The sequence below is a fragment of the Lontra canadensis genome, unplaced genomic scaffold, assembly GCF_010015895.1.
Source record: "Lontra canadensis isolate GAN:19392208 unplaced genomic scaffold, GSC_riverotter_1.0 scaffold137, whole genome shotgun sequence".
Lineage (NCBI taxonomy): Eukaryota > Metazoa > Chordata > Mammalia > Carnivora > Mustelidae > Lontra > Lontra canadensis.
In genome coordinates, this window is record NW_022631131.1 from 1910658 (window position 1) to 1981935 (window position 71278).

Below are 71278 nucleotides of genomic sequence, written 5' to 3' on the forward strand. Positions count from 1 at the left end.
TGGCTGGTGGAGGTCACTGACCTGGTCAGCGACTTCATGCGGGTGGGGGACCCCCGAGTGGCACGCATGGTGGACAGCAGCACACTGGCGGGCCTGGAGCCGGGCACCACCCCCTTCAAGGTAGGCACAGGGGCACTGTGTGGGCAGAGAACACAGACGTCCCAGGAGGGACAGGGATTCTGTCCCTGGGATCAACCCCGGCAGGCCCCCAAAACACACTCGCTGCCCTGTGCCCTGCTCCCCCCACCTCCTGAAACCCCACTGTCAGAGGTTAAGATCCTCTCACTTCTCCTTGGAGGACAATCTCCCTTGCAAGACCCGGCGACCTTTACCAACCCTGTATGGCTTGGTGTGGTCCCTGAGAGCAGGTTTGGGTGAGGAGAGGGGGCTCAGAAAAGGGAATTTGGGGACCTAGGAACTCAAGTCTGACCCTCCTCCTCTACAGCTGGGTGCCTGGGTAGAAATCTGCCCTCTAAGAGGTAGTGAATAGTGTGACCCACGGGCTACAAACCGCCTCCAGTTGCATTTATCTGTAAAGCAGCTGATTTCATCACTGAAACATTGGGAGCTCTCTCGTTTTTAAAGATCTAGACTTCCGGTTTTACAGACAATGATTCTGGCAACCCTGGGCCTGCATTCCCACCTGGCACTAACTGGATGGAGTCAATACTGCATGAGCACAAGTTCTGTTTGCCACAGTCCCCACCACTCCCTTTTGTCTCCCCAAGATCAATCGCTATTTATCGGTGTGGGGGTCTATTTTTTACCCTAGAATCTGCCCACCTCTCTCATCTGTGTTCCTGCCTGGCTCCTGCAAGCCCCTGAACCTCACTTGGCCTCTGGACCCTGGTTCCCAGCTATAGCCCTAAAGCAGGACCCAAGAGTCCAGCCTCCCCCTGCCCACCCCCACCCCCACCCCACGCTCTGGCCCTCTCTTCCAGCAACACTGGGATTCCTTTATGGCTGGGAATCTTGAGGATGCTGCTTTCCTGGCCTTGGCCCACCCCTGCTCCACTCTGTCTCAGGTGGTGTCCCCACTGACGGAGTCTGTGCTTGGGGAGACGCTGCTAACAGTGACGGAGGAGAAGGTCAGCATCACACAGCTGCAGGCCCAGGTGGTGGCCAGCCTCGCCCTCTCCCTGCGGCCCAGCCCAGGGAGCAGTCACACCATCCTGGCCACCACGGCTGCCCAGCAGACCCTCAGCTTCCTCAAGCAGGTAACCGGGTGCCCAGCCTGCTAGCCGGGGGGCTTGCAGTGTGAAAGGATGAAGGCAATTCCAGTTTGTCCTTGTGCCATGAGCCCCCCAAATTCAGGCTTTAATGGAAGATCTGTCCACTATTGGTGCCCAGCACACCTGGCCCACCCCGTTCCCTGCCATCTGCACAGGGAGTCCAGCCAAGATCTCACTTCTGGTACCTGCCACCCCGAGATGTTCCTGCTGAGGGCTCCCCCTCCCGGATTCTCAGACAGCCCATCACCTCTGCCTCCACCCCTAGGAATTACCCTCACCCATATCTGGAGCCCCAGCTGCAGCCCCCAACAGATGCACCAGGGCGCAGGACAGAGGCAGAAAGGTGACAGGCAGGAGCACAGGGAGCAAGAAGGCAGGTGTCGAGCACTGAGCCTGGAGTCCCCCTGCCCCTAACTTGCTCCGTGACCCCAGGCCAATCCCTTCTCTCAGGGCCCTGCTTCCTCATCCACAGGGAAGGCAATTTTCAGAATGTTTTAACAGAGGAGAAGGCTGAGATGGCATATGTGTTCTCAGTCTCCACATGTCTAATGGGGATGATCCCAAGGTCAGGCATGGAGATATGGGGTTACTCCTGCAACAAAGGGGGCTCAAGGTCGACCCAAGGCAGAACATACATTCAGCTTATCAAGGGGAGAAAGACGATTGGACAAGGAAATTCTTAGGGCAGTAACATGCCCCTTACCTGCCCACAACCTCCAGAGGAGGACTTCTTGCTCCCACAGTTCTTCCTAAGCCCTGCCACCTGCCAGGAACAGTTCCAGGGCTGGGAATACAGCTGGGACCCACAGTACCACAGTCCCTGTCCTCAGAGACCTCAGCATCTGTCCAGCACCTAGCAGGGAAGCCAGCCAGGACTAGCTCTCTGACTCCCGTCCCCTTCTTTCTCCTCCAGGAAGCCCTTCTAAGCCTCTGGCTTTCCTACAGTGATGGCACCACAGCCCCCCTCTCCCTCTACAGCCCCCGGGACTACGGGCTGCTGGTGAGCAGCCTGGATGAGCGGGTGGCTACGGTGACCCAGGACCGGGCCTTCCCGCTGGTGGTGGCGGAGGCCGAGGGCGCCGGGGATCTGCTGCGTGCAGAGCTCACCATTGCCGAGAGCTGCCAGAAAACCAAACGCAAGAGTGTGCTGGCCACGACCCCTGTGGGCCTGCGGGTGCACTTTGGGCGGGACGAGGAGGACCCCACTTACGACTACCCAGGGCCCAGCCAGCCAGGCCCCGGCAGGGGCGAGGACGAGGCCCGGGGAGCCGGCCCCCCGGGCACAGCGATGCCAGCAGCTGAGGCCCCGGGCCCGGGCACTGCCAGCGCCGTGCCGCCCACGGAAGACTTCCTGCCGCTGCCCACCGGCTTCCTGCAGATGCCGCGCGGGCTGACGGACCTGGAGATCGGCATGTACGCGCTGCTGGGCGTCTTCTGCCTCGCCATCCTCGTCTTCCTCATCAACTGCATCGTCTTCGTGCTGCGCTACCGGCACAAGCGCATCCCGCCCGAGGGCCAGACCAGCATGGACCACTCTCACCACTGGGTGTTCCTGGGCAACGGGCAGCCACTGCGGGTGCAGGGAGAGCTGTCTCCGCCCGCGGGCAACCCGCTGGAGACCGTGCCTGCCTGCTGCCACGGCGACCACCACAGCAGCGGCAGCTCGCAGACCAGCGTGCAGAGCCAGGTGCACGGGCGGGGCGACGGCTCCTCGGGAAGCTCGGCCCGCGACCAGGCTGAGGACCCTGCCAGCTCGCCCACCTCCAAGCGCAAGCGGGTCAAGTTTACCACCTTCACCACGCTGCCCACGGAGGAGCTGGCCTATGACTCGGTGCCCGCCGGCGAGGAGGACGAGGAGGACGAAGAGGACCTGGGTTGGGGCTGCCCGGATGTGGCGGGCACCACGCGGCCCACGGCACCCCCAGACCTGCACAATTACATGCGCAGAATCAAAGAGATCGCGTAGAGGCGCCGTCCCCTGGGGGTGGGGGTGGGCTCTGTGAGGGACATGGCTGGGACCCCCCTCACACTGACGCAGGCTGGCCGACGTGGATTTTGTACTCCCTGCCCCTGCAGCTTTGCTCCGTGCTGGGTGGCCGCCTACCCTACGGGGTCCTTCCCGCCACCTCACCCCATACCCGATTCTGCCACCCAAGGTGGAGGGCTCCTTCCTCAGGAGCTTTGAGGAGAAAAGCAATCCCGGGCCTTGTTCCACTCTTCCCAGACCTCCTCCCATCTTAGACAACCCCCTGCCCCAAAAGTGAGGCATGGAGGCCAAGCTTGGGGTGAGGTGGGCCACACTGTGCCCCTGCCCCCCGTGTCCCCTGTCTTCCCCCTGTGTTGGGGGGGCTTTGGGGGGTCTTGTGTCACAAGCTGCACAAAGACTTTTCTCAAACCACTATTCAGGGATTTCTGTCCTGCAGGGTGGGGAGGTGGCCGTGGCCTGCCCTGCCAAGGATCTTGCTGTGGACAAACTATCGGTGGTGGGGGGCGGGGGGGACACTTGTAGCATCTGCTGGCTTCTGGGTGCCCCTGGTCCCTTCCCAGGACCTGGGAGCTGACCCTACAGAGGGGCCTTGGGCCAAGCCAGGCACCTTCCTGAGATCTCAGGACTCCCTCCTCTGTCCCAACTGGCTGTGGGCAGGGGCCTCAGTGGGGAGGAGCCCTGGGTCTGCCCCTCGCAAACCATACCCCAGCACTGTGGTCTGGGCAGCCCAGGGAAGCCGGGTCCCCCTGCTGAGCCCACAGCGAGGTCAACACTGCGCCTTAGCCCCACCCCTCCTGCTCTGCTGACCATGCCTTCCTCTCCGCAGGGGCAGCAAGCCACCCTCCCCCCAGGAAGAAGAATCTGGTGGGAGGGGGAGAGGGTACCAGGGGACATGCTGTGGAGGACCTTGGGACAGGCCAAGGCAGCCGGGAGCCAGGCGTCTCCCCACCCCTCCCAGCCCACAGCCCCTTCTCTCTTGGGTTCTACCCACCACTGTGTCTGATTTTCTTAAATAAATGGGGGTGACCAGACTGGACCGGAGCAGCAGCTCCTGGAGAAGAGGAAGTGCATAGTGCCTGGCTCTGTGTCTCGCCCCGGTGCGTGCGTGCACACGCACACGCACACGCACACTGTGGACACACTAAATGGCCTGAGATCAAAACACGGCTGAGCCGGGCCACAGGCCTGCTGCCGCTCCGACATTCACATCCGTTTGGACCCTGGGGCTGAGGACGTACTGACCCAGAAAGTTCCCCTACAAAGAGGTACCTCCTCTAGGTGTTGCCCTCAATGATTTGGGAAGGTGGGGCAAGCCTCAGGGCCTCCAGAGAAAAGGCTGGGGTGGGGTGGGGAGTTGAAAAAAGATTGGTGTCTGATTCCTTTCCACCTTCAGTCCCCCCAACCCCAGCAGGTCCCTGCCTGTCACTGTCACACTCAGGGAGGCTTCCCCTCTCCATGGAGGAAAGCCTGGGGGGGGAGGCGGTCTCTATGGCAGAGAGCCAGGCAGGAGAGAGAACACACGGCTGGGTGCGCCTCTCCCTCTCAGGAGGACTAGCAAGGGCTAGTCCACAGCCCCTGGGCCCATCTGGCCTGTGTGTTTGCCCAGGGCCTCCACAGCCCCGGGTTGCCACTCCCCAGAATGGGCAGCAGCCTTGGGGTGGGTGGAGATGAGGGTGGAGACAGGAGGCCTGGCCAGAGGCAAGAGCCGAGCAGGCTGCCAGGCCAGCCTCCAGGGGCCCAGCCAGGTGGCTACAGCCACCGAAATCTGTGCCTCAAGGTACCAGGGACAGGACTAGGGCTGCACTGGTACCTGCCCCAACATGCTGCTGCCCAGCATGGAAGGAAGCCTGCCTTCCACAGTCATCTGCTCAACAGATCACGGCAGCCCTCGGGTTGCTGGGCAGACTGAAGCTCCCAGCACAGACCCTCCTCCTCCTAGAGGTTCTCAGCAAAGGGAGTTTCTGGGGCCTTCATGTTCAAGATCCATTGGTCTACTCAACACATTAGGCTCCTACTGTGCACCAGGCCCTGTCAGGGAGCATGGAGGCAAAACCAGGGGCCTGTCCCCTAGGAGCCCCAGCCCTGCTGGGAAGATGGACAAGTCAGCTGCCCACGGTTATCTGGAATGATTGACGCCATGTGTGATGTTTTAACCTTGGTTGGTGGGACACAAAGGAGGTGGGAGGAGACATTCTCAAACTGAGTTTGCTAAGGACGGAGCCAAGGGCATTCTGGGAGGGGAAGCTGGTGGGCATAAAGGGCTGAAGGCCGCACACCCCATGCCCCATGCTTTTATTTATTTTTTTTTTTGCCATATCTCTGCACATGTTTCCTTTATTTTTCTATGCACATATTTCTGGAATAGGAGTCCCCAGTGGTAAAAGAAGCACGAAATACACATGCGAAGTTGCAGAAGCCAGAGGCAGTGTGCTGAGTTCAGCATGGACGGGGCAGGGGTGGGGGTGTCAGGCTCAGACTTGAGGTTTGGGCTATTTCCCTCTGACCTGGTGACCGGAGGAAAATTCGGGGTGGGGGGCATGAGAACCAGTTCAGAGGATGCTGCAGCAGAAGGGACAAGAACCAAGGCAGCAGGAGCAGAGCTGGGTGGACACCGTGGCATTTGGATGTGGAATTGCCAACTCCTTGGTCCCGCATTGGGATGAGGGGGAGGGGACATGAGCCACTGCTCGACAGAGACCTCCTGCCCAAATGAACTACAGAGACCAGGTCACTCCAGGAAACCAAGGGGACACGGCCATAATGGTGTCTGTCAGCCTCCACACTTTCACACATGGGGGACCCCAAAGAAGGGGACTGTTGGCCCGAGTCACCCGGAGAACTTCATAACGGAGTCAGAGCCTGGCCTGCCACCCTGTCCGGTAATCCGTGCCCCTTCCTCTCCATTCCTCACCCCCAACCCCTCGTCCAAATGCGAGAACTCAGAAACAATTGCTGGAAATGGCAAGTCCTGACCCTCGTGTAGTTCAAGAGGGAACAGGCTTGGAGGGAACGAGGCAGGACATTAAGTTAACAGCCCCTCTGGAATGGCCCTGGCACTGAACTCCTCTTTAAAAAATTGTCTTCAACCCCGAAAACGAATCGAGGGACCTTGTAAAGAATAGTTATTGACAGAGAGCTGCTCAGGGAGCACTAGGACCCCAGGCCCATGAATCAGCTTGCTAGCAAAATGAGATTTCTCAGACAGCCAGGCCTGGCAAAGGCAGAGCTGGAGGGATGGAAAAAGCACCTCGAGCCTTTGCCCACCCTGGTGCTCAGCTCCCTGCCCACCACCCTCTCCCCTGCCAGGAACCCGTCCACACCTGCCCTGCATGTGCCTCTATGCCTGTCTTCAGCAAGTCTTCACAGGTGCCTACTAAGTGCCAGGCACGCTGCTCCCCTGAAGAGAAGGCTTCTTGAAGCCAAACTGAGATGGCTGAAAATGCAACAAATGGGCCAGAGAAAGGAAACCCTCACCTGAAGGGAGGATACTTCCTAGGACAGGTCAGCAAGGACTCCCAGAGTCTGACAGTACATTTGCTGTGTGACCTTCAGCCGGTCTACCACCAGCTCTGGGCCCTCATTTCCCCATTTGGACAAACATGTAAATCACCCCTGCTAGGCAGTGTCCACTGACCTCCCTCACAAGGCCCCACTGTTTCAACACCTGTATCACTAACAAGAGTCTAGAGAGGTAGGAATTATTACTGCCACGTTAAAGACGTAGAAACACAGAGAGGGCGAGTAACTTGCCAATGGTCTCCAGCTCGGAAGTGACCCAGCGGGCAGCTACAAAGATACCCTCTTCCTGCTGCATCCTTAAGCACCATCGGCGGTTGGAAGGGGATGAGGTTAAACAGACTTGGAGGTTGAGAGGGGCATACAGAGGGGTCTCTCGAGATTTCATGTGCTCAGGGATGGGGGCAGCCTGTGGGGCCACCACTGAAGGCACAGATCATGGATAGTGTGTGGGGACAGACAGAACAGAAGAGCACTATGGCCTCTTTGCCAGTTAGTGGGACCATGCCCCCTCCTACTGAGAGGATTCCACCACTTTTCTCATGACACAGAACAAATAAATAGCAGACAGCATCAGGATTCAAACCCAGAGCACAGGGCTTCAAGTTCCAGATCTTTCCACTGCCACACAGCACCCCCTACTCGGGGACCTGGAGTTCGGAGGATCTTTTTTTTTTTTTTTTTAATTTATTTGACAGACAGAGTAGGCACAAGTAGGCACACAAGTAGACAAGTAGGCAGAGAGACAGGCAGAGAGAGAGAGGGAAGAAGGCTCCCTGCTGAGAAGAGAGCCTGATGCGGGGCTCGATCCCGGGACCCTAAGATCATGACCTGAGCCGAAGGCAGAAGCTTTAACCCACTGAGCCGCCCAGGCGCCCCTCAGAGGATCATTCTGATGCAGAGGTAAGAACACGGGGCTGGGAATCCAGGGGCTGGGTGTGGGTTCTTGCTCGGCCTCTGCCTGAGCCCCACATGTGAACAAGCCAGGATCCTCAGCTAGAATCCAGGGGCTTCTCCACGGTCACCTGAGGGACTTGAGTGCCTGCACGCTTGATGGTTTGTGTGTCTTTAGATGTGAAGCCCTGGGCACCAGCCCGCCCTGCCAGGTCACACCTCCCCCTAAACCCTGCCACCCTGCCCTTACGGAGATAGAGCTGCTGTGGGGCAGCAGGGAGGGTAACAGACCTCAGTGGTCCTTGGCTGTTCTCAAAGCTTTGCCAGGTCTGCCACCCTCTCCCGGATACCGTGGGTTTGGATTAGCCACGTTGGGGTGGGAAGTGCCCAGAGGAGCAAAGAGGGGTGGGAATGGTAACTATCCCTGTGCATGCTGGAGGGGCGGTGAGTCTCGGGGCTAAGACAGAGCTTGAAAGGTCCCCTGCCGAGAGGGAGCTCCAGGTAGGAGAGGAGAGACCAGATTCTGTTCCCTGGGAGCTCCCAGTCTTAGAGAAGAGAAACAGGCCCTGTCCTATAGCAGCTCCCAGTCTGAGGGGGAAAACAAGCCGAGCTACCCTTGACAAACACCTTATCTGATGAGAGAGATGGATCATACCCTGAAGAAAGGACACCATACATCAGAGGGACATACAAACAGGGGCAAGTAAGCCCCAAGTACTTGGTTCAATCACCTAGCCCACAGAGCAGAGAGAACGAAGCAAATGTGGAAGGCAGGCAGGAATCCAGAAAGGCAGCCTAGGGCCAGGTTGTCCACGGTGCTGAGGGGAGTTGTGAAGAAGGGTCTACCAGATGGCTGGGAAGTCAGACTCCAGCCTTTAGGAGCTCAAGAGGCAGGATGGATTTCTTTTGGCTGGACGGAGAGAGCTCTGCAGGCACCGGACCAAGAGGAGCAGGTGTGAGGAGGGGAGGAAGTGACAGTCCCTTGGGTGACGCTGGAGAAGCCCTGGGCTTCTGGGGAGAGTGCCGCAGTCCAGGTGTGGGAGAGCCTGGGGAGAGGCCCTAACCCTTTCTGCCCCTTGAGGGGGAGAAGGAGCCTGGTGCACAGCGGGGAGGCCTGCATCAGGGCCAAGAGTCTTGGCTTCCAGTCCCCTGGGCCACCCCCTCACAGTGTGACCTGGCATGGGTCTCTGCCCCTCCTCTGTGAGACAAGGGGTGTGGACTAGATGTCATCAGAGGACCCTCCCAGGGCTGTGCCTTTGTGCCGTCCCATCAGAAGCCCAAAGGTGACCCATACGCAGACTCATATACATATATTCAAACACAGGCCTCACAGTGCCTGGCATCCCTGCACTGGGCACTAAGAAAGGACCTCAGGCAGGAGCACTGGGGCTGCTCCCTCCAGGAGGGGTCCTGCCAGCTAGGAGAACTGACAGCAAGCCCAGGGAGCGAGGGAACGTGAGCAGGGCCCTGGCGTGGATCTCTGGGTCCCGTGTTTATCACCTAGCTCTGCAGCCCAGCGCTTGCCCTGAAAGTGGACTCCCCTTTCAACCCTGCACCCTGGACCTCTCAGGGAGGAGAGTGGGAGAGAGTTACAGAGAGTGAAGTGTCCCCCTAGCCTCCCCTTCTTTGCCCCCCACCACCTCCACACATAGCCTGCCCTCCCCTAGAGCTAGGACACTGGTCCCAGGCCTCCTCCCTCACACACATTTGCCCACCCCACAGGGTCTTCCTGCCTCTGCCCTCCTCCTTGCTGCTCTGGTCCAGATTCCAGTCCCCTGGTGAGATGGCTTTCCCGGGATCCAGGGAAGCGGTGGGCCCAGGCCACGGGGGAGCTAGACGGGGGTTAACCCTCTGGGCAGGGAAGACTTCTCCCAGGGAAGGGAGAGGGGAGGCGGAGGAGCCCAGAGCACTGTCAGCAGCTGGGCTCCTCTGGGAAAACTCCAGATATGCCAGAGCCACGAGGTGACCCTCCACCCCAGCAAATTCTGCTCCATGAACAGACACCACGAAGCCCCAGAAGCATCCGGTGACTCAGCTGCTGCTTCTGTCAAAAGTTGAGGAACCGGGCTCCGTTGAGTGGCTGGGCAAGGAGAGTGCACAAACACACGTGTGGGCACACGCGCCCGACGTGCGCACAGAGCACAGAAGTGCATGCCCTCTGAGCACCACTGCTCACCCACATTCCCGCCAAGCTTGCTGCCCCGAGCCTCATGCATGCACACACAATACACACACACACACACACATGCATACAAGAACACGCAGGCTGGCACACACGTGTGCCCTCTACAGCCCCAGCACGGCGATGGGCAGAGGCGGCTTATGCTTGAGCGCATAATGGGACAGAGCTGCCCCAGCCCCACCACGCCACCAGGCAGGGCGGCCCAGAGTTACGGAAGGAAGGACGGTGGGCCTCTCCAGGAGAGCCCTGCTGGAATGAAGACAGGCCGCACTCTGGGCTCTCCTGTACCCAGGGGGTCTCTGCAAAGAGGCGCTACTGCCCATCAGCAGAAATAACCCTGGGAGGGGTAGTTGGCTACATGGGACCTTGTTGGAGCCAGGGCGGGTCAGGAGCATATTTACCCCATACTTAAAACAATAAATAAATAACTAGTCTCCCGGCACTCAGAAGCGGTCCCATTTACATGCAAGCCATCACTGAGTTAATTACAAAGATTCTTATCTGTTCATTAAAGTAGACTGGAGGGCCCTCTATTTGGAAACAGTGCAATTTAAGGGACTATATTATTAACTCTAATGAAATGATTTATTTTGGACAGGTGCCTGGTGAGGTAGAACCTAGGACCAGAAGCCCTCGTGGGGGGTGGCATACACCCTGGCTCTCTAGGCTAACATTCTTTGCACAGAAGTCATGAAGACCCCTGTGGGAAAAGGCGACAGAGATCTGGAGAGGTTAACACCTTTCCTGTGGATGGAGGGAGCCCCGCTGAGACTACCTGCACAGGAAGGGTACCCCAAGTGACTTGGGGGTCACCCTGGCCAACCTGACTTTGCCATGGAAATCTGCAGAAATTGATTTCTCCCTGAGCTCAGTTCCCTAACTATGAAATGGGGATAAGATAGCGCTCACCTTGCAGTGTTCTTGAGAAGATGAAATGAGTTCTTCACATGTAATTGTGAAGAACAGAAAATGTCCAACCCACAGCTCACACCTCAGTAAATGCTAGCTATTATTTTATCATTTTCCAGGGAACATGAATTTTCTAAAGTGATATGACACATGATCTGATTCTCCATGATACTCCCCCCCTTTTTTTTTCCAGCTTGGTGTTTAGATGTGGGACTTCCCTCTTGGACGGAGCCTCCTCTCTGGGGTACTTCAACAATTTGGAGGAGAGGCTTGGTGTCCCTAAAAGAAAGATACTGATGTTTTGCTAATCTGGGGGCAGGAGGGGTTCAATCAACTTGTCTGACAACCCAAAAGAGATCTGAACCCAGGCTGGTGTCATAATTCCTACATTTAAAATCGTCTTCGGGACAGACTCTTTACTGATATTCGTTGGAGCTATTCTAAAACTAGGAGGTCTGAACTGAATCTTTTGTGTGGGCTGGGAGGAGAAAGCAGGAGAGCCTTGATCTTGGTCCAGGTGACATTGTAAGGGATAGGAATGCTTGGAGAGAGCGGGCCCCTAGAGTCGAGGCCAGGGACACTGGGCTCAGAGAAGCAGGGCCTTGGTTAAGGCGGGCCAGGGAGCAGCCTGCCGGACCACACCGACCCCACTCCCACTACTCAGCCTGGCATTGGGCGCAGAGGACCACCGTGGGCCGTAAGCAGGCGGGCAGGCAGAGATAGGTATCTGCAGGTTGGAGATAAGGCCTAGCCTGACAGCAGGGAACTTATCTCACGCTGGCTTTCTCTGGGCTGTGCTCCCAGGCTGGCTGGCCTGCCGCCAGGGCTCCCCTCGCCGTTCCCCATCCCTCTCCCCTTCCGAGGCCTGAAGCTCTGTCCCCCCATGAGACTGTACAGGGATAGGGTGTGTGATTCTATTTGGGCTACTCTGCCCTCCAGGTCCCTCTGCTGGAAGGGAACAAATGTGCAGCAAGCTTGCTTCTCGCCCATGGGACAGGCAGGTGGGGAGACAGCCCCAGCTGGCCCCAGGGACACAGTGGGCGGTGCCTACCTCCCCCCACCCTGGGTCCCTAAGCAGGCCTGGCAGGAGCTGAGCTGCGCTCAAAGACAGCCTAGCCTGGAGGAACCCCTACCCTCGTGTGCTCAGGCTCACCCCCGCCCGTGCCACCTCGCTCTCCTGTAAATACAGGCTCTACATTTTTGCCTAGAGGGTTTCCCAAGGGGTAGGGAGGGAGGTCAAACAAGTCCAATGGCCACATAGAAAAGGCCTTAGGAAGGTCAAAACTTTCTTCTAGAAACCTCGTAAGGAGAACTCCCTCTGGAAGGAAACCCAGACTCCAGAGAGACAGAGAAATAAGAGCAGGGCCTGGGGACTGGGAGACACACAAGGCTTCTCTCCCAGAGCTCAGCAAGCAAACTGGGGGACAGGCAGGGCCAAACTAGGAGTGTGGGCAATCTCCTGGGGCCAGTGTGCACCAGTGGGGACTGACAGAGTGGCCCCGGAAGGTCAGGTCTTGGAGAGATGGCAGCAGGGGTCTGGGGCTCACTGAGAGATAGAGCTACTTGAGGCATTACCTGAGTCCCAGAATGGGAATGCTTTCCCCAAAGGCTCTCTCAAGACTCTCAAATCTCTCCTTTCAGTTATTTATTTCTCCATGAGATTCCCCATGTGCCAGGCTCCCAAGAGTCCCTGCAGCCTGGAATGGGTACATCATCTAGTGAGAAGAAAAGACTATGGAAATGACAGGGTTGGGCTGGAGTCTTGGGTCTGCCTTTTCCTTCTCGAACGTCACTTCGATTCAGCATCTCAGTTATCCCACGTGTAAAACGGGGCTGAAGTTGTCCTCGACACATGGTTCATGTGAAGATCAGCCCTCTTTTCCATACAGTCTAAAGCACACAGTAAGTGATCAATAAATGGGGGGGGCGGGGAATCCGTACCATATCTTTCAATCCCCAGTTCGTCATCACTCACAAACACTGGGAGGAACCCATTCCAGTTCTGGAAGAAAACAAGACCCAAAACAGTAGAATGATTTGCCCCAAGTCCTAGAATGTCATGGGAGGAGCCAGGATTCAGGTCTGGGTCTCTGGACCACCGTCCCATCTTCCCAGCAGCCTCATCCCCAAGAAGTCTTGCCCTTTGGGGTTTCGGTAAAATGACGGCCTTGTATCACAAGGTTTAAGACTGTGTAAGGCCTTCGGGCCTGAATGCACAACCGTCCATCTCCCCCCACCCCCACCCCGCCCCCGACCACAGCCTCCTCTTCTCTCTGTCTTGGAGCTGCGTCTGCTTCCGAGCGCCGTCCAGGCCAGACGCCCAGCGTGGGGAGAGAAGGAGCCACAGGGAGGAATGTTTGTCTGGTCTTACCCTCTCCGCTGGGCCCCAGAGCAGGGCTGAGGGATAGGCCGGCGCTCTGCCAGCCGCCCCGTCCGAGATGGATGGGGAACCTGGTAGGACGGTGTCGGCAATACTTGGCGAGATTCATTCTCCCCGCTGCTCGGGGAGAAAAATGGGGCCTCCGCGTCATCCATCTGCTCTGCAGCGAAGTGGTAAACAGGCAAGCTTCTCGGAGAACAGCCTGGAGCGGAGCCCAGCTCGGCGTGCCCCCCGCAGGGGCTGGGAGGCCCAGAGAAAGCACTGGGATGCGTTTCCCAGTGGTGGGAGCCCTCGGGGTGGAGCCCTCAGAGGAGTCACACACACCCTCAAGAAGCCAAAGTTAGGAAGTAGGCAGGACCACGAGCCCATGTCGTGACCTTTCTCGCCTCTGAGATGGATCCAGGAGAAAAAAACGGCTGGGCTTCCCTTGTTCCTGAAGCCTCGACCTTGCCTGTGTGGACCCCCGCACTGGGCTGTTCCTCTCCCTGGGTCCCTCTTGGGATCCTATCCTACCCAGAGCCAGCACATGAGTCACCTCCTCCAGGGAGCCTGCCCAGATCCTCCCAGCTTTCTTTCTTTATTTCCTGCTGCTCTGAGTGTGGATCTTATGAGCAATTTGGCTTTAAGCGGTTGAATAATTCTTATCCCGCTTCTGCTTCCCATAGCCATATTATTTCCGGACTCTGTCCTTCCCGTCTACTCCTGTAGTGAGTTATCTGTATTCCACGGCAGTCGAGGTCTGGGCTAGAACATGTGGAAAATCATGGTTCACCATTTCCCTCCCAGGTCGAAGGCCATCTCCTGTCAGGCTCTGTCAGATGCTCTTGTCAAGTAACTGTGCTTTGGGGAAGGCAAGTATACACCTTGAATGGAGTCTGATGCTTCCTTCTCTGGCTCTCCCTGCCCTTTCCTCCCCTCCCCACCCCTATCACTTCTTCCTACGCAACCTTTCTGGAAGGCTTGTCAACAATCCCACATCCATTCTACGTAGGCGTCCAAGTGTTTCATGCCTGCCCTCCTGCCTTCTGGCCTTGTTTGCTAAGAAGCGTTGCTACTGTGATTATTTCCGATTTAACAGACGAGAAAACGGAGACCAACCCATAGACCAGTCTTGCCTAGAGTGACACGAAGCCAAAGCAGGGACTAGGGCTAGATATAGTCTGAACCCTCAGAAGCAATCCCCTTTCCACGTTTTCGAACTTCCTCGCACCAACAGGAAGTCCACCCCTCCCCTGTTTGTCACCACGAGGGACAGAGACCACTTCTTTGCTCTTTCTCTCAGTCCTCCCACCTCCTACTTCTAACCAGGACCACTACGACATCCTCCTGCCTGGCCTTCACTACAGCCTGTGGTTGCCTCACACCTCCATGAGGCTGCCCTTTGTCCCCTCCCCCTTCCACACACGTGTCTTTTGGGAGAGTACAGAGATGGGCTGCCCGAGGTGAGGGGTCTTTACAGGTGCTTTCAGTCTGCCTCCTGGAGCACCAAAGCCCCCTCGACACCCCTAGTAACCTCTGGGGAAACAGGCAGGGAGGCTTGTGCGCACACCACACATAACAGGATTTGCCGGAATCTCCCGGTCTCACCCCTGTCTCTCACAGCCGCCAGCCCTTCCGCCACGTGGTGTGCAAGGAGAAAGGCCATGCAGGGAGGACCAGGAGACTGGGGTGCTCTCATTCAGTACCTCCCTTTAGCAGAGATCATGGGGAGATGAAGATGAACACAAGCAGCCCAGCCCCCAGCATCCACACACCTGCCATGGGACATAGGACAGGCCCCTCTCTTTCCCCATCTGCTAAGCAAGAGGGCAGAATCTTAACTTGGGGTGAGAAGTACCAATCCTTTAGAGAAGCCAAGGAAAACCATGAACGTACCCCCACCACTTTTCTCAAACAAATTCCCATGCATACAAAATTTCACCAGCTACTCAGTGGGGGTGGTGGACCCCTAAGGACCCTCCCATGGACTCCTCCTTAAAACCCCTTCAGAGGCCCCTTCAGAAGCCCTTGGAAGATGGTTCCTAAGGACCTTCCCAGCTTCAGCTCTCTGAGATGATTGGCTTCTGCATGCCCAGGTCAGGGCCAGGTGGACAGCAGACCCCTTCTGTCCCCTGGTGGCAAGCCCCCAGGAAACGTGAGGGGAGGGGGCCTCTCTCCCCTCATCCCTCACCGGGGGTGTTAGTGGAGCTGGTATGGCCATTACTCACAGAGCCAATCTCTCACTCTGACACTGCCAGACCCCACCCCCTCCTCCAAAGAACAGAATTAAAAGAGATTTGTCCTCGAGCCACTGCGACAGCTCATCTCTCTCTACGCCAGCAGCAACAACTTCCCTGGGCTGGTGGCTCTATGGGGATTGCCCCGTGAGTCGGGGCAGGAGGCCCAAGAACCCATCCCCTTGACCTTGGCCCTCCTGCTCCCGGCAGCCCCTCCCAGTTCAGCCCCTCCCTCCAGGCCTCTCCTCCTGTCCCACTTTCAGCTCGGGAACATTTTAAATGGATTCAATTTTTTAAAACTTCAGAGGCAATCCCTCCCCACATTTTTAAAGTTCACAGACCCAGCATTAGGCCCTTTTCTCTCATTTGTTCCCGCATCCATTCAACAAGTGGTCTAATCTGTCACTCTTTGCCCAAGCCTTCCCAAACCCACAAGCTGAATTATGGTGCCCTACTTGGAGCTCTCAGAGGGAGTGCTTCCTTAAGGCTTCTACCCTCAAAGTGAGGACCCAAGCTGCTAGTCTCTCTGTGTCCCCCACTGGACAGTGAGCCTCTTGAGGGCACAGACCGTTTGGAGTCATCTTTGTAATCCATACCTGTGCCTGGCATTGAGCACCTGCCAAGATGGCTGACCACACGTGCGGACTGGGGAGCCGCCATGTGCTGGGTACTATGTAGGCCCAACGGGGCTGACCAAGAATGATGCATCTACTGGGAAGATGGGTGTGAAATCGAACAAAATACCCAACAGGGGTGCCCAGTACTGCAATAGGGGTGAGCAGCCCCTACCCCAACACTTGGCCTTTCACCCCTCATCTCTGACCACATTGGCCCCCCTCTGGGTCTGAATCAGGCTTCCCCAGGCAGGCAAGGCGCCCAGCTCACCAATATCCCTTGTCCAGGACACTGGGGCCAGAAGACAGAGCTTAGTATCAGCTCTGCTCCTTCAGAGGAGAGTGGAGAATTGTGGGAAATTCCATCGTGGCTCTTCTTGTAAGGGCTGGGGAGTGACTGACGGAAAGAGGAAAGGAAAAAACCATTCTCTTGGTCAGCCCCAACCCTGTGCTTGCTTTGGCCTTGCTAAGGAGAGAATATGATCCCAGGTGCCATGCATAGAGCAAATTCACTGCAGAAAACACCTCAGACCCAAAGACTTTAATTTGGAAGGTGTGCTTTGGGGGGACCTCCCTGGTCCCCTAGATCTCTTCCTTTAAGGGGCTTGCAACCATAGCAGAAGTCTGTCCAGAATCTGGACGGCATGGGAGGTCTCAGCTCAAGGATCCCCAAGGAGAAGAACCACTCAGACTGAGACAAGAACCTGCCCTGGGTCGACAAATTATCTTAAAGCCCCAGGTAGCAACTATTTCAGGCCTGCAGCCACGCAGTGTGGTCGCTCCCATGCAACTCAAAAGCGGCCCCAGACAGTCCCCAAACAAACCGGGGTGACTGCGCTACCGCTTTATTATAACACCAGGCAGCAGCTGCTGGAACTCACTACATGAGTTCACCCCATAAAGAACACAAGGGCACCGCTTGCCGCTCAGGAAAAATACGCTCAGGGCAGGCATCATACGACCCATGATCCTAAGCGCCCGCCCTCGTGATTGCCCGGTGAGGGACCCAGGGACATGCATCTCCTGATCCACGTCGTTTGCTGCAGGTTTCCAAAAGAAACGACACCAGTCAGAAACCTGCGAAGCTTTCTGGGACCTGCTGCCCCGCTGCCATCATGCTCCACTTGATGGAACGGGGAGCGTGGAGAAAGCACGGAGCCGCGGAAACCCTTAGGTAACCAAGAAGAAGAATTAATTAGCTCTTCGAACATCCTCACTTTTAGATAGCATGAATGCAACAGATCCTTGAAAAACAAATATCGCTTCCAAGTAATGCCTAGTGTCCTTTTCTAGCTATCTGACTGCTCCAATTAATGCTCCTGGAAGCACTCACAATTACCAAGTTATTACCTGTAGTATTTGCTACAGTTGACACAGCAACTAAGGAACATTCTGTTACGTGGAGCAAGTCAAATTAATCATATGGTCTATAGGCAGGTTGAGATGTAAAAAGCACGATACTGATTCATTACATTAACAAAAAATGGAACAGTTAATGCCATTTTCTTATGAAAATTTTTTATAAAAATATTGAATGGGGGTGCCTGGGTGGCTCAATGGGTTAAAACCTCTGCCTTCGGCCCAGGTCATAGTCTCAGGGTCCTGGGATCGAGCCCTGCATTGGGCTCTCTGCTCAGCAGGGAGCCTGCTTACCCCTCTCTCTGCCTGCTGTTCTGCTTGCTTATGATCTCTGTCTGTCAAATAAATAAATAAAATCTTCCAAAAAAAATTGAATGATAAATATCTTTTCCAAAAAATTAAAATAAAATTTCCTCATTATGTAAACAATTTTGATTTAAATTTTTGATATTAGTTAATTATAATATATAATCACAATAGGTAATTATATCTTTTGATTTAAATCAATCATTTTTTGTGCTTTTTAAAAAAACATGAACAAAATTTAATTTTTGAATTTTTTTCTATCAGTTGGACTTAAGTATTTAAATGAAAGTATATTCAAATTTTGTACACTTGGAATAAGATTGCATGTGATTTTTTTTCATCCTTTAGCGGAGCTGTCCTAGACAGTAGCCACTCTCTATACAATAATTGAACACTTGAAATGTGACCATTTTTTTTTTAAGATATTATTTATTTGAGAGAGAGAGAATGAGTGGTGGAGAGAAGCACTAGGGGAGAGAGAACCAGACTCCCTCCTGAGCAGGAAGCCTGATGCATGGCTCATTCCAGGACTGGGAGATCACAATCTAAGCCGAAGGCAGACCGCTAACCTGCTGAGCCCCTCAGGTGCCCATAAAATGTAACCAGTTCGAACTCAGATATACTCTAAGTATAAAATACACACAAAATTCCAGAGAGAGATCTAGTAAGAAAAAAGAGCACAAAATAATGTCAGTAATTTTTTTTTTAAGATTTTATTTATTTATTTGATACGTAGGCGGGGAGGCAGGCAGACAGAGAGGAGGAAGCAGACTCCCTGCAGAGCAGAGAGCCTGATTTGGGGCTCGTGCCCAGGGTTCTGGGATCATGACCTGAGGGGAAGGCAGAGGCTTTAACCCGCTGAGCCACCCAGGTGCCCCTGTCAGTAATTTTTTATATCAACTACTTGTTGTAATAAACATTCTGGATACCTTGGATTAAATAACATATATTATTAAAATGAATTTCATCAGTTTATTTTCACGTTTTAAAATGTGGCTGCTAGAAAATTACAAATGTGACTCCCATCTTCGGCTCATGTTATTTCTACCGGGCAAGGTTGCCTTAGATCATTCCTGTAAATAGAACACGAATTATACAAAAATCCTAATTATAACAACAAAATTGGTGATTCTGATGACATGATGGCAAGAGAAATACATTTTGTGGAGTAAATATGTGACAGTTTAAGCATTGCGCACAGCTATTTTTGTGTGATTTTTAATCCTGAGTTCTAAATTTCTCATGATTCCGATGTTACGGGGTTTTCTGTTACTGTGTTTGAGGTGTAATTGACGTATGGTGTGACGGCCTCATTTGAAGTACCCAGTTGGATGAGTCTGGCTCGTAGTATACCTCCATTCTCCCAACACCCCCCTCTAGATAGAAGACAACCCCAGACAGTTCCGCCGTATTCCTTCTCCCTGAAACCCACCTCCCAGAAGCCACAGATGTTCTGATTTCTGTAACCACAGACGCAGCCTGCCTGTTCTTGAGCCTCACGTGAACAGAATCCTGTGTCTCCTACTCGTTGGCGTCCGGCTTCCTCACGTGTTTTTATTTTATTACTCATCCAGACAGCAGCCTACCAACAGGACTCCGGGACGTGCACAGGCATCATCAAATTGGTCGGTAGTTTACCGCCGTAGCCTCATACATTCTCTGCAATTTTGTCATTACGCAGGTATGTTTGCCTGTCAGGTGGCTGTCTCAGTGACATTTAGGGATTTAGACGCGTGGTGTGTGGGCTTCCCTTTGCACCGTTGCCCAGGGCCCCCACAGATGGTAGGCACGGGTGGGCCCAGGAGGGACAGAAGAGAGGCCAAAGCAGCAGGAGAGCCTCCTCCCACCCCAGCCCCACCCCCACCCTCCCCCACCCCCACCCCACCGGAGCCCAGGAGCCTGGCTGGGTGGTGTGACTCAGCCCAGAGGGAAGGATCCTCTGGCCCTCTGGCCATCTCAGAGCCAGCAGAAAAAGCCCATACGAAGGACCTAGGGGTGGAAATCTCAGGGTGGGTGGGAGAGCGGTGAAGGGAGGGGCAGAGCAAGGGGTTCTGGGCGCAAGACTCAGACAGGCCCTTCTCATTCGACGGACAAAGATGTACTGAGCATCTATGGTGTGCCAAGTCTGGCAAAGAGAAATAAATAAAGACAAGCCCTTGACCCTCACCGAGCTTACAAATTGGGAAGAGAGACAGACCTCAAATAGTCACATCCCCAACGGATAAAGCCTACAGGATGCAGCCCAAACTTTCTAGACGGACATTCCAGCCTTACTGCTGCACCCCCAGAGCCTTCTGGCTCTTTCTTCTGCCCAAAGACGTCCTTACAAACGTCCTTACAGACGTCCGGCTCCAAAGGCCTCTCCCATGAGAGATGAGCCCACCACCTCCGAGCTATGACTTTGTGCAGGTGCATTGGCGTCTGGCTGCGTCTGTTTCCCTGTCTGTACAATGGGAACAAGGACAGTTACTTCATAGGGTCTTCGGGAGGATTAATGATGTCTACAGGCACACACAGACGTTAGTACATGTTTGTGTTTGCCTGCCTCCCCATCGTCCCACCTTTGTTTGGGAGGCCCAGGATCCCCCTGGAAGGGGAGTTGACCCCCCTCACTTGCCCTTTGAGCCTCTGCATAGCCTGGCAGAGCGGACAGGCAGCTAGAACAGGGAGTGATGGGGGCAGAGGCAGGCTGGAGGCTCAGGGCCCCTGAGTTCCCTGCCCCCCAACCATGGGATGGGGGAAATGGGTGCCCCTCTAGGATGTAGTGAAGGGTAGGGAAGAGGCGGCTTTTCTAGACAGCATCCAGGCTTGGAATCAGCTGGCAGGACGGACCCTATGTGGCGGGAGGACAGGGCCCGGAGCAGCTGGGATCCAAGTGGACACTGCCAGGAGCAGCGGCAGGATGCTGGAGCACCGCCCAACGCCGCTTCCCAAACCCCATCTTCTCCCTATTCCCAGGGTGGGGCCGCCACACCGCCAACAGACCCGGCAGCCCCTGGCCCCTCCGCTTCCAGGGCAGCCGGGGCGCCTGGGACTCTGCCAAGCCGGTTGCCAGTGGGGTGAGGTGCCCCTGCCTGAGCCCTGAAAGGACGGCCTCTCACCGTCCCATCACCGAGCTCTGGGGTCCAAAACTTGATTATAAGTGGAACTAAGCCCCGCCAAGGCCCAGGGACAGCCTCCTGTTCCAGACAGGAAACCGGGGTCCCGAGCTTGAGCTCACTGCTCCGCTGCTGACTCATTCTTGGTCCCAGGCTTGTGCCTGCCTCTTCCAAGAGCTCATTTTCTCATCTGTCCAATGGAAAGAACCTGCCCTGTCCTCCCTACCTCCCACAATTCTGTGGTTGTAAAATGCGATCATGAAGTGGAATGGATCGACTTGCTGCGTGACCTTAAGCAGGTAACTGCCTGTCGCTGGGCTTCAGGTCCTATGAGGCAGCATGAGGAATGCAGCCAGTAAGTGCTTCACTCCTTCCTGCCCTGGTCCCCATCTCAGGGAGAATGGTGAGATCATCTCCTAGCTGGAGTCCTCCAGGATGGCCACCAAGTTTTCTTTTCTTTCCCTGCAAGAAAGCCAAGGATAGGTTCTTACCCACACCCTCATCTCCATCCATCCTTGCACACGTCCAGGGGTCTGTTCCAGTGTCCTGGAGAAAATCCAGAGGGCTCCTGCCCTGGGAGATAAGTCCGCAGCCAGATGCCAGCTCTCCTACCGGCAGCCAGCCTTAGCTGGGCCCGTACCCCTCCCTCCCAAGCTAATTATCGCTGTCCCTGGCAGCTCCTCTTGGCAGCTCAGACCTCCACACCTTGCCCAGCTGGGCCTCTCCTCCTCTCAGTCCTTCCCTGTCGCTCCACTTCTGCCCTTTATTTCCAAAATCACTGTACCCAACTGGGATTCACTGCGAGCCTGCTAAGGTCCAGGCACTGGACCCGGCATGGGGGCACACAAGTAGATGAGACACAGCCCAGCGTGGTGGGGCACATGGTCATGACCAACCGCAGTGACCTGAGGGCCGTGCTCCGTCTTACAGGTGTATCTTAGCCCCTCGTGGGCTCTAGCCAGGGACAGGACTGGGGGATTTCCAAGCATGATCTCCCAAAACATCACCACACTGAGAGGTGGGTGCCATTACTGGAATGAAATGGTCCCATTTTCAGACACAGGAACACTGAAGCTCAGAGAGGCTAGCCTTGTTTGAGGTAGCACAATCTAAGTGGCAGAGCCAGAGTTGAGCCCCAGTGTGTCTGATCTCAAGTCCCTTGTTCTTTACCTACACCCTAATAACGCGGCATGGCCGAGGGACGAGGAGTTGATGACACCTGGGAGAGTCTGGAACGCTAAAGAAAGGTGACTTTCTCACAAGGACGGGCCCTGCCAGGGAATAGGACTCAGGCAGGTGGACAAGAGAGAGCAGCCTTCCAAGCAAAGGAAACAGCATGGACAAAGGCACAGAGGCGTGGAAGGGGGCAGCAGGTCTGGGTAACAGCACGCTCCTAAGTATCACCAGACCCACAGAGAAGTCAGAATTACCGTGGCCCTGCTGATCTTACCATCTTACGTCACCCCTTCAACCAGAGAAAGGCTCCACCCACCAACACCAGGGCCATGGGTGGGACCTCAGCCCCAGGTTTCCAGGCTGACACTTCTGTTTCCTCATCAAACCACCTCTCAGCTTTTCTCCCTCTCTCCCTGCAAACTTTCCCTCCCCAACCTTCTGTCCCCACCAGAGCTCCTCCTCCTCTCTCCACCTCCTCCAGCAGCCGGCCCTCCCTCAGCTGGCCCCGTAGCCTCAAATGTGCTCTGTCCATAATGCAGAGGGCACCTCCAGGGGCGGGGTCACCGGCACTGTTCGGCTCTTCCTGGTGGAGTGCTCCGGCCCCAAACTACTCACCAGCAGGTGAAATGCAGGTCTCAGAGGAGCTGCTCAGCATCGCCTGCTTCCAGGTTGTGCCCAGGTGCGTCCCCCACAGCCACTGCAGATGATGCCCGCCCACGGGGAGTGGGCCGGCCAAGTGCAGGGAGGCTGCCCATTGCAAACTCGGAAACCAGGAGGCCCTTCTGATCTTCTTCCCTGGCCCCCTGCCCTGCTGTCATTCACATCCCAAGTGATCATCAGGTAAATAATTCTTGCCCATAGAAATGCAAATTGCTTTCCGAGGCATGCAACTGATTGTTGTTCTGTGGATACTGACTAGACTTGCCAGTTTTTGCAGCTATGTGTAAATTCATTCCAGCATACCTTATTTGACTATATATGAGAGGTACTTCGAATTCTCCTTTGAACAGGTTGTAACATCTCACAGGGACCCTCACTAATTAATGAATTAAATACAATCTTGACACGTGTTCACTTTATTTCTGTATGAGAGTCATGATGGTACTTTTTCAAAATAAATTATCCTTGAATACTCCCAAGACGGCTGGCAGTTTCTCATCTGGAAACTGGGAAGGGGGGGGGCTCAGGGGCATGGTGCGCCCCCACTTGTCTGACCGGTCCCGGTGCTGCTCATGGGGCATGGCCAAGGCGGTGGGGGACTTCCAGTGATCTCTCCCAACAGCTGTTGCACGACGTTGTTGCTAACAGAAACATGGAAAGACATCAGGTTCCATCCTGAGGAGAGGCCCCAGCCCCACATTCTGAGCAGAAAGGGACCTCCCTCTTCTCAGTCATGCCCAGAACGTGGGCTTCAAAGAAGAGGGTTCTGGAAAACAGGGCGTGAGCTCAGGATCTTTATGCTGGGCCCCTCTATGTGCTAAGTGCTCTGAGGGCAGAGCCAAACAGGAGCACTCCCCTTTTGGGTCTCTCTCAACTTCCCTAGACCTCGGCCCTGCTGTCACTCATGTTCCAGTGGCCCCGGCATCAGGTAGGGACTTAAGGAACCAGAGAGACCTTAGGTTCCTACCACACCCCGCCCAAGCAAGCCTGGCCAAAGATCCTCCTGTGGGAGGCAAAGGTCTCCAGACTCCAGGGCAGCTGGCCTGCCTCGACACCACAGCGTCCCCTGGGAAGATGTCCTTACAGTTTGGTCTCCTTCCCCAGATTAGAAATTGGCACCCTTCCCCACCAAAGTTCCTGGGTCTTTAGAGTCCCCCATGTGGTTCAGTGGTAGGTGTACCAGAAGCACATCAGACAAAGCAAGGCTGGAGCCCCAGCTCCTCCACAGGGTGCTTGCTGTGTGACCTTGGGCCAAGGGCTTCACCTGTCTGCTTTGCCATATGGAGGACGGGGTCCATAATAGCCCCTGCCCCATAAGGTCGCGAGCAGTAAATAGGACCATGCCGGAAAGCCCTAGCACAGTGCCCAGCACACACTGAACTCAGAATAAACGCTGGCAGGCATCAGTGTGGTTATTAATTATTAATCTACCCCCCCATAAAAGGCTAAGTGGGGTCAGAGTTGTTAATTCCATCCTATAAACCGGCTAATTGAGGTCCAGATGATAAGGAGATACAAAGTGTCTCTAAATGTAAGTTCAAGTACAAAGTCAGAAAACCAGAATTGCGAGCCCCCGTAACCCGGATTTGAATTCCCCTCCTCAGTTTCACAGGGAGGAAGACAGGCAGGACCATCTAATGAGCAGATCAGGCAGAACAATAAGGATGACCACAGAGGCCCAGCCACCAAAATCCCAGGAGCCCTGAGCCCAGTTTGCTGTGTCCACCACGGTGTAGCGAAGGGCCATGCAGGTAGCACACTGCTCCCAACGCTGGCTTCGGAACGCCAGGTACCCCTGCTGGGGAGCAAGGGGGGCAAGAGGTCCTGCACCAAGGGGCTTCCGCTCAGGATGCTCTACCCTATTCCCACCCCACCTCCTCGGGGCTGCACCAGCCCCCTGGGAGCAGCACATGGGCCTCCTGGGAAGCAGGTGATCTGAAAGCCCCCAGAGGGGCTCATTAAAGAGCTTTTTGGAGGCTCCAGCAGCAAGTTCACAGATGGATGGATGGATGGATGAATAGGAATGTGGACAGAGATCGTCCCAGGAGACCACAGCCCCCCCTGCTTCCCCTCTTTCCAGTCATAGAAGACAGGACAGGGATAAAGGGGGAAATCCCAGAGGAAGGGTGTCGGAAGACGGAGAAAGCCGGGACCGTGGGGGGAGGGGCAGGGATGGGACCACCTCCTCCTGCGGGCCAGGCATTGTGCTAGTTACAACAGGAGAGCCTCCGGTTGATGCCTACTCCATCCCTGGCAGTGGTCCAGTGGCTTTCCATCTGCTATTTCATTTATCCCCCTCACCACCATGGAAGGTGAGTGCTGTTATTATCCCTAATGCACACATTAGGAAGCTGAGGCCCAAAGAGGTTAAATAACTTGTTCAAGCCAAGACTGTGCATACAAGATCTTATTGAACTGTGCTCATGATGACTCTATGGTGAAAGAGACTATTTTTATCACCATTTTATAGAGAAAGAAACTGTGGCTCAGAGAGGTTAAGTAACTTGTCTAATATCACACAGCTAAGAGGAAGGGGAAAATATGACTTAGGACCTGGGTTTTTCGGTGATTTCCCACCACAAGTTGGGGCTTTAATCACCAAGTCATATTGCCATCAACCCTGAGATGTAGTATCCCCAGATCATCTTCTAGAGGAAGAAACCAGGCTTTCAAGGGCCAAGTGACCAGTCCAGGGCACACAGCTAGTGACACATTAATCAGCTCTGGAGCCCAGCCTCTCCCCATTCTCCAAAGACCACTGTTTTCTGGGATACCACAAGGCTGCCGCATGCATGGAGGCTACATCTCCCCTCTCGGACCAGGCCCTCCTAAAGCGGGAGGCTTGACCCCTCTCTATCTCCAGACGCAAGGTCCCCAGCTGGGAGTGGTTCAGGGAAGAGATGATGCTTTCTCAGGCACAGCTGCCTGAAGGCAGACTAGCAGACTCACAGTAGGGTTTCCCAACCCTGAGGCACCCCATCAGACTACAGGGAAGGACTGGGTTGCACTTGGTAGGCTTAGCAGGTAGACAGGAGCCTATCTGGGGTAGGCCTCGGTGGACCAGATCTCAGAGAAATTTCACAAAGTTCTGCCCAGGTCCCAAGAGCTCCCCTGGAATCCTTGACCTCTGAGAGCCTCCCATGCCCCCTTAGACTTTACCTGTCCCCCTCCCCCCACCATCCCAGTGAGTCTGAGCCTAAGGACAAGTGAGGGCTTGGGGAGTGATCTGGCTCTCAGTCTTGCCTCTCTCTAGTCCCCTCCTCATCTGCTGGGTGACCCTGGAGGGGCAAGCTTTTCTACTGTGGGCCTTATTTCTGCAGGGGGGAGAAGAGGGCCCCCACTCAAGGCCTCAGACACATGCAGCCAGGATGTACTCACCCCAGCAAAGGCAGGCAGGCCCAACTCATTCCAGAGCCACCTCCCCCCGCCCCCAGCCACTCACAGGGTTTCACAACGGCCTAGGAGACCCTCTTAGAGAGGGACTCACCCCCACTGCCTGCAGTCCCGTGTGGTGGGCCAGACAAAGCGCCCGGGGTACAGTGGGAGAGAGAGGGATAGAGGGAAAAGGAAAGAGGGGCCGAGACCAAGACATGGGGGAGAGAGAAAGGACAGAGAGACAGCACCAAATGAACAGAGAGATCGAGAGGGAACAGAGAGATAGAGGAGCAATAGAAACAGAGATGGAGGAGAGATGGAGGAGAGACAAAAAGATGGAGGAAAGAGAGAGAGAGACAAAGATGGAGGCAGAGAGAGAGACAGAGAGATAGAGACAGAGCTGCAGGCTTAGAAAGATAGAAGCAGAGAAAGGTTAGCCAGAGATGCAGGGAAGCCGAGAACACAGAGAGGGGCAGAGACACCTGGACAAAAAGCAAACAGAGAGCTGAGGGAGCCAGCCAAGGGAAGCAGGGGCTAGTGGATTGGGGAGGAGTGGGAAAGGTGGGCCAGGAGAGCAGAGGCGTGGAAAGCTACAGGGAACTCCGAAAGGAAACAGACAAGATGCGGAGGACACAGAAAGGACCGGGGCCAGGGGACAGTCCAGCAGTGCAGGGGAGGTGCGGGGCCAGCGTGGCCAACGGGGCGCCGAGCAGAGGCGCCCCGGCCCCGCCTGCCTGGGCATATGGCTTCTGATTTCCTAAAGGCACAGGAACGATAACCATTCATCTCTATAAATAATTTTATCTGCTGAGCCTCCTAAATGGGTTCTCTGTGTCTACGAAAGCTTTTAAAAACCATTTGCTTGGTAAACATGCAGGCGGCAAACAAAGGCCTCTTCCTCGCAGAGGGAGGGGAGGCTGGGAGACCAATTAGGCCGAGGGGGTAATTAAAAGGGAGAGTGCGCTCCGCTAGGCCCCTGCCCGCCTCCTTCCCTCCCAGGGCCTCGGAGCCAGCTGAGGCTGCCAGTCTGTCTCCGACAGAGCACTCCCCGGGCTCCTCACCCCACTCCCCACTATGTTCCTCTCTTCCTGGCTCAGGCGCTCACGCCATGCCCTGGGGGGGCCAAGAGGGACACCCAGAGGGCACCAGAGCCATTGCCCTGCCCTGAGCCAGCCTATCCACCCACAGAGGACATCTTCGTCCCCACAGATGCCTGAGCCTGGTATTCCTAACAATTCACAATGTGCTTTGTCTCTGGCCCTGTCCCTCCTGCTTTCCCATGCCCTACAGCCTTTAGTCTGAGGCATTCTTGGTCACTGCTGTCTAAAACCAGACAGGGGCCAGCGCCTCCCAGGAAGTTTTTCATCCCTAACTCTAAACCCCGATGTGTAGTGCCAGGTTCAGACCCCCCCAGAGCTACCCCTGGATGTGGACATCCTGCTTTGTCAATATCCTTCCTGAATCTTCCACTAGGAACTTGGCCCCAGAAGAACCCTCTTGCCCCTTATCTTGGCTCTTGCATCAGCAGAGCCTAGGAGAACATCTCCTGCCTGGATAGCTATACCTTCCCCCAAAAGACTCATTGCTGCCTGCTGTCCGCTGTCTATCTGTTAAAGCCCCCAGGTCACCATCCCTCCTGCTGCTGGGCCCTGCCTTGGCTCTTGGTACACCCACAGCGGGATGTCCCCTTTGTCCCTGCTAAGCCTCATCTTGTTCAGTTCTGGTGTTTGCTCCAATCAACCGAGATCCTCGTGGACTCTGATTGGAGCATCCAGTTTATTCCCTAGTCCTTTCTGCCTCTACTCCACCTCTGGCTGCTGGGCTCCTGAGCTCTGCTGGGGACACTCTGAGTGTTGTTGGGTACAAGACAACCCCATCTTTCCCGACTCTTCAGGGGTGATCCACGCGTGGGCTGCTCGGGCTCCTTGAACTGCCCACTGCCAGCAGGACTTCCATTCCTACCGCACGTTGTTGCCATCATGCCAGAGGGCCTCACTGGGGACCCTGGCTTCAAAACACATGCCCCCGCATGACCCCAGGTGGTCCAGTGGTGCCAAGGCACCTCCAGCCAGCCCTTTCTGACCCCCAAGCACGCCACAGTTCCCCAACTCTGTGAACTTAGAAGTCACACAGACTTCAGATAGCAAAGAGGGCTTGAACGCCAACCCCAACCCACTCCCAGCTACAGCTGTGATGAAGCAAGAGCCTGCCACTGCCAATGGCTGGGGCAGGGCGGGGAGGAGGGTCATGGTTAACCGAGCATTTAAGAGTTCTCTGCACACAGGTCATCCAGGAATATGGAAGTTAGGGGTTCCCAACCTCTATCTGGTCAGAAAGGAGGAACCGAGAACTCCAGCCAGCCTTTCTCTGAGTCCCAGGTCCAGCAGGACCAAAGTGGGGGGTGCACAGGACAGAAGTCATGGGATAGAATTTACCCTGGAATGACTCTCAGAAGAACGAGTCCCCTGATGGTGGACATTCTAATTCAGTGACTTATAGAGTAACTAAGCCCAGGAATTTTGTGTTTGAGTGCCGCTCTGCTTCTTAGCAGCTAGATGCCCCTGAGAAAGTTACTTAACCTGTCTGAGCCTCTGTTTTCTGACCTGTAGAATGAGAACACTACCACCTCCTTACAGAGGTCATCTGAGCATCTGTCGAGTGCCCACAGCGTCCCAGGAGCCCGAAGAAGACTGCTTCCTTTCAACCCCATAGCATGGAAGCAATGGGTCCAAATGGTTTTCAAAAACCCTGGGAACCAGATGTTTTAAAAGTAATTCAGTGCATAAAATGTTTATTTGATAAAGCCTCTGGGGGTGCATCCCATCATCAGATACATTAACGTGTCTGCAGTGAGACTCGTGATGCTTCACATCAAGCAAAATAAGTAAACTCGGTGTTCATAGTCTCATGTCAATTCAAATCAAGTCTGTCACCAAATGGGTTTCGAGAAACAGCTCAGTTTTCAGGGACTGTAGGCTCCCTAAATTCCAGGTAAGGAATTTGGACCTCTGTCACTATCCCCTCACTCAGGCCGGGGCAGAGGTCCACTGCATTTTGTACCCACCAGGATATGTGTGGGCTTAATTGTGAGCCAAAGGCAAGCATGGAGAGGGAGGGATCAGGACAATGTGCCTGCAGTGACCGAGGGACTGGGGGCCCGGGGCATGGCTTCACAGTGCTCTGGAAAAATCTCTCCACCCCAGCCCCCACCGCAGCCACCAAGCCAAGGGCACAGGCTTGAGACCTCCTCCTGCCTGCCTCCCCCCAGCTCTCCCCTCCAGCCCAGCCCACAGGCCAGCCCCTTCCCCCAGATGCCACCCTGCGTGCTGAGCGGTCCCCAGGCCCAGCCACCCCCTCTGCTCAAGCTCCCGCCCTGAGACCAGGCAGCTTCCAGACATGATGTGTATTAGTTTCCTGTGACTGCCGTAACGAATGACCACATACTTGGTGACTTAACCAATACAGATTTAATATTCTACAGTGCCGGAGGTCAGAGGTCTGAAACGGGTCTCACTGGGTTGAAACCAACATGTCACAGGTCTGGGGTCCTTCTTGGAGGCAGTAGAGGCCCCCCGGAGATCCCTGGCTTACGCGTGGAGGGCCAGCGGAACCCTCCCATTGTGTCATTTCACTCCTGCCTTTGCCATCACATCCCCCCCCCGCCTCTTCTGCCCTCCCCTTCCATGTCGAAAGGCCTTTGTGATTACTCTGGGCCCACGTGCATAACGGGGCACCGTGCTGACTTGTCGTAAGCTTAGCCAGTAAACGAACGATTCCATCTGCAGCCTTACTTGCCCTTTGCTGTTCATCTAACATGGTCATCGTTCCAGGGGTTAGGATGCGAGCATCTTGGGGAGGCTGCTGTCTGCCTACACCCTGCCAGGAGCCCCAGAAGCCTGGAACACTGCGTAATGAGGGCAAAAGGGTCTAGGCTAGCAGGTGAGGTCTGCCACTTAATGCTGGGCTGGAGCTAGGCAATAACTCCACCTCCCTGTGCCTCACAGGTCTCATTCTTGCAACACCTTTGCAAAGAATACCCCCTCTAGGCTGGTCTAAGCTGGAGATAAAGCAAGGACTAGTAGGAAGGAGAGGGGAAAGAACCAAATCAACATACAAAAGGTCAGGTGGTGGGGATAACTGTTTGCAGGAAAGTTAGCAAGGAAAGGGATTGAGGACTGAAGGGTGGGGTAGGGTGCTATTTTAGGAAAAACGGTAAAGAAAAGCCTCTAGGGTGAGGTGACACTTGAGCAAAATGAAGTGAGTGGATCAAGGCCTGTGAGTGTCCAGGGGAAGCAGGTTCCAGGCAGGCAGAAACAGTTAAGTGCAAAGGCCCTGAGGCACGAGTGTGCCTGCAGTGCTTAAAGAGCGTGAGAGAGACCAGGATGGTAGAAGGAAGCAAACTGTAGGTGAGGACTTTGGAGAGGCAATGGGGACCTCAGCGAGTAGGGCGTGCCAGCCACAGGAGGAAGCACTTTGGGTTTTATGCCAAATGAGATGGTCAAGTTGAGCGTCATGACTTTGGGGAATTAAGGTTGTGTAAAAATACCTTGCACGGGGTCTGACATATAACAGCCACTTAATAAACTCGAATCCTTAACCTCCAGGACAGAGACCACGTCTCCTCAGCGAGTTGGGCAGTCCCCTTGGGCTGTGCTGTTCCCAAGGGGATCCCCCGCAGCAGGGCACCCTCAGACTGCACACCCACCCCAGCCACAGCCCAGAGCCCAGCCGTCCCCAGACAAGCTCCAGCGTCCGGGTCTGTGTTTGTGCAACATTTCCCCGTAGCCCCCATGGTTCTGTTAGTTTTCATTGCTCCCTTATTAATTGGCTTTTCTGTTCTTGGGATTATTTGATTTCCACTTAATTGCATGATGACAGCAAGGTTTGTTTCTTTCCCAGCAGAGGGGCAGATGCTGCAGAGCGGGCCAGGCTGGTTGCTCAGGGCTATCTGGCCTCCTCAGGAACAGCCTTTCTGCTTCCCAGGGGACAGAGCTGGGAGGCTAGGGCCGTGGGGCCAAGGGGTAGGGCCACCTTCTGGGTTTACAGCCAGACCCTGGTGCTGCAGATCCAGCTAAAACCCTAGGTTGGTTTATGGGTGGTGTATCCTTGAGCCAGCTGGGCCGGGCCTGGAGCACAGGCTGACACTCAACCTCAGGGGCCGGAAAGCAAAGTGGGAGCCGTGGGGATCCCTGGTGAGACAAAAGAAGCTTCCAGGGAACTTGCCTGGGGCCAAGGAGCCAGCCTGAGGCAGGACTAAAGCCAGATCCAGAAGATGCTACAGGCAGACCTCCCTGCCTCCCTCTCCTCCCTGGGCAAGCCCTGCCTTGGGAGCTCTCAGACTAGCAGTGACAGGCAGATAAACTGACAGTGAATGCTGAAGGAAGAAGACAGCCCTGCCCCACGGCTGAGTGAAAGATGCAAGTTAAAAAAACAAAAACAAAAACAAAAAACCTACAGGGTGTTCCCACTTTAGTTAAATAAACTACACACACACACACACACACACACACACACACGCACGCACACGCGCGCGCGCAAGGATTCATTCCTTTAACAAATAGTCACCGGACCATTGTGTGCTGTTTCTCATCTAGCTACTAGGGAATACAGGGTAGCAAAAAAAAAAAAAAAGAAAAAGTAAGGCCCCACCCTCGTGGAACTTACATCATTCCAGAGGGAGAGATGGACCCACAGAGGAGTAAATCAGCAGTTTGTAATTTTAAACAATAATACACGTTGTGGGAAAAAAAAAAAAATAAGGAGTGTCGCTAGAGAAGACTTCTCCAAGAAGGTAGCATTTTGTGGAAGCTTAAGTATGAGGAGCTGGTTATGTGACCATAAGGCCAAGATTGTTCCTGGCAGACAGAACAGCCTGTACAAAGTCCCCGAGGTGGGAAGGAGTTTATTTAGTGTTTAGAAGCCAGGTAGAAGCCTGGATGTATGTGCATGATGGAGGGAGAGGAGGAGGAGGAGGAGAGCAGAGGGTGAGGTCAGAGAGGAAAGCAGAGGCCGGTTCAGAAAAGGTTTTGTCATCTACAGTATGGAGTTTGGATTTTATGTTAAGGGAAGGATTTTAAGCTATGTAAAGAAAAAGGTCTGGAGGAACACCTGTCATGCTCTGAACAGTGGTTATCATTGAGGAGAGAGGGTTGAGGGGTGAAAGAGGAAAGGACAGGGTATCAGAGACAGCAAGACTAATGTCAAGTTATAGGGTGGGATTCAAATTTGGGGCCACTCACAGCCTCAGAGGGACCCAGCTTCAGGGAAGCAGGAGGCCTCAGCCAAGTCTGGGGTGGGGACAGGGCAGGGAGCAGGGGGGACAGGGTACCCAGACACCAGTGGGAGAGGTCACTGGACAGAGAGATAAGAAGTAGCTGGAAGCTGGGTCTAGCCCCCGGGGACGGCCAGCTTATAGCAGACAGCAGACTGGTCTCCCTAGACTGAGCAGAGAACCAACTCTATACACTGGACGCTCACGGTGGAGAGAAGGAAGAGTTAGGTGAAGAGGTAGTAGCCTCCAGATTCCAGGTACAGACGGCATCTCTAGGAATCATTTCTACATGCATTCATTTATTTAGCAAGCACATATTAAACACTCAGGAAGTACCAGGCGCACCCTCATCATTGGAGAGGGGAGACCTTCTTGGACCCTACAGCACAGCAATTACAGCAGTGTAGACAGACAGGACCAGCCCTACCTCTTGAAGGAGGAAAGCAGCAGGAAGGGAATTCAGGGTACGCACCACGTGCTGGACACCCACTGGGCCTCTTACATTTGTGCCTCATTTAATCTTCAGAACAACTCTAGGTGGCAGAATTATCGATCGCGATTTACAGATGAGGTCCCTGCAGCTCAGAGGGGATAAGGGATTTGCTCAAAGTTACACAGCTCTTAAGTATGAGCCAGAATAGGAACCCAGATCTGTCAGAATCCAAACGCCGGGCTCTTTTAATACCACTGTGCTGGGAGCTGGAGGGCCCCTGTTTTTGTGGGCTGGGCCGGGCAGGCACGAATCTGTGGATGGCTGGGGTTCCTGGGTGTGTGGGTTCCGGGATAGGTTCCTCAAGACTGCCGGTCCTGGGGACAGGGAGTATGCTAGGGAATCTGACAGAAGGTGCCTCCTACATCCACTGGGGACCTGGGCCCGGGCCCTTGCAAGGAGCATCCACAACCCTCTGAACTGCCTCCTGCCCTTGAGGCCCTCCGTCTGGGAACCCTCAGAGCCTTCACTTCAGGCTCCATCTGCCCCCTTCCCTTCCACTACATCTGGGCTTCCAGGCACTCAAAATCTTCAGTGACCCTCCGTCTGCCTACGACCCACAGAGTTACATGGAATCTGGAAACCCACCGTTCCAAACCCTGCCCAACCTGGCCCCCACGCCTCGGACTCCTCTCTAACACCTGCCCCCTCCCCGGCACACATGCGCCATCCTGTAGCAAGCCAGAGGGCCCAGCCCAGGGCTTGCTGGTGCCAGGAACATAAACCCGCTGGTACTAACTAACTCAAGGGAGTTTCATGGAAGCAGAACAGAACACCTTGGATAGGGTCTCCAGGGTCATATCAGCCTCCGTCCTCTCTCTACTATCCTCTCCTGCTCTTCATTACACACCGGCTTTTTCTGCTTACTCAGGGCCCCATAGCCCTGGGCTGGCAGGCGGCTTTACCTGGTCTGCCCCCAGTCTCTGCCGCCATGATGGGCTTCCTGCCCGCTCACCTCCCCACCATCCATTTGACTAGTTCTGAGTCCAAATTCCCAATTCCCAGGAGCAGGGCTCTCTGCTTGGCTCAGCATACCATAATCCGATCAGCTGTGCCAATAAGAGCCAGAGTTCCCTAGACATAAGACTGGACTGTCAGAGAGTCCTGGGTCTCTAGAATGAGCAATGGGCCTAGAAACTATAGGTGACATCGGGCCACCTCCTGTTCCTCCAACAGACCTACACTAGCCCGCCTCCAAGCCTTGAGTCATGCCATCCCTTGACCTGGAACACCCTGCCGACAAATCTTTGTCCTTCGTGGTCCACACCCAATGACCTGATTCCTCCAGTCCTCCAGCTGGTTGACAACCCTTGTCCCCCAATACTTGAGACGGCCCCATACCCCCCCACCTCTGACACCATGGCCACAGCCAAAGACTCCTGGCCTGCCCCGGCTCTCCCCAACACAGCCTGGTTCGGTCCTGCCTGGCCCCAAATTGCACCGGGCACAACATCCTTTGTACCAGTCCTCACTTTGACCCCAATGGCTGGCACTGATGTTCAAGCAAATTCTACAGGGGGAAGCAGATGCAAATTCTGAGCAGAGGCTGCCTCACTGGCAAAAACCATTTGCCAGGCTTTTCCTCAGCAAACCTTACTCCTTCTCTAGACTGAGAAAATTTCTCACCAGTCCAGCCTCCGAGTCACCCCCTACCCTCAGACCAGCCATATTTGGCCCGATTCCTCCAGCTGTCCCCCACCTGCATCTTCCCCTGCACTCTGAGGCCTACCTGCTTCCCGTCTAACACCTAATCTGGAACTCCCCCACCCCCTCCCCATACCTGCAACACTTTTTAAATCAGAGATAACAGATTCCAAAAGCTCAGATGCTAAAGATAATAACCCTCCCCCCCAACCCCCTTTGCCCACAGAGCAGGTTGCACTCAGACTTTCCATTCTAAGCCCCATTAATTTTTTTTTTCCCTCTCTCTTCTTTTTTAAACACAGGGTAATTTAAACCCTCTTTTCACAGATGAGAGGCTTTCAACTTTGGCACTAGAACCTGGGTTTGATTCATTTTTTGATCCTCAGAATAGATTTTTTTTCCCAGCCAGAGGGACCCCCTGATCCTCTGGGCCAAGCTGGAGCTTTCACAGAAATGATTGCTCAGGACCCAGGGAGGAGAGGTGACCCGTCCAAGGCCACACAGCACAGGTAGGGTGAGAACCCACATTTCCTGAGGTCCCTTGTGTGGCTTTCTCTTTCCTCCCTCTCCTGCAGAGGGTCATTTTTTATAACATGCACAAACCATGCACTTAAAGAGAAAAGCAGGAGGTAATAGGACCACCAAGTGGCACCTGAGAGAAGGCAGAAACTGCACAGACAGCGAAACGAATATGAGGATAGTCCTGGGGTGACCCGCAGTGCGAGAACCACAGCCACCTCCAGAGCCCCCTGGCGCACCAAGCAGGACCTTGGGCACTGAGCAATAGTGGCTCTGGTGCCTCTATCCCCCCAACCCCCCAAGTGAGGCCAGGATCCCAGGATCTACCTTTGTTTTGGCTGCTGCCACAACAGAAGCCAAGATTCAGTGAGGACTTGCTCTGTGCCAGGCATGATTGTCATATCCAGCCCTCCCACAGAGGCACCATTCCACTCTGCCCACTCTACAGATGAAGAAACTGAGGCATAGAGAAACTGAGCCACTTATTCAAGATCACACAGCAGGCATGTGGGAGACCTAGAACTGCAAGCTGTCCGGCCTCAGAGCCCACGCTCTCCCCAATACTATTTTTGAAAATCCCACAAGCTGGGAAGCCAGGTGGAGAGGGTCAGAGTAGGGCTGGGAAAACAACACTGTCCACGGAAAAACAACACTGTCGGTCACAAGTGCTAGGTCCGAGCAAGCCAGCAGACAGCTGACCTTGCTTCCGGCCAAGGTGGACCCCAGCCCATGGCACCCGCAGATCAGATGCTTGCCTGGGATCTGGCCTTTCTTCTCTCCCCGCAGAGCCTCACCCTGCCTGTGTGCATGGCCCAGCCGTGCCAAGGCCAAGGCACCTGGACGCCCCCAGAACAGGCATGGAGACTAGATGGAAACGCAAGTACTGCACCAGGAGCACGGAAGGACCCGCCCCTATTCCAGAAAGTTCTGGATGGGTGGAGGAAGAAGGGGCAGAGGATGAGGCTCTTGCCAGAGAACATGAAAGCTGCTCTCCTGCAGGGCTTGGGTCTGAGGAGGATTCCCCCAGGGATCGGAGCTCAACCAGAGGAAAAGCCCACAGTCCTGTGCTAGCTGCCAGGGACCTGTATGACCCAGGTCCTGTGACCTCAATGACCTCACATCCCACTTTAGTCCCGGCTGCTCGCCCCTCCCCCAGTCTCATGGGCCACCTCCCCATTCTTCACACACTGCTGGCTCAGTCCTGCCTCTGGGCCTTTGCAACTGCGGCTCCCTCAGCCTGCACTTCCTCTAGACATCACATGGCTGGTTCACTTTCTTCCACTCTTGACTCACATATCATCCTCTCAGAGAGCCCCCTCCCCCAGCAACACCAGTTAGAATTGCAAGTCTGCCCCACTACGGCCTAATCCCCCTTCCTCGTCTTTTCTCCTTAATACCTCTGGCCATCTAGTACAATATATTTTGTCCTAATGCACGGATGTGTTTGTCCATCCCACACATGCTCTGGGAGAGCATGGATTTCGTCCAGCTTGCTTTATCCCCAGAGCATCTCGTCCTGCCTGGCACACATGTGCACCCTCCCCGGGTCTTTCGCCTTCTGAAGGTGGGAGCCAGCACCACCTGGGCCACAGTCTGGGTGCGTGTTCGGAAGCAACGGGAGGATATCACAACCATGCACCTGTAAACCCACCCAGCTGTGAGCAAGTGTGGGAGTGAGGGCGGCGGGAGCCAGGCCAACCCAGGCAGGACATTTTCGCTGCGTGGTCCCAAGGATCATGACCATTAGGACCGCCCATTTGTCCCCACTGCAGCACAAGCAGCTGTTCCATCAGGAGGGTCGCTAGAAGCCACGGAGGGTGTGAGTGGGAGGGAGGGAAAGGAGAGGGAAAAATTTAGAAAAAGATATGCAGAGTCAACAGGCAGCCAGAGACTGACGGGAAGGCAGAGGGGGTGAGCGGGAGAGCACAAGTTGCCGAGAATATCTCGCAGTTGCTGGAACACGGCGGCACCTCATGCTGCTGGAGTTCTTGCTGCATGGATCACACGCGTGGACTTGGAAGCACCCGTCCCCCTCCTGCTGCAGCACGGGCTCTTGGGAGGGGGACTGGCACTGCTCTGACCTTGCCCTCCCGTGTGCCTCACTGGTGTCTGGCGGGCAGCACCAGCCGGCCACCTCTGAGGACCTGGCTAGCTTTGAATGGGACTGAAGTGGCCAGGCGGGGGTGGGAGCAGCAGGGGGCCCCTCCTGCTCCGCCCCTTACCCTCCACCCTCATCCAAGGGCTGCACCACATGGTCTCTCTGGGTGTCTCCAGCTCTAACGTTCTCTGGTTTTAGGAGGGTTCTGTTCCAAATCCCACGACCTACCTCCTGAGGGAGGCCGCTGTGCCCCCTACCCGGAGGGAAACTGAGTAACCACCACAAAAGTCGTGGTGTGTCCCACCCTGCTGCTCACACTCTACTTCTCCTGGCGGGGTGTGCCAGCTCTCGGGAACCCACTCTTCGCTTTACATGGGGTCGCTATCCACTCTATTCCACAGCCCCTCGCTCAGGGCCGGGGCACCTCACCCCCAAGGCAGTCTCGCCCCCTTCTCTCCTGCCGCCCAAATCACCATGCGGCTCTGATTCCCTCCCTGCTGCACAGCCTTCGACGGCTCTCGTGGCCTATGGGATCAGGCACAGTCCTTCACAGAGCAGTCTAGGGCCTCCACAATTCAGCACCACCTTCCCTTTCCAGCTGAGCTCCCTCTCTCATCCTCTGTTCTCCAGACCCTGTGCTTTCCTGTCTCTGCACCTTTGCTCACGTTAGTGCCCTTCCGCCAAGTGTCCTCCCACATCGATCATAACGACTCATCCTCCAGGGACCCAGCAGAGGCCATCCTCCCTCTCTCCATCAGACCTTCCCTGACTCTCCAAATGGTTGGAACATTCAACCCAGGCCTGCCCTCTGCCCCTTGCCTGCAGTCATTATGGACATCACACAGGAGCATGATGGAGACTATTTCTGACTGACTTTTGCACCCTTGTGTACCAGCCAGGGGCCTGCGCCCTCTGGATGCTCCACACACTTGGTAGAATAGGGTGGCAAGGACCCAGCCCAGGGCAGAAGTCCCCACCAACGCCGGACTGTGTGTCCTATTCCAGTCACTGCTCCGGCTCATTCACACACTGACTGACTTCACCCCACAACGATCCTGTGAGGCAGGCACTATTACTACCACTGTCTTCCAGATGAGAACACTGAGTCTCAGGGGACCTCCTGAGGCCACAGAGCTGGTAGCAGAGCTGTGCTGAGAGCCCAGAGGGTCTGGCAGCCTAGCCCACGTTCTTAGCCCCTGTACCTACTGCAGCTCCCCCACTCCCACCCAAGCCCCTGGCCTGACCACGCCCAGCTCCTGTACCCTCCTGGCCCTGCCTCTCCTCCATCAGGAGCACAGGGAACCCAGCCTCTTCCAGGGTTGGGCAGGGCAGGGCTGGTTTCTTAGAGTCGCTCCTGTAATAGGCTGGGGAGGAGAGAGCAGTTTGGATTACTGACTCTGAGCCCAGAAGAGAACAAGAGCAGAAAGGCTGCACAAAGCAAGAAAATGAAAGGATGCCTCACGAGAGAATGAGGGAGGGCGAAGGTGAGCGGAGGCTGGGTCCAAGTGCTGGAGGGGTGATGGAGGGCAGATGGGGCGTGTCCCTCTATCTCCCCCTCCAACAACCCCAGCCGCACCAGCCACACAGCCAAGCCCAGTGCAAGAAGAAACCGCCTCAAAGCACCTGAAAAAGAATGTGCCAGCAAGAGCAACTGGTTTCTCCCTCCTATTAAATCCCTCACGGGGCTGTGGGGCCCCACATCAACAAGAGGGGTTCTAGGAAAGAGCAATTAAGGGCCCCCAAGGCTGTATTTACCTGACATCCAGCATCTGGATGAAAAGTGAAAAATCATCATCGTCAAGGTGGGGTGTTTTTTGTTTTTTTTGTTTTCAGTACAAAGCTCTGGGTATTTAGAAATATCTGAGTGATGGGCTGGCTGGTTGTGCTTTTCGTCCAGATGTTCAGCATTCCCTAGGTTCAGCCTGACAGCGGTTACTGTCGAAACAGGCTCAAGAGGAGGTGCCTAGGGGATGGTGAGAGAGAAGCGGTGGTAGCCCTGCCCGGTGGAACCTTCTGCCCCCTGGCTCACTCTGTCTTCACCACCTGCCTCCTCGGCTGGGAAAATGTGCTCTCCCCAGCCCCCGCACACAGCCTCCAGGTTGCACGGAGCTGAGAGACATTGACGTTCATACAACATCTTCCGCTGGGAATCAGCAGGCCCCGCACAGAATTAGCTGGCATCTTACGCTCCTGGATTATGCAGGCAGCGACTTTGATTGAATCTGGCAACCAGATTTATGAATCAGTCGATATTTATTGCGGGGAGCAATCCATCTTCATGTCTGGTCTGTACACACAGAGCCCCACTCAGGGCGCACCCGAGGCCCTGGTGCTAAATGGTGGAGCGGTCTCAGTGAACACATCTGAGGGAGGGGGCCACAGAGAGGGGTCTGACACCAATCAGAAGGGAGACAGGATATAATGTGCGTAGGTGTTACTGGGTAGGGGTGGCGGTGGCAGCTACCATATCCATCCCATGTTTGTCCCTGTCTGCCCTTCCCAACCTTCTCCCAATGCCCCACACCATCTAACAGAAGTCAACTAATGGTTGCATTATTTGAAGTCAAACAGGATGTAAAATAGTGATCTAATGCATTCCAAAGTAAACTGAAAGAGAGAGAGAGAGAGAGAGAGAGAGAGTGTGTGTGTGTGTGTGTGTGTGTGTGCGTTCTAATTATCTACTCTCGTGTTCCCTCCCCTGCCCACTGGTCCCGTTATTCAAGAAAATAACAGCCTGAACTCCCAAGCTCAGTCTTGTGATGGACCAATCATAGAGCTGAGGGTGTAAGTCTGGCCAATGAATGGCCAGGGAAATGGCTACTCGGGAGTCTCTCATTTGCATGCCTGCACTGATTGGCTAAACCACTGCCCCCTGTGGTGGAAAGCAAGCTCCCAGTTACCGCGGCGGAGGGAATCCAGTTATCAATCCACGTGAAGGCCTTCGGCTTATTTTGAGGTCCAGGAAGGACGCTCTGTTACCCTTATGAGCTTCTTAGCCTAATTGGAAAATGGGAAAGAGGGGCAGAATTTAAGATGTGTGGGAAGAGAGGACAGAGGCGAGACTCCCCAAATCACCTTCTGCTGCCCCTTTCTCAGCCCTAACTCTGCCTTCTGCCCCAAACACTCATTCCTTTGTCCCCATCTGCCAAGGCAACCCCCTTATGGAACTGTGACCAAAAGCCCACCCGCTCAAACCCTTCCCCACGTGGAGCTTCTTGCGAGAAATACAAGACACTAGGGACACTGAGAAGGGAAACAGAAATGTTGGGAGGAGATTTTGGTTCCCGCCAAATCACACAACAGAGCATCTACAGCAGGAAGGTGAGAGATCCCTGGCCCTTTGGCATGTCCTCAGCCTCCACACCTGGGATCAGGGAGGCTGCGGGCAGCTGGGGCCAGGGGCTTCTGGCGGGAGGGGCTGGGCTGGGGACTTGGGATCTGACACCATCTCCACCCATTCACAAGACCTGGCCCTGAGGTTGGGCTGGGGAGGGGGAGGGGCCTGCTTTCTTGCCTTACAGAGACAGTAGGTCCCTGGGAGGCCAGGGCAGGCAGGAGGAGATCCGAGGCAGCTCAGAAACTAACTCCGCAGATGGTACATAGGAGAAGAGGGCTGGGCCAGCCCACCTGATGGGAGGAAAATGGGAAGCACCCAGAGGAGATAAAAGACAACTGCCTCCACCCAAGGACCCACCCAAGGGCCAGGGTACTCTTACCTAGCTCTCGCTCAACCTCCGGTCAATTACTTCACCCCCGAAACCCCTAGAAGATGAAGAATCCTACTCAGACATCCCCCACTCCCCACCCACCCCTGCCCAGAGCTAGTCAAACAAGACAACACCCGCGAAGTTGGGACTCCAAGGACGGAACCCATGGGTAAACTGACAGGCACTCAGGCTTTCACTCAGGATGTAGAAGCTTTCTCTATTCAAAGCGTCCAGTAATGGAAGCAGTTAAGGTAGTGATCGAGGACAGATCAAGCATTCAAGCCCAGTTTGGACCATCTGTTGTAGAGTATAATTTCTGGACATTTGCATGCACTGGATGAGAATTTTGGTGTAATCTGTTGGCTGCCTCCAACTCTTTGATTCTGTGATTCATTCATTTAGCAAATGTTTATTGGTTACCCGCTAGCCCTAGCTTTGTCCCTAACTACTCATTTCCTCTCTCAAGCCAGTTTCTGCACATAAAGGGTGTTGGGCCAGTGACCCTCTAAGGGCTCTTCCAGCTCTGACAGGCTGCCTTGTTCTAAATGCAATCACAAGGAACTACAAAGCCCGCCACCTCCCCTGAGGCTCCTTTCTCCCTCTTCTTCCTGCACAGCCGATAACTTAGCAGAGTTGGGACAGAATGAACTTCTCCTGGCCTGGGATGCTGCGTGAAACAGATGGCCCTGTTGCCATGGAGACCAGGGGGCTATGTGTCCTGGGGGGCTGGGACTGGGTGGGGGCTAAGTCAAGCCCAGGTGATTTACTCCTGCAATAGCCCAGCCTGGAGTCTACAGGACTGTTAAACAGGAGTGGCTCTAGGCAATCGCTCAGCCAGACAGATCAGAAACCACTTAAGATGAAAGACCCAGAACATCTCTGCCCATGGATGCCTGCTACATCCTGGTTCCCCACCCCCACTGCACAACTTTAGGCCAGTCAGGCCCTCTCTGGCCCAGGAGATTTGACTCCATCTTCCCACGGGCAAAGCTGGAGGATCACACAGTCTGTCCTGAAGGACGGGGGATAGAGGCCGCTTGGGAAGGGACTCTCTGGGGACCGAGGGAGACTGACTTCTTGGGCTTGTTGGAAAAAAAGAGTTCTCTGCCAATCAGCCCTGTGCAACCACAGGTGGGCTGCCCCAGGAGGGAGCAAGCTCCCCACCCCTGGAAGCATTCAAATTGGGCTGAGAAGATCCTCTGTCAGAGACTCTCAGAACAACTTCCACATCAAGTAGGAGATTCTAAAGGCGGCGCTTCTAATTAAGAGATCTTGTGACAGCAGAGGCAGCGGGATGGGACGGTCTCGAGCACACACTTTGGAGTCAGACAGACCTGGGCTCAGGTCCCAACTCGGCATCTTACTTACTGTGTGACCTTGAGCGAGTTAACTTTCCCTGAACATCTATTTCCTCGCCTGCGAAATGTGAGTCATAATACCGGCTTCATGGGATTTTGGTGGGGGGGAGGATTAAAGCAAAACAAGGCATCTAAAGTGCTTAGAATAATATATTGCACATTTTAAGTACCCAATAAGTGACGGTTATCATTATTAGTCTGTAATGAGTAAACCTACGCAGAAACGGGAGCTCCGCAGCTGTCTGGATTGGACTCAGCCAAGACGCCTGGCTTCTGATCTGCCATTCACCGTGTGATCGTGGGCAGATTTCTTTCTTTTCTTTTGTTTCTTTTTTTCTTTTTTTTTTTTTTTTTGAGTATAGTTGACACACAATGTTACATTAGTGTCAAGTGTATGACGTAGTGATTCAACATCTCTATACATCACGTTCTGCTCACCACACACGTAGCTACCATCTGACCAATTTCTTAAAAGAAAAAAAAATTATCTGTGCCTCAGTTTCCTCATCTGTAAAATGAGGCTAATAAGTGCTTACCTCAAGGGATTATTCTGAGGATTGAATTTGCAATCCATGCAAAGGGTTTAGAATAGAACCTAGCACAGAACAAGTGTCCCAGAACATGTGTGCTCATGTCATTGTCCCTAGTCACCAGTCTCAGCTCTAGGTCACCAGTCTCAGCTCTAGGTCACCTTCCCAAAGACTGGTTCTTGACTGGACTTATTCAAAGATCAAAGTGGGGTTTTTTGGTTTGGGATTTTGTTTTTTTTTGTTGGGAGGGTGAGAACATTTAAATTCTCCTGTTAGTAAATTTCAGTTATACACCAGAATGTTATCAACTATAGTCACGGTGTCACACATTAGATCCTCAGGCCTTAGTGATCTTATACCTGAAAGTCTGACCCTTTTACCAACCTCTTCCTATTTCCCCCACTCCTCAGTCCCTGCCAACAACCTTACTTTTTATTTCTATGGGCTCGATTTTTTTTTTTTTTTTTTTTTTTTTTTTAGATTCCACAGAGGAGTGATAGCAAGGAGTATCTGTCTTTCTCTGTTTGGCTTATTTCACTTAGCATAATGCCCTATCTGAGGTGAGGAAATGTGTGTTGCTTAACTTGATGGAGGGAATCGGGTCACAACGTACATGCATATCATCGTCATATCACTTTAAATATCTTATAATTTTGTCAATTATACATCAATAAAGCTGGGGCAGTGGGGAAAAACAGACATAAAAAACACTGGCGAGGATGCAGAGAAAATGGAACCTCTGTACACTCTTGGTGGGAATGTAAATTGGTGCAGCCACTATGGAAAACAGGAGGAAGGCCCTCACAAAATTAAGACTACTCTATGATCTAGCCATCCTGCTTCTGGGTACAAAGCCAAAGGAAATGAAATCAGAATTTTGAAGAGATATTTGTACTCCCGTGGCCACTGCAGCATTATTGACAATAAGCCAAGACACAGAAACAACTTAAGTGTCTACTGAGGGAGAGTGGATAAGGAAGATGTGGTACACATACACAACGGAATATTCATTGGCCTTAAAAAAGAACGAGATCTTGACCTTCGCAGAGCAGGATGGCATGTGAGGACATTATCCTAAGTTAGGTAGGTCAGACAGAGAAAGACAAGTACTGAATCCTCTCACTTACATGTGGAATTTTGAAAAGCTTATCCTGTAGAAACAAGGTAGAAACACCTTGGAGCATGAGGGTTGCCAGGGGCTGGGAGGTGGGGAAATGGGGAGATGTCGGCCAACGGGCATAGACTTCCAGTTACAAGGAAAATAAGCTCTGGGGACGGAATATACAGCATGGGTACGACTGTATTAGCTGCAGAAAGAGTAGATTGTAAATGTTCTCACCATAAAAAGGAAATGGTAATTATGTGAGGGCATGGAGGTGTTTGCTAACCCTCCCATGTGATCGCTTCACCATATATACACGTATCAGACCATCACGTTATACGCCTTAAACCTACACAATATTATATGTCAGTAAAGCTGGTGGGGAGGAAACAAAGATCAAGTGAGCAAATGAGCCAGTTGTGAGGTGAACAGGAAACCCTCCACGACAAGAAGCATCTGTGAGCGCCTGCCCTGTGCTGGCTGACAGGATGAACAGCAGCCGCTCTTGGAGGGCTTATGCAGAGTTCAGGCAACCAGCACCTTCAGGAAGGAACAATCAAAGAAAGGGTTGTGATATCCCTGACGGTATAAGCAGTCAGGCTTCCTGGAAGAGGTGAGAGTTGCATGAGGCATGAAGGAGGGGTGGAAATTTGGCAAGTGTCCACAAATAGGGGTGGGGGGGAAGGGGAGGGAGCATTCTGAAAAGGGAATCAGTGAGAGCCAAGACCCAGGGTAGCAGCACATGCCCCTTCTGGAAGACCGTGAAGGACACACAAGGATAGGCCCCAGGGTTCTCTACAGGGCATTTCGGTGTGAGGTCTCAACCTATCAGCGGTAATGCTATGGGCTAGAAATGCCTGGGGGCACTGACCTGGGCCTGGGTGAGCATCCTGCAGACGTCTCCCCTTTCCAAACCAATGTCATGACTAGATCAGCCCTTGTGGTTCTCATTACGATTGCAAGATATGCTTCAGCAACAACCACCAGAAAACTTTTTAAAAAAGGAAAAAAAAAAAAAAAGGATTATTACTTATAAGACTTGGAAACTACACAGCACACCTGGGGCCACATGGTAAAGTCACAGGTGGAGAGAGGCCACCTGGACTGGGCTTCTGTTTTCACTAGGGTCAAGGTTAGAGGCTGAGCGTCTCTCAGGCTCACTCTTTATTGCTGAATTTAAAATATACAGGCGGGAATTTAAAGCACAGAGAAGAGAAAAGACAAGTGGCCCCAATTGTCACTTATCAAAATCGGCCACAATCTCTAAAACAGAAAAGCCTCAGTTGGAGGAGGTGACCCGGGGCTCTTTATCCAGCCTGTGGCCAGCTAAATATTTATTCCAGGTGGCAAGATCGCGGTCTTTGAAGTGGATGCTTTAGTAATCACAGCATAAGCCAGCCCTCGCATTACAAAAAAGAAAGAAGAAAAAATTGTGAGGGCTTCCACTACTGGCAACTTTGCCTGAAGATGGGTAGAGCAGAGAATTAGGAAACAAGTTTCAAGCATGCCAGGGAAGGCAGGTATCTGGGTCCATTTCCTCCTAGTACTTGAATGACCTTGAGTAAGTTATGGTTCTAAGCCTCAGTTTTCTTATCCTTACCAGGACACTAATACATGCCCCTAAAATGTAACACTAAGCTAACATGTATGCAGCACATGGAAGGCAATGGTACTACTCAGTGGGAACTATGGTTTGATCTGTGAATGATGAACAGTGAGGGAAGCTTTTTCCTGTTATATATTTTTTAATTCCAGTATAGTTAACAGTGTTGTATCAGTTTCAGATATAGAATATAGTGATTCATCACTTCCATACCTTACTTATTGCGCGCATCACAATAAATGTACTCTTATTCCCCTTCACCTGTTTTACTCATTCCCCCACTCACCTCCCGTCCCCATCAGTTTATCTGTAGTTGAGAGTCTGTTTCTCGGTTTGCTTCCTTTGTCCTTTGTTCATTTTGTTTCTTAAATTCCACATAAAAGTGAAATCATAGGGTATTTTTCTTTCTCTCACTTACTTAGCATTATATCCTCTAGAGCCATTTATGTTGTTGCAAATCGCAAGATTTCATTCCATTTTACAGCTGAGTCATATTCGTGTGTGCGCGCACGTGTGTTCTTATCCATTCATCTGTCAGTGGACTTTTGGGCTGCTTCCATAATTTGGTTATTGTAAATAATGCTTCAATAAATACAGGGATACAGGACACCTGGGTGGCTCAGATGATTAAGCATCTGCCTAGAGCTCAGGTCATGATCCCAGGGTCCTGGGGTCAAGTCCCACATCAGGTTCCCTGCTCAGCGGGGAGCCTGCTCCTCCCTCTGCCTCTGCCTCTCTCCCTGTGTCTCTCATGAATAAACAAACATTTTTAAAAATCTTTAAAAAAAATAAATAAACATAGGGGTGCATATATCTTTTCAAATTAATATTTTCATATTCCTTGGGTAAATACCCAGTAGTGGAATTACTGGATCATATAGTAATACTATTTTTAATTTTTTGAGGAGCCTCCATGCTGTTTTCCACAGTGGCAGCACGGGTTTGCATTCCCAGCAAACGGATGAGGGTTCCTTTTTCTCCACATCCTCACCAACACTTATTGTCTCTTGTGTATTTTGTTTTAGCCACTCTGGCAGGTGTGAGATGATATCTCATTGCGGTTTTGATTTGCGTTTCCCTGCTGATGAGTGATGCGGAGCATCTTTCCATGTATCTGTTGGCCATCTGTCTGTCTGTCTTCTTTGGAGAAGTGTCTGTTGATGTCTTCTTCCCACTTTTAATTGGATTATTTGTTTTTCTCGTGCTGAGTTGTATTGATATATTTGGATACTAACACGTTATCAGATATGTCATTTGCAAATATCTTCTCCCATTCAGTAGGTTGTTTTCTTTTTGTTGACCTTTCCCTTGGCTGAGCAGAAGCTTTTTATGTTGATGTAGTCCCATTTTCCCCAATATGTTTTAAGGAAATGAGTCATTGTGTGGTAGGAAGGATGGATTGGAGTGGGGCAAGGGGAAAGTCTAAGAACCAGATTTTGAGATAGTGGTTCATGAGTAATGTAATGCTGCTTCAAAAATTAGTGGAGAAAATACAGACGGATAGGAGGAAAAAGAAAAGGACCCAGCAGAGCAGAAATTGGCAAATAATGAAGAGCAAGGACTCACCAGCGACATCACACTTTTAAGAAAGGGAGGGGGATTAAGAGAACAGGAGAAGAAAGGACTGATGGGGAAAAGGGTGAATAGTTCCACATTGGAAACCCTGATCTTCACAAAATGCGAATGTTCTGTATTCAGTCAACAAACATATGTTGAGCCTACAGTGTGCACTAAGAATATAAATATAAACAGACATGGTTCCTGCCCCAGGGACTTTATGGTATCAGTGGGAGAAGCAAAGACATCAACAAATGCACACAATGAAGTAGAACAGATGCTTTTATCCACAGTAGCAGTCCAAGTAGACGGCAGAACAAAAAGGTGATTGATTTCATCAGACTTCAAGGAGGAAGTTACTCAAGGACTGTGTAAATGTTCTCCAGGAAGACTTTGGGGGAAAAACATACTCCATATGGAGGCAAAGCCTGAGGAAAATACCAGTGAGTGAAACATGACATGTTCTAGACTAGAAGTCACTCTGATACTTGGGACTGTCAGATCCAGAGCTAAAGATGCAGATGCCCACAGACACCGTGGCACAGAGAGCTGCGTGGGCCATAAAAGGGAAAGAGGGAAGCATCAAGAAGAATGTTATGTTGGGGGTATTGAAACCCTAATGGGAGTTCAGGATATGGGTTTCCTGTCAGAGGAGCATTCAAACAGGAAGAATTAAGGACAATTCTTCCTTTAAGGTCAGAAGGAAGGAAGAAAGAGAAGATAAAATCATGTTGAAGTAAAGAGTGGTGAACTGACTTGCCTAGGAGGTCCACCCTTGACTTTCCCAGAAAATCAGAGCCAAGAGCATTCGTTTATTTTTTTTTAAAGATTTTATTTATTTATCTGACCGACAGAGATCACAAGTAGGCAGAGAGGCAGGAAGAGAGAGGAAGGGAAGCAGGCCCCCTGCCGAGAAGAGAGCCTGATGTGGGGCTCGATGTGGGGCTCGATCCCAGGACCCCAGGATCATGACCTGAGCTGAAGGCAGAGGCTTTAACTGACTGAGCCATCCAGGCACCCCAAGAGCATTAGTTTAAACCAAAAAGGGAATGGGGGAGGGTCCGTAGGTTGAAGAAGGGTAAAAAAGAGCACAATTACTAATATCAGAGACTTAAGGGGGACTGAAAGAGGGACTATTACTACATTTTCCGCAGACATTAGAAGGGCAATAAGAACATTATGAACAACTTTAGACAAACTGGACACATTCCTTGAAAAATACAGGTTACTAAAACTGACACAAGATAAAATAGAAAAATTTAAATAGCCTTTTATCTACTAAATAAAGTTAATTTGTTATCAAAAAACTTCCCACAAGCAAAACTCCATAACTGGAGGTTTTCACTATGAATTTGATCAAACATTTAAGAAAGAAATAATATTAATCCCATACAAACTCAGAAAAATAGAGGAACATGAACATTCCCAACTTGATTCATGGTGCTAGAATAACCCTGATACTAAAACCAGACAAAAACATTACAAAAGAAAAAAAAAGAAAGAAAGACAAATCAATATCCCTCATGAACATAGATCCTTAACAGATTATTAGCAAATAAAACCAGGAATACACAGAAAGATACATCACAAGCAAGTAGGTTTATCCTAGGAATGCAAGATTGAACACTCAAACTCATTAATGGGATTCACTACATTAACAGCATAAAGAAGAAAAACCATGACTGTTTTTATAAAATCTAATACCTGTTCATCTTTTTTTTTAAATCAGAGAAAATTAGGAGAAGGAATTTCTTCAACCTGATAAAGTACATCTATGAAAAACTATAGCTAACACTATATTTAGTATAGTTAATATACATTCTCCCTAAGATTAAGAACAAAGCAAAGATGTCGGGGCACCTGGGTGGCTCAGTGGGTTAAAGCCTCTGCCTTCGGCTCAGGTCATGATCCCAGATTCCTGGGATTGAGCCCCGCATCGGGCTCTCTGCTCCTCGGGGAGCCTGCTTCCTCCTCTCTCTCTCTGCCTGCCTCTCTGACTACTTGTGATTCTGTCTGTCTAATAAACAAATAAAATCATAAAAAAAAATAAGAACAAAGCAAAGATGTGCACTCTCACTACATTCATTTAATGTTTCATTGGAGGTTTTGGCCAAGGCAATAAAGCAAGATAAAGAAATAAAAGGCACAGAGATCAGAAAGGAAGAACTAAAATTTTATGCACAAGTGATATGATTTCTTTTTCTGTAGAAAATCCCAAGTAACCAACAAAATAGCAACTAGGTGGAATAAATGAATTTCGCAAAGTCACAAGGTAAGGGCACCTGGGTGGCTCAGTAGGTTAAGCGGCTGCCTTCAGCTCTGGTCATGATCCCGGGGTCCTGGGATCAAGCCCCCTTCAGGCTCCCTGTTCAGCAGGGAGTCTGCTTCTGCTTCTTCCCCTGCTTGTATTCTCTCTCTAGCTCTCTCTCTCTCTCAAATAAATAAATAAAATCTTAAAAAAGAAACACATGATAAAAGAGCAATACTCACAAATCAATTATATTCCCACACACTAGCCACAAACCATTGGACGAAGACATTTTTTTTTAATTTCATTAACAATACAGCAAAAAAAATTTTTTTAAATACTTAAAAATAGATTTAACAAAAGATGTACCAGAACTATACACTGAAAACTGCTTAAAAAATACTGAGATACATTTAGGAAGCCTTAAATAAATGTTTCTGTCTTCTGGGAAGACTCAATACTGTTCAAACATCAATTCTCTCCAATTTGATCTACATGTGCAAACACAATCCTAATCCCATTTTCCAGCAGGCTTTATTTGTAATAGTTGATAGACTTATTCTAAAATTTATATGGAAATGCAAAGGACCTAGACTCTCCAAGGCAATCTTGATAAAGAAAAACAAAGTCAGAGGACTGAACACTGCCTAACTCCAAGCCTTGTTATAAAGCTGGTAAACTGTCTTGGAGACAGGATGGTAGTGTAAAGAAATATGTATAATTCAATAGAACACAACAGAGAGTCCAGAAATAGACTGACATGTATATGACCATTTGATTTTCAATGAGGAGCCAAAATGATTCTATGGATAAAGCAGTCTTTTCAACAGGTGTGGTTGGCACAATTGGCTAATAATACGGAGAAACATGAACTCTGATCACCTACCTCACAAAATACGCAAAATTTAATTTGAGGTGAATGACAGATTTAAAGGTAAAGGGTAAAACTATAAAGCTTCTAGAATAAAGCACAGGAGAGTATTTTCATGACCTACAGATGGGCAAAGGTTTTTTAGGCAGGAAGCAAAAAAAATAATTATTATATAAATTATTTTATATAATTTTAATATATATTTTTATATATGTTATATATATTTATATATAATTATTTTATATAATATTATATAAATTATTATATAAATAATCACATTTATATTTTTTAAAAATTAAAAATTTCTGCTCATCAAAAACCTCATTAAGAAAATGATAGTGTGCAGCGGCTGCACACAGAGGCCTCCTCAGTGGTGTGTGCAGCCTGTTGCTGCATAGGGGTTGTCCTAAGGGACCTTGGAGACCACACTTTCCAGTGAACATGTCTGATCTCACACTGTCTCCCAGTCTAGGCTCCAGTCAGGTACTTGGGGTGTCTTTGGAAAACCCCAGGGCACAGTGACCATGGTCCACACTTGCCAAGTCATCATGTCCTTCCACGCCAAGCTGCTGAACAAGAAACATGTGGCTGAAGCCCTTCACAGAGCCAAGTTCAAGTTCCCCGGTGGCCAGGTGACCCCACATCTCCAAAGAGTGGGGATTTACCAAGCTTGATATGGATGAATTTGGAGATAACGGCAGCTGAAAAGCAATTTATCCTAGTTGGCTGTGAGGTTAAATACATTCCTAATTGTGGCTCCCCTTGGACAAATGGACAAATGGTGAGTCGTGCACTCCTGACAGCTTCTGCATCGTGCCCTCCTTAACTCACGCCCCACCAACAAAGCCTACTTCCTATCCAAGAAAGAAAATGGATAATAAGTCACAGACTAGGGGGAAATATTTGCAAAACATGTCCATTAAAGAAATTATATCAAGTATATATAAAGAACAAAAACACAATAAAAACACAAACAACCTGATAAAGAGAAGGGCAAAATATTTGAACAGACATTTCAAAATAAGGTGGCTGTACTAAAGGTATCCTGCCCTATGGCCCAGCATTTCCACTCTGAGGCATTTACCCAAAAGAAAAGAAAATATACATCTATAAAAATACTTTTACAAGAAAATTCACAGTAGCCCCTAACTGGAAACAACCCCACACAATGGGGGAAAATGGAAAAACAAATTGGTACCACTACTCAGTGATACAAAAGGAACAAAGTGGCAACAGGAAAATGGGTGAATTCCCAAAACATGAAGAGTACATACTATTTGTTCCATTTACATGAAATCCTAGAAAGGTTTTTTTTTTTTAAATGAAAACTGATTGCTGCTGCAAGATAAGATCCATGATTGACTGGAAGGGGCATGAGGAGACTTTCTATGTGATAGAAATGTTCCATATCTTGGTAGGGATTTGGGTTACACATGTGTAAGCAATTATCAAATCTTCTGGAAGAAAATACTTATAATCTGCATTTTTTAACCATTTCACTGATACAAACTTAACACCCCCTCACACACACACACACACACACACACACACACAAAACCACTAGCAAACACTGAATTCTGCTTCATGATATACATGATGAACTGTTTGGAGTAACGTATACTGATGGTCTGTGTCTTACTTTACAGTACACCAAAAATAAGATGATTGAGGGGTAGATGTATGGATAGGAGATAGAGCAAAATGTTCACATTTGTAGACTCTACATGCTGAGTACTCAATGGCGAGTACTCAAGAGTTCTTTTCATGTTTAAAATTTCATAATAAACATTTGGGGGAAAGGGGAGTCCAAAGAGGGGATGCAAAGCTGGTCATGAATGGAAAAAACTCAGAATAGCCTTGGGATGAGAGCAGGAAGGAGTGGTCAGGGTTTTGTGGGTGAAATAAGGGTTCAGCTAGACTTCTACAGCCCTTGTGCGTCAGAAAGTCAGCATGAATCCCAGCAGTTCTGTCAACAGTCATACCCAGCCGGCCTGATCACACCTATCAAATAGGACATCTGAAGGACAGCATGGTGCCATCCACATTTTTCATCTCCCAGTGAGTGTCCTCCCTCTAGGACTGAAGGTTCCCCAGGGCAGGGACTAGGTCTCCCCCATCAGACTGAGTGCTTACTTTAAATAGGACCTCGGTCTTCCCCCATCACACCAGGAGCTTCCTTAGGCTAGAAGTTGTCTTTTCCATGAGCTTGGGAATGCTTTTAGCATGGGGACTAACTCCACCACTGGAAGACCTCTCTGGATGTACCTGCCATTTGATAGGGGATTTTCAGAGGCCTGCCCGTGGTTTCTTGTGTTCCCCCTCATGATTCCCACTTGGGCTGTGCAGGCTGCATGCACACAGCAGAGCGTGAAGAAGGAGTGATTGACAGTATCCAAGCAGGAACGCTCTAACTTCAATCATCCCAGAAGCCGACACTCACTTACATTTAGCCAGGGAACAGCAACATTAATTCAGGGTACTGATTGAGACTCTACACGCCCTGAAGTGAAGAAATTCTAACTTGAGGTTCCCCCAGCAACTGTAGCTGAGCAACGTCACCCCCAGGCATTGGCAGCCGGTCACAGAGCTCAACAGCTTATTGGGCAGTTGGAAGCACGTCCGCCCTCACACACCTGGGCTCACAGGAGTTGGTGTGGGGGGTGCCCAGATATCCAGAGAAAGGAGGATGGTGTAGAGGCCCCAGGAAGAAGAACAGACAGGAAAAGAAAGAGGGGGAAGAGCCAAAGTGTTTTCTCTGTTTCTCTTCTTTAGAGGACTCCATGAGACAACTAGTATATCTTCCCCTTAACTCATTCTCTCTCCCTCTCTTCCTGCGCACCCCACCCCCGCCACTGTCTCATGAATATACAGATGTGCAGCTTAAAGTATGACTCATGCTCTCAAGGGTAAGTTCCCTAGCAACTGATGACACATTTCCAAGGGGTTCCATGATTGGACAACAGACACCTAGCTGAGAAATGGAACAAACTTGGTTATTGTGTGGGATACAGGATCTATTCATCTCCCATCCTTCAAGCCTGTTTCTCCCAGAGCCTTCCCCAACCTTAGACCCCTATAAGTTTGATTAACTTCCAGATTTTCTTTGGGACTCAGTTTCTAATGTGATAATACAGCTTGTTTTTATTATTCTGGGTGAGATGGAGAGAGGGCCATTAAGCTAGGCCATGAGAACTAATTTTCCATTTTTATGTCAGAGTTTTTCAGTGTCATCCTGCGTTGCTTCCAGCCATAGGAGACTAAATAACCTAAGAGGTCTTTTCTACAAAATAACTAGCTCCTGCCAAAACAGACTTAAGTGCATTTCTAGGGTCAACATAAGTAAGAGAAATATGTAATAGTCCCATCCATCCCCCCAAAATTACTGAAACTAGGGCAAGGAGTAATAAGAAGCAAAGTAACTCAAAAGACAGGCGTTAGAGCAAGACAAGGATACTTACTTTTACCACTGCTATTTAAACTACTAGAGCAATTAGACAAGAAAAATAAATAAAAAGCATCCATGTTGGAAAGCATGAAGTAAAACTACTTAAGTTTATAGATGACACGATCCCATATGTATAAAATCCCAAATAACTCACAAGGAAGTTGTTAGAGCTAGCAATTTAGCAAAGTTGTACGGTGTAAGATCATTTGTGTTTCTATGTACCGGCAATATAGACAAGGAAGTTAAGAGAACAAAAAAATGTATAATTGCATCTAAGAAAATAGAATATTTAGGAATAGACTTAACCAAGGAGATAAAAGACTCCTACATTGAAAAGCACAAAAGTGGTCAAAAGAAATTAAAGGAGACCTAACTAAATGGAAACTTAAGGGAGCAAAATTTGCCATCCCAAAAGGTATCTCTTTGGCATGTGGATTATTTTAGGTTGATTATTTTTAAGAAATAGGAGACTCAAGAAGTTTTTCTTTATTGCCTCCCCTTTAGCTGCCTAAAAGAAATTTAGCCAGAGAACCTGTTCCAGGAAGGAAGCTATCACCACAGACAACTACAGTATAATGTGAACTAGGTGTGGTAGACAGGAAGGAACCCAACAAAGTCATGTTAAAATTCCTCTGTGTCCCACTGTTTCTGCACGATCCAGCAAATATTTGTTTACCAAATATTTACTCCTTTTCATGCTCCTGTGAATTGTCTTCCTTCTCTTCCAGACCCAAACCCCCTTCTCCTTAACTCTAGATGGCATACAAGCCCCAATTGCCCGACTGCCTGGAGGCCTCGTATTCTTATGGAGCTCCTATAGGTGCATGATTAAACCTGATTTTCTCCTGTAGTCTATTCATATCAATTTAATTCTTAGACCAGCCAAAAGAACCTCAAAAGTAGAGGAAAATTTTCCCTCCCCAACAAAACACATCACATATTCATAGGTAAGAAGACCATATTGTTAAGATGCCTATACTAACTGAAGTGATCCACAGTTTCAATGCAATCTTTATCAAAATTCCAATAGCCTTTTTTTCCCCTGAAATATAGAAGCCAATCTTTAAATTCAGGTGGAGATGTAAGGGGACCCTGAACAGCCAAAACAATCTTGATAAATAATAACAAAGTCAGAGGACTCACAATTCCTCAATATCAAAACTCACTACAAAGCCATAATAAGCAAGAATATGGTAACTGGCATCAAAAGGAATTATCAAAAAATTGAAAAGACAGCCCAAAGAATGAGAGAAATTACTTGCAAATCATTTGACCTCAGATATTGGAATTATCCCACTAGAGTGTAAGCTGCATGAAAGCAGGTATTTTTATATATTTTCCTTACTGCTGAATCCCCAACTTCTCCAACAGAAACTGGCACATAGTAGGCACTAAATAAATACTTGATGGACAGTCAGACAGAAAAATAAAATGAATATGAATAAATGTTTAAAGGAAACTTGCATATTAAGGCCTTTTAAGACAATTACCGAAGGTCACACAACTAAAAAGTAGCAGAATCCAGGACTCAGTCCAGGAGTGTCTGACACCAACACTGGGTCCTTGACCTCTATGTTATTATTCTGCTTCCCCAGCAACCCAAGGTAAACCAAGGTTTGTTTTTTTAAAGGGAGACAGGAGAGTGGAAGTTTTCAGACCATGTCCAACTTGAGTTGTTTCTTAGTTAGGATTCCATCTGGACTCCCTCTCAACACCTACTTGCCTTTCGAAGAAAACATTTCCCAGGAAATAGGCACCCCATGTCTTTCCATATATGTGAATAGAGTGGGAGGAAGGGAGAGTTGTTGAGGGTTTTTTCTTTATTTCTTTCTTTTCTCCTTTTTTTTGTTTTTTGTTTTTGGAAACTGTCCGGGGGATGTGGTGCTGCTACTGGTGGTGGCAACTGCCACAATCAGAGCTGTTTCGAAGCAAAGAACTAATTTACTGCATGAATGACTTTAGCTCAAAAGAAGAAATAAGGATGATCAGGCGTCCTAAGGGAGCAGAATAATAGGGTAATTTATACGGGGAGATGAGGGAGATGGGAGAAACATGCAGGGTAATTCTTCTGTATAATCTTTATTTTATATTTTTGCCCTTTTTCCCTTTGCCTCTCTGGGAAAAAAGCCTCAGCTCAGAGATGCTTCCTGGTCATCCCCAGGGTTGATAGCTGAAAAAAAATGAAAGGGCAAGGGAGAGGAGGCTTCTCAGACTGAGGAAGAGAAGGTCGAGAGGTGGTTTCACGGCTGTTCTCTAAAGCCAGCTTCTACTGGAAGGATGGTCTGTGGGAGGCTCCCGTTAAGCCTTGTGGTTGGTGAGGGATTACAAAGGACAGCTTCAGATGTCTGCGCTCTGTGTACAAAGGACCTGCTATCCATATCACCAGCTTGGGCTGGCCACAAGCTAAGAGCTCACTATTACCCCTGTTATAGTCTGAATGTCTGTGTCCACCCTAAATTCATATGTTGAAATCCTAGCCTTGAGTGTGATGGTATTAGGAAATGGGGGCCTTTGGGATGTAATTAAGTCATGTAGGTAGAATGCTCATGAATGAGATTAGTTCTCCTACAAAGGAGTTGGCAGAGATCTCTCTCACATTCTCTCTACTATGTGAGCACATAAGAAGTAGGTAGTCTACAACCCACAAGGGGGCTTTTACCAGAACCCAACCATACTGGCAATTTGATGTCAGACATCCAGACTCCAAAATGGCGAGAAATAAGTTTTTGTTGTTTATGTAATCCTGATCTATGGTAATTTATTGTAGCACCCAAAATTGACCGAGACCACCTCAGATTCTTTTTTTCCCAACACAGAGAAGACAAGAGCTGGAAGGACCCTTGGACAGCATTTAGTCCAAGACACACATAATCCACATCAAAAAAAACCACCAAGGCTTGGGTTCCAGGACTTACGTCAGTGCATACTAGTTAGCCTTGGGCTTCCTCGTGGGGAAAGTGAAGACTGTCATCTTCGCTGGCATCTGTGAGGATCAAATGAGATGGTGCCTGACAAAGCACTTTGTAAACTACACAGTACCACATGAATGTGAGGTATTGTTGTTATCTGTCAATGAATGAAGCTCAGTCCCAGAGGGGTTAAGCAACTCATCCAAAGTCACACTGCACGTAAATGCAGAACAAGGGCTTGAACACATGTGGCCTCCAGAGACAATGTGGTATAGCAGTTAACGGTATAGACTTTGGAGCAGGCTGCCTGGTCTGCCATTTGCCACTTAGAGTAAGGTGGTTAACGTCCCTGTATTTCGATTTTCCCATTTGTCAAGTGGGGATAATAATAGGACTGATCTGATAGAGTTGGGTGACTGTATGAGTTAATACATGTGAAGAACTTAGAACAATGCCCACAAATGGCATCTAGTAAGTGCCAGCTATCACGACCATTCAGGGGATATGGGCTAAACCCAGGAGATTTTAAATTATGTGGGGATTCCCCTTTTGGAAGCTTTCCAAGTCCAAGAATGAAGAAGTGAGAGTCATGTTCAGCAATAGGTATTCAGGTTAGGCTGAGGTAGAGCTTCTGGTCTAGTAGAACAACAAGGTCCTTCCTTGGTGTCAGGTGACCTGAGTTCTGGTCCCAGCTTTCCACCTGAGGCAATCTTTCTGAGGCTCTAGCATCTTGTCTGTAAAATGAAACTGACAGTTCTTTCCCAACTTATCCATACTATAGGGCTCTGCTTACACCCAAGTGGAAAGATTCATCAACTACAAAGTTCTGCAGCCATATTAAGATTATTCCTGGCAGTATAGATCACTGAAATAACTGTTGCAGGAGAGAGGAGGGAAGGGTATTACTTTTCCCACCTCTGAAAAAATGCAAACAAGAGCCAGCTTACAGAATATTGGGCTGCCATCTGACAGGGGAAGGATGCTCAGGGTCCTCTGTGGCATAAGCCTGGTCAGGGTCCTCCCCAGAATACACACAAGGGAGGCGGAAGAGGGTAAGTCAGCTACCTGTCCCACACCAGCCTCCACATCCTACAACATTCACAGATGTGAAACCAAGCTAATTATATATCTCTACGTCTTTCAAAGTCCCATATCTCACGCCACCCCTCCTTCAGAAAGACTGCCTAGAGTCCCCCAGCAAGTGATCCTCACCCCTTTCCACAGGATTGTTCTGTTGCTTATATAAATGGCTAAATTTCAATTAACTGGGCATGGAAGGAAGCCACAGATAGAGCTGAGTTACAAATAAAACTGTAGTCAATCCTCCAGGATATGTTATCTGTGGGTAAGGGAACACTGGACCCAGAGGTACTCACTTCTCAGAAGGGGCTTGGAAGTTGGGGGCAGGGGTAATGAATGCAATAGCAGAAAGGAGTTAACCTTGGGATCAGAAAGCTTGGAGTAGGGATGGAGAAGATGAGGTGGGCTCTTCCGGTTGGGACATAGGTAGGGGCTTGGATATGACCCTCCAACAAGGAATCACAGACATTCTCCCTTCACAAAAGAGGTCTTAATATGCACTACTCACATCTTCTAGGTCCCTTTGTGGGAGTTAAGCACATCCCAGTTCTTAAAATATTTTAGCCACAGGTAATGTATTAGTTAGCCCCCAGATAATGACATGGCAATAGTCTTACTGTTATACATCCCCTATTACATAGTCTTATTGTTATACATAGTCTTATTGTTATACATCCCCTATTACATTATCACTTATTTGTTACTTTTACAACTCCCCCACCCATCAGATTGGGAATGCTTTGAGGGAAGGGATTGTGTCTAATTCACTTTACACCCCTGTGTCCAAAGCCTGGCATACCATAGGTGCTCATCAAATTTTGTTGAAAGCATGTTCGTTGAATTTAGAGATTAGAATGTATCACTCGTTGTAAGAGACATTTCTGGATAATGGTCAACTGTACCTCTAAGCTTTTTCTAGAACTCAGGGAGGGGAAAAAAAACCCTACTCTAAAAAACCACCTTTGTTTTGTGACCCTGACAGATCAGGAGAGGTCACAGAAACCCTTATCAGATGGGAAGAGAGGAGCCTAAGCTCAAAAACCAGCCCCAGAGCTGAGTTCTCAGTGTTGACAGTGGCCATGACTCGCTGAATAAAAATTGGGTTGGTGGGGGGAGAAAAACCCAAGGAATACTTCAAAACATTCTATTTCCATGTGGCAAGCTGGAACCTGGGCAATTGGAAGAGCCTAGGCTGGCATTGTCCTTGGAGTTAGCAGAGAGAGAGGTACTCTACTGATGAGGCTGGAGCCAGGAAAAACAGAAGGACTAGGAGGGAAAATAACCTGCCACCAAAAAGCTCCAGTCTTATGGACCAGTATCACATTTGATGATAGCTCACAAAGCACAACAGGACTTTCATTATTCATGGTGTTTCAAGACAAAAGCTCTTTCTGCTTCTGCTCTATGCTGAACCATTTTTAAATTACCTAGAGTTGGAAACCAGTTTGAGAGCTCCAGGTTGGCAATCTGCACCCACCTTAAGAAGGGCCAAGACCCCAAAGCTGATCCAAATCCATCATAAAGTCTTAGCAAGTGAAGCCAGTATTACTGAAGATTTCATCAGAAGATGAAAGATAGGGTTACACTGCATACCACAGAGCAAAACTTAATGAAAATGTTGATTAGAAAAACAACAACAAGCAAACAACATCCTGCTTCCTACATCCCAATGTCAGCATTACCCATCTGACCTGAACACTGGGCCCATGCTTCTTGGAGGCTGGCTACAGTTTTATATACACTGACCTAACCCATCCCAGACCGCCATCCATTCAACAATAAGCAGCCACAAGAACTCCATAAAGGGGCAGTTATTGCCACAAACAGAAACACGAGAGTTGCTCTCTGTTACCTGTACATAAGTGTTTCTACTTAATGTGTAAAATCACCTATTCGATGATCGAATGAGCTCCATATTTATGGTTGTGGCTGTTACATTGCTATAGCCTGTGGTTTTATGGCCCTAATTTTATAATAAACTGTAGTTTTAATTTTTCGCCTTCCTCCTTGCAGCCAGAGTCTCCTGGATGTGGGGGAAGGGAGAGGGTTCCTGTCCAATCGCTCTAGGCCACCTGTCACAGCAAAAAATCCTCACTAGAGCCAAACCGACCCACCTGCTCCTTCATCAAAGGAGAAGGTCACCTACCCTGTGGGGAGGAGGCCTGAGCAGCCCAGATGCCCTCCGTGTCGGAGGCCTGAGCTTTGAAAAGTAGCAAGTTCATCCTGTAAGTGTGCCAGGACAGTGCCAGCTGTTCACAGCCCCCAGGAGATGCCGAAGCTAGGGCAAAGGGAAGGCAGGAGTCAGGAAAAGGAGGCCTGCCAGTACCTGACCCTAGCCATAGGCACAGCATTGTTAAAAATAGAGAAAGGGGGAGGGCAGATAACAAGCTTCTGTCTCTGTCCGTGGTGCTGACTCATGCTAATAAACTTTATCCTGATTGTTTTCTAAACCCAGGATTCTGGTGACTCTCATCCTGCTTCCTTTGCTTTTACTTCCTTTCTTGATGACATTTTATCAATTTTTACACTGATGCAGAATAAACAGAATCCTGATTTGTGTTTCACAACTGATGCAATTGGTTTCTAGTAATGTTGACAAATCCATCACATTTCCAACATTTACAGGAAAGTGTTTTCCTTTGGGCATTCGAGGGGGCTCTTCTCCCTTAAAGCAGTTACTACTCACAAATTCCCTGTACACAATGTAGAGGTGAGAAGTAGAGAAAGAGCGGCATCAGCAGGAGCTATTGGGTGAGTAGTGTGTCCCAGCAGGATGTCTCCCCACCTGCAGATTTAGTATTCTAGGGAGCCACCAAATGACCCTTGTGGAGCAGAGTGGGCTGTTTGAACATTTCCAATCTTGCAAAGCCACTTAGTGTGACAAAAACTCTCCCAAGAGGCATATTTGAGATCTGGAGGGCAAGGATAAAGAGAGAGAAGCCCCGCCCAGCTTCACTCTTCAGAGAAGGGAGAAGGATGGACTGACTCTGAGAAGAAATCTGGTATTTTGCCTGCCACGACCAAGACAGGGGTGCAGGTAGAAAGAGATGGGAAATGTGAAAGGACTCACTAAGAGATTCTTGTAGACCCATTCTGTTCTTACACCTAGTCAGCCATTCATTTTGCAGTGGAAGAAGTATGGGTTTTGTACTGGAAACTAAGATCTACCACTTGCTAACTGGTCAGTTTGGACCAAATATTTAATTTGTCTGGACTTCTGCTTTCACATCAGTAAAACTAGTCTGATAATAACAATCCCTCCTCACAGGATTCTCCTGAGGACTGAGTGAATGACGGGTTCTCTTCTGTCCTCTCTTTTTTGCTTCACTCATCTCAGATATACAACAAGCCTTTGAACACCGCCGCAGAAATCCAAGAAGGCAAAGGCCACTTGAACTTCAGATTACTTCAATTACGACTGTAATTGGGCTGGATGGGTGATTCTCATTGGCCCCATGGTCTTCAGAACCACAGACAGATCCTGCCCCCTTCAGGAAGCTGGTTGAGAAGGCTCACAAGGGGAAAAACAAAACAAAAATAAAAACAAGAATGTCGGGGACTAGAAAAGATCTGAGAGACTTTCTAAATTCAGTCAACCCGACTAAGGCCCAGAATGGGGAAAGAAGCCTTCTAAAGTCACACAGTGACCAAGTGTGCTCTTAAGACTTCCAGACCTTTTTCTCATAACTCAACAAAGAGTACAAAGTCTAACAACTTCAACTTGGTAGAGGGAAGCATGATATTTATACATGTTTCCAATTTGAGCTTTTCTGCCCCAGATGATGAGGAACGAGACAAGAGAATCCTTTTCTTGAGGTTTCCTTGTTACAGTCTCTGTCAAACAAAGGAGTTCCTGTCCTGGGTATGTGATTGCGTGTGTGTGCATGCATACACACACACACACACACACACACACACACACACACACACTCTTCGACTTTACTCCTGGGCTCCCTGAGGGTGACTTAACTCTCTCCCTCTTCCCTCCAGCATCAAGTTGAATGCTCTTCTTCGGTTATATCATCTTTTTGCATTTGAACTTTATATTTTCTGCCTTCAGTCCCTTTAACTCCTTCAGTCCAGCCCCCCACTACCCCCACTAGACAAGGATTCTATCTTCCCCACCGGCCCAAGAATGCCCCAAGGGAGGCAGCCATGATAGCTTGTTGGGTTGGACGCTCCTCCCCATTGGGAGCTATGTCACCCTCACTGGATTCACATTCCCACAGGACAACGGCTGGTCTCCCCGAGGAGGCAGAACCCTGCCTCTTTCTCTCACTCCTCAATACTTACAATGATAGTGTGAGCTCAGAGGAAGGGGTTTAATTACAAGAAAATTATACTTGGGCCAGGTGTCCCTTCAGGAGCCAGACAATTTCCTAAAAGTGTGAAGGAAGTGTAACACCCAGGAGTCTGAAATCTCTCATTCTACATTTTTACAGGTTCACATCCTACCTCCCATCCTTCTCTTCCCAGCCCCAGAAACATCTCCATTATTCAGTGTATCCAAAGAGAGGAAAGCATCTTGGGAACTTTGGTGCTAAGCTGTTAATTGGGGTCTGTGGCTTGGAGACAAGTGTTCTTGTGTCACAGAGAAAGTACTGGCGTGTTTCCTCGCCTGCTGGATCCCTGAGATGGGGCCGTCTCTTTACTCCCTTCCTAGGGGTAGGCATATGTCTGCAGAGCTAGAATGAGTAGACAATGTACTCTGTGTCTGAAGGTGGTAATGATGAAGTCCTGAGAGTCAAAAAGACCTCATTTTAATTCACTCATCACAGTCCTGATGCCCTAATGTCCCTCCAAGCCATTCATGGTTCTCAACTCTGGGTTTGGGGAGCCCCAAAACTCTCCCCTCTTAAACACAGAAAGACAGCGTTAAAGGAGACATTAGAAATCATTTAGTGTAATCTCATTTTACATAATTGGTAAATATAGGCTCAGAGAGATTTGCATAGTAATGGAACATTCTTTCCTTGTCTGAAACTCAGAACTCCCACCTCCTGAGCAGGGCAGAGGCATCATGGGAGAGTGGAGAAGGCTCTGGAGTCAGACAGGGCTGGTGTTCCAATCCTTACCCTGCCACCTGAGATGCTCTGTGTTCTTAGGCAAATCACTTAACCTCTCTGAGTCTGTTTCAGTATTTTAAATGGGCCAATGATGGGTATTGTGGGAATTTAATGAGATAGCACATGCAGAAGAGCTTCATACACAGCAGATGATCAAAAAAGCAAATTCTCTCTTCCTAGTCTGGACTTTCTCTGCACCTATAGTCTACCCCCAGCTCCTTCTCAACCCCATCAGAAAATTTGCTCTCCCTAGAGGGCCTCTACCCTTACTTTTCCTGCTACTATCTAAGTGCCCCTGACTCCCTCCCCACCAGAGTGAGCTGGGGAAGGAGGGATTGATGAGCAGGACTCCAAGGTCTCTGCCCCACTTCTGAGCTCTCTGCCCTACTGTTTGTTTTTTTTTGGGGGGGGGGAGGGGGTGTCTTTCCACCCATCTCTGAGAGGAAGCAGAAGTCCTTATACAACCAAGCGGAGGTAGGGAACAGAGTAAAGGTGGGAGGAAACTGACAGGGTCAGTGAGCTGGCCTCTGTTCCTGGAAAATGAGTGCAATTTCCCTCCTTTCTGCAGGAAGCTGGGTCTAGGGAGCCAGCAGCAGCGAGGTGTTGCCTTGGTGAGTAATGGTCCAGCAATGGCTCTGCCCTTTGCTTGTACCTCATGCCCCAAAGATGAACTTAGGGCCAATGAGCCTCAACTCAGCTCCACCACCCCTACATTAGCCCCTCAGCCCTGCAATATTGCTCTTCTCCAAGGAGTTCTCCAGACCTGGTCTCAGGAGACGCTGCCCGAGCTCATTTGATTCTCAGCACCAGAGGGAGTTGGAGGCCCAGAGAGGGGCAGAGCCTCATCTGAAGGCACACAGCTGCTCAGAACCCTACCACCTGCCAGCCACAGAGGCTGTGGGACATTCTGACCCTCCCAGGGCCCTGCCACTAGCCTCCATGCTTATCTACAAAGGAAAGAACTAAAAGCAGAGGGACCTAGGAAAATTACCCAGCCTCAGTGTTTCCCTCTATGAAAGGTGGTAACGACAGTCTCTCTGGGCTGGTTAAAGGATTAAAAGGGTCAGCCCGGCACATGGTAGGTGCTTAATATCCACAGAGCCTGTGCACTTTTCCACTCTCCATTTTCTCCCCAAACATGGCCAGGGGGGAGCAAGAATATCCAAGAATATCCAGAGTGACGCTCACAGCCAGTGTCCTCCTGCCCCATGCTAAATGGCTTCCAGAGGGAACGGAGCCCCAGAAACAGACAATCCCATTGCCAGAGGAGTCCAGGGGGCCCCTTGGGCCTCAGTTCCCACAACAAGATAAGAGAAGCTCCTGCTGAATCATGTTCCAGCCCCGAGCCTGAGCATGTTAGATCTGGACAGAGAAGTGTAGGATGTGCTAAATTTCTGCATACGTGGCTGTGTCTGGCCACCACCACACCATAGAGGGGCCACCGGGCTCTATGCCCGCACCGTGGCTGGTGTGGGCCTGGGTGAAATGATGCCCATTTTCAGAGCCAGAGATGGACTTGATCAGTAAGAGCACAGAGGATTCCCTGAGGGATGAAGAGCGAAACTTTTAAAGAGCCTGTCCCTGAGGACATGCACAGACAGACACTCCTGCACACCTGCTTGGAGGCAGGCCAGGCATCCTGTCCTGCATACTGATCGGGGCTCCCTCCAGGGCCAGTGTGAGCAGACACACCTCTTGATCCACGACGCTGCTTCCCAGCATTTGTCACGGGTCTCATCTCACATGTCGTACCCACAGAGGGACGGTCAGGTCTCATCTTTGAGCCTCTTGGCAGATGGCAAACCTAAAAAGGACCAGAGAAGGAAGGTGACCTACCGACGTCACCCAGACTAGAAGTAGCAGATGTCCTACTCAAAGTCAGGTCCTTGAGTCCAAATTCAGTGCTGTCTCCTTTGAAATGTTACACACACACACAAAAGTACACACACGTGTGCCCTCACCCCTTCTCCCCAGCACCTGGGTGTGGCCAACATCAAGAGTTACCCCCACCAGGACCTGTTCAAAGGGTTTATTAAGTCAAGTGGAACAATTTCAACCCCACTTTTCAGGTAAAGAAACTGAGGCACAGAGAAGTGAAGTAGCCATTCAAGGACATATAATTAGAGCTTAAATGTTAATCTGGACTAGTCTGGCTTCTGAACCCAACCTCTTGACCACTCTCCTATCTCTGATACACTGTCTCTTTGTGCACACACACACACACAACACACACTAGGAAAAAGGAAGCTGATTCGGGCCCTAGAGTGGACCCCCTCTCCTCACAATCCCTTCCCCTGCCCTTCCCTCCCCTGCATGGAAAAAGCCCCCAACATTCCCCTCCCTTGCCCCACACCCATCTCCCCAAGGCCCCAACTTCTTGACCCCCCCAGGGGCCTTGGTTGCATTACAGAGATGTCCTGACAGTTGGGAGGCAAGAACAGAAGGAAATATATGTAGCATCTTATTAGTAAAGGACATCTGAGCCTCTAATTAAAATTTGCCTAATGACCCAACTTCTCCGTCACTTTCGCTCTCAGAGACATTAATTTAAGGTGACAGGTACTTAGGCGAAGGGAAAATTAATTTTTCCTTTAAAAAATTAAAGGGGAAAAGAGTGGCCTGCTCTCTTATTTATTGATTTGTTTTTTTTAAATGTTTATTTATTTGTCAAACTCCCTCTCATTCTTACCCAGTAAAACCTGACACTGGAGAATAATTCAATGAAGGGAAGGGGATGGAGGGCGTGGGGAAGTGTCATGGGGATGGGTAGCCTGCTGGTGCCCACCTGCCCTGGAGAGGGCAGGCTCGCTGATACCCTGGGCAAGGCTGTTGCTGTTCCCTCTGCCTAGGACCCTAGATCGCTCACTGAGACGCTGGCTGTTGGTATTGGGATTCCAGGAGAACCTGTTTTCATCCAGGCTGTTTGACTTGGCTGAGCCGATGGTATCTGTTTCTTTATAGAACAGATGGTGGGCACCTCTCCCTTGACACCAGCCTGCAGCCTCACTTTGGGTCTGGGCATAGTTCCCCGAGCAACAGGCTGATGCCTAGAACATGCTCCGTGGGTGCAGGAACCAGGAGCAGATGCCCGGGGAGGTGGCCCTGGTCTATCTGCATGACCTCTCCCTTGGGCCTCCAAACTCCTCATTCCTGGGTCTAAGGAAGGGAAGGGCTTTGGGCAAGGGCAGAGCCATTGAGCAGGGAAGTAGGGCACGGGCTAGATAATATTCCTAGCTCAGCGTTTAGAGTCGACACAAACCCACTGTGGGGCTTGGTGTAAAGAATGCAGAACCATTTCTCTGCCTACATGGGCTCCTCCAGACTCACTGATGTTCTCTGCCTCTTCTCAGGGGCCTGCTCCCACCTCCCCATCCATCCTACCCAGCTCACTGCCCCACACAAGTCCCCAGGTCCTTCTGTGGCCCTGTCCTCATCCTTCAGGATGTTAGCTTTGCAGTTGGGTTCCAGGTAGATTAAGGGAGAGAGGAGGACAGACAGAGAGGGGGAGGGGTGAGAAGGGAGAAAGGGTCCCCCTTTCTGGAGACGTGCAAGTCCTGATACCCACCTCTCTCTCTGTGCCCCTCTCTGATTCTCTTTGTCTTCCTCTCTCTCCATCTTCCCTCCAGCAACATGACGGCTGCTGGGAAATCTGTCAGCTTTTGCTTCTTGGGGAGCCGAGGGAGGCTTTTCTAGCAATTAGGCCAAGGCCTCTGATCCGAGAGATTGCTAAACACCTGGCAAGCAATAACCCGCTCCACTGGGCCCCGTGGGGAGGGCAGGAGGAGGGCAGGGCAGCAGTCAGAGCCTCTTTCCACCTCCTGGCCAAGGGGCCAAAGCCAACTGCAGGAAGGGCTGTGGGGGAGGAGAAGGTATTGGGGACTGCGGTGGGATACAGGCCTCAAAAGTCCCTCCCTGCATGCTACATTTCAAGGGCCACAGGCCCAGCTGGGCCATGGCCAGGCCACTGAGCTGCATGTCCCCCGCTGCAGGAGGGCTAGAGAAGAAGTTAGTGCTGGAGCCATGGGCAGAAGGAGGGGGTGTGTGTGCAGAGCAGAGCAAAGAGAATGGGGTTTGGAGTCCAAAACCCCAGACCTGAGCTCCACTCCTTCCTTCTTATGTGACCTCGAGCATCACTGCTTTGACCTTCATTGGCCTCCTAGGTAAAATGTGGACCCAGCGGAGCGTCCCAGGGTCAGAGGAGTTCATGGAGAGAAACTTGCCCTGAAACATGACAAAAGACCCCCTCCCCCAGGCCCGCCCACTGCCACCACCCCTCCACCCACTGCCTGGGGAGGTCTGCAATTCCATTAATGAAAGGAGGGGAAGCAAAGTGCCAAGGTTTTAAAGATGCCTGTTCATCTTGCTTTGCATACATTTGCATATTGAGTTCAAGAGGCTCGCCCTAATTCTAAGGATGGAAAATAAAATAAATTAACGAATGCAAGATTAACAAATGTGATTCCTGCAGCCATTGTCTCCCTGGCTGTTCTGGGCTTGACACCAGGGAGACAAAAAATGTTCTCAAGGCGATCAACTTAATCATCTCCAGGACGGAGTCCCAGACATCAGGACCCTGCCGCTCCCACCTGCCTACCCCCAACCCGGTCCCCAGGTCTCTGCTGGGGCAGCGAGAGGCCAGGAGGTGGGGGGCCAGGGCAAGGAGGGACATCTGTGCACTTCACGGTGAAACTGTGTTACAGGCCACAGTGGGCCATGTGGCCTGTGGATGTGGATCACAGCTGTGGCCACATTCAGCTCTGCGGCCTCGGGGAAATCACTTAACCTGCCCGTGTTTTCGGTGCCCCCAGAAGTCAAATGGGCATAAAGTATAACACCGACCCCACAAGGTTGCTGGGAGGATTGAATGAGTGACCGTGGGTACAATTCTTAATAAAATACTTGGGAAGCGGTCGCTGGTACTACCATTTTTATCACCATCATCATCCTCATCGCTGCCATCATCATTATGGAATAAAAAATGCACCCAGGACCAGGAATCTGAGATTTAGGGTTTTGCTCTGACCCTGCCCCTTGTCCTCTGAACCGCTCGGCCTTTGTGCCCCCAAAGGCATGGCTCCAGTGCCTTTCGAGCTGTGACAAGTTCCGGCAGCACAAGATCCCAGCCTGCCCCCGGGCTGCTGGCCATCACACACGCAGCGCATGGAAGACACGCTTTCCTCAGTTCTACACACAGGAAGGGCACTGCCCAACCACCCGGGGAAAGCTCCGTCTTCCTGCTTCCACCCCTCCCCTTCCACACCGCCCTGCCCCTGCTGCCCTGGCGCCCTGCCCCGCCACCTGGCCAGATCTGAGATGCCTCCCACGTCGTCAGAAGGCCCCCAGTGGCAGATCAAATCTCACCGAGGTGCTCAAGCGTTTCACTCACTTATCACGCTTCTCCCTCGCCGCTGGGAGGGTGGCATCGGGATCCCCATCTTAAGGTCAGGAAGCTCAAGGCCCAGAACGGAGCCACCGGAAAGCAGCTACCCTGCTAGAATGGTTGGCCGGGCGGGGGGGGATCCTGATTCCTTCCCATGGGCAGTAGTTCCGGGGCGGAGAAAGGAGAGGAGATGGAGAGAAATGGCTGCAGCCCCACTTCCCACCATTGCGCCCCTGCTCGGGCACCCACAAGGCGTCCTGCTGGAGAAGCTGGCACCACCGGTGACTCAGGCCGAGAGTCAATGCCGCTGCTTGAAGGACATTTCTGGAGCTCTCCTGATGGATGGCATCTGAAAGAGCCACCCCTGGGTGCCCCAGCCGTGACCGTGACCACTGACCCACCCCACAGTGGGCTTCTCTCCACCTTCCCTCCAGCACACCCTGAATTCATGACGCTGCTAAGCTAAGTCAGAAGTTGGAAATCTAAAGGCCAGGGTCGGGGCTCCCAGTTCCCACCAAATCCAGGAGGAGCCAGGCCGGGGCTAGGGCAAAGGTCAGAAGGGAAAATGATGAAGGTCTCAACACCCAGCCCAGCTTCCAGCCTCCCCCGCACGGCAGAACCCTTCTCTGGAGCCCTGGAGTGGGCAGCCTGGGCTGCCATCCCCATCTTTCCTAGCTTCCAACGCCCCTGCTCAGTCAGAGGCCCATTAAGTTGATTAAGAAGCACATTCCAGAATGAAGGAGCCATATTTCAGTCCCCAGAGGACCCTCCGCCTTTTCCCACTCCCTCCCTTCTCTCTCTGCTGTTCCTCTCCTTCTCCTCCTCTGCCAAGCCCCTCCCCTGCTCTCCTTGGCCCTGGGGCTCACCCTCTGGTCCCCCAGATTCCAGGGGACACAGCTATGAGCCACTCAGTCAGGACCACAGGAGGGGGTGAGCCAAACTGGGAGGGGCTGACACGGGAGATGTGTGGTCCATAAATAGGAATCTTACTCCCATCGATCATAGAATTTAATCCTCTCTACTGCCCTTCCAGGGAATTATTATTATTACCCAACTTTTTATAGATGAGGAAACGAAAGCTCAGAGAGGTTAAGTAACTTGTTCAAGGTCACACAACCAAAAGACAAAAACGTCAGCTGTTCTGAATCCCAGCCTTGCACTTCCCATGTTCCCCTGTAATACCTCCTCAAACCCCACTCCAACCAGGCTCACACAGTCTGGCTTCTCCCACCCACCTCCTGGTCATCCAGCCCACGGTGTCCAAATATCAGCTCAGACATTAACTGCATCCAGTCACTTGGGAAGCTGGTTAAATTCCGAGGTTCCTGAGCCCTCTCCCCGGGGTACTTGGCCAAGGGTGGGGCCCAGGGAATCACATTTTAACAACCTGCTTTAGTGGCTCCAATTTGCAAATAGGTTTAGAAACTACTTTATTTGCCCAAATTCCCTATTTTATAGGTGGGAAAACTGAGGCCCAGACAGGGTATGCAAGCAGCCCAAGATCACACAGCGAAAGCCTGGAGTAAGACCTAAATCCCAGCTCCCTTTCAACCTGGAGGGCCATTAGCAGAAAGCAGCCAGGCCCCAGGCCTTCTCAAGCACCAACCCCCTCATCTCCCCCCCTACTTCTTCCCAAGTAACCGAGTCAGGAAAGCTAGAGCAGGACATTTGCAGGGGACAAGTGGCCTGACTCCACATCCCTCCCCTTCTGGGCCTAGCAAGGATGTGCTGTGTGGAAAGTCTTTAACTTCTCTGGGCCTCATTTCTTCTATCTGTCACTCAAATCTCTGAGATGTAATCTTTCTATTTCCTGGAGGGGAGAACCCAGTAAGAAGAAAAATCCCACAAACGCCAAGCGGGGACTCTGGCCAGCTCCCCGGGCCACGTGGAAATGGGTCACCAGACAAGAGGACGAGCCACCCCCAAAGCCTCGGGTTCCTGCTCACAGATACTGCCATCCGGGTCATTCAGGTTAAGACCTCGTGGCCGTGTCAGAGGGACCCTGCATGGCGGGGGGCTGCTTGTCTCTGACAAACCTGTCATGCCTTCATATGGCAGTCGTCCCGAGCAGATGGGGGAAGGAAGTCAGGACCCAGAGACAGCAGCGGGACTTGCCCCTTTGTAGCCTTAAAGCTCCCACATCCGGGGAAAATCCTCAGTTTCAGACACGCCAGACTGAGGGCCACATGCTTGGGGTCACATGGCACGTGCTCTCCTCACCAGGAACCAGTTTCCCATGAGGGAAGGACCGGCTGGTGGCATCCAGGCCTGCAAATCCTAATAGCCATAAACATAAAAGAGAAACAAGAATGTAACGTTTCTTCAATTCTAAGAGGCCACTGATTTCTGGGGAAAGTCAAGTTAATAGATTTTCAGGGGAAAAAGGTGGACCACATTACATGGAAGAGGCGTCATGATGCCGGAATTAAAATGTCTGCAGGGAAGAGAATGGGGATCTTCAGGCTGGGGAGGCGCAGCTGTGGTGAGTACCCCAACACACGGGGCCCCAGTCCATCGACGCAGCACCCTGGGTCCCATCACGATTCTCGCCACGCCACCGTGGCAAGAAGGAGCTTCCCCAGCTGAGCCCAGGCGTAGGCCTGTCTGTCTCGGGGACCAACCGGCCTCAGGTTCTTGGAGGCTCTTCTCCAGGGGCTGACAGCTTGGCCAAGAAGGGTGGAGTCGGGGGAGGCTCCCTGCACCCTTCTGGGGACTAACAGCATTAGCTCCAGCCATATAACACCAATGGCCTCGTAATTTATATAGCGGTTTTCATTACTTCCCTTCTCCAAAGGCTTGTTCAATAAATTACCATTTTATGAATTCCAAAGTGCTCTGTGGAGCGCAGAGCTCCACCTGGCTCTGACTCCTGGAAGAGAAAGGACAGAGGGGTCTTCGGAAAGGGGAAGGGGCTCCCCCAGATCCCACCCACCAGAGGCTGCACAGCTTGCCTTAGCTGGGGTGGGGGAATCCCACAGGCTTGGTGGTTGCCAGCCGGGAATCAGAATCGAGACCTGGTTTTTCTCTGCATCCCATCCTTCTGAACTTGGGCCTCATTTCTGCATCTGTAAACAGGGGAGGATCAGATCTCGTTTGTGGATTGTGAGGGAAGGAAATGGGATGATGGGATTACCATACCCCGCACACTGTAATTATAATAAGCATGATTTTTCTGTCGCTCAGGTCATCAGTCACCCCCTACCTCCTTCAGGGACCCCCCCCCCCCCACCCAGGACTGTCCTGCTTCAGTCCTCCTCTTTCTCTACTCTTAATCCCCTCCACGGCAATATAAAATAGATCGATGCTTACCGATATGGAAAATCTCCAGGATACACTGTGAAGTTAAAAAAGCAAGATGTAAACCAATTTGCAGAGTATGATTGCAATTCAATACCAGGTGTTTTTACAGATATGAATGTATTTAGAGAGAGCTGGATATCTCAGTCTAAGCATAGAAATAATTAGTAGTTTTCACAAACTGTTAGTTTTTAACCTC

At 51.1% G+C, this 71278-nt stretch overlaps 1 protein-coding gene, 1 long non-coding RNA gene and 1 pseudogene across 2 annotated transcripts in view; 2 read left to right on the plus strand and 1 right to left on the minus strand.

The window, feature by feature from the left end:
* TMEM132E (transmembrane protein 132E) overlaps positions 1-4284 on the plus strand; it is a 12809-nt gene extending 8525 nt beyond the window's left edge. Inside the window, exons 6-8 of the mRNA XM_032843292.1 lie at positions 1-120; positions 1026-1217; positions 2146-4284. The exon at positions 1-120 is cut by the window's left edge and continues 169 nt beyond it. Of these exons, the coding sequence (XP_032699183.1) occupies positions 1-120; positions 1026-1217; positions 2146-3198 (1365 nt within the window). The 3' untranslated portion in view covers positions 3199-4284. The remainder of the gene's footprint in view (positions 121-1025; positions 1218-2145) is intronic.
* Positions 4285-22939: 18655 nt separating this feature from the next.
* On the minus strand, positions 22940-52435 carry LOC116858471. The gene is made up of 3 exons (XR_004380921.1): positions 52347-52435; positions 44495-44614; positions 22940-23170 (listed from the first exon to the last, which is right to left on the minus strand). It is a non-coding gene; the product is annotated as an uncharacterized LOC116858471 (long non-coding RNA).
* On the plus strand, positions 50208-50330 carry LOC116858515 (annotated as a pseudogene).
* Positions 52436-71278: the final 18843 nt, after the last annotated feature.